Genomic DNA, 65,403 nt, shown 5'->3' on the forward strand with positions numbered 1-65,403 from the left:
TTAATGAAGTTTCATAATAAATGACAAACCATCTCGCAATTAAACCTCGTTGATTTTCCCATTCATTCCTCTATTTTGCTATGTTATGTGCATGTCAGGTATGTATTTGAAATTATTAAAGAAACAGTTCATTTTCCCATTCATCCATCATCACAGAAACATGATGGATGAGAAAAAGCAAGATCGTTTGAGTTTCCTTTCATGACTGATCTTAACCTTTTCTTTTTGTTATGGCTTGGCAATATAGTGCTAGTCTTTTCCACTTCACATGGTGGACCAACCCTGGAGATAACCGTTTGAGCCTTGGAAATTTCCTCGTGCTCTAAGAAATTAGTTCCTAACGTCTATTTGTCTATTATCCAGTTAATACAATTAGAAATTCCAAATCGGTACTCACGTGATACAATTATCCAAAAATAATTTTCGTCTCACAAAAAATACTAAATTGTTACACCCACAACACATTTATCCAAAACTACTTTATTTGAAAAACACATGCTTAACCCTTCTCCTAATCTGGGCTATCAATCTAATCTTCTATTATTAGTAGGTTTTGATCATGTCATCTCACCAATCTATTAAGTGAATAAGTTCATGATTTTTGGCATAGATAATCTTGGATGATCATACTTGATTGCTATGAGCTGGGTCTTCAATTTGAGGACTCCAACTGTCGTCTATGTGTAAGGAAAGTGTTGGACAATGAGTTTACCTATTTGCATAAAATTTCATGATAGACAAAATTTGTGTATAATTTTTCCTTTTTTTGGGCTACGCGACTAGGATTAGCTAATGCTTGTGATTAGATGCTTAAATAAAAAACAGAGCTGATGGTTCTGAATATCAAGCAATCACAGTTTTCATATTTCTATAGTTGAAAAAGATCATACAAACTTAAATAGATGAGTGCAGATTGAAATGCTATCCGAGCCAAAGAGAGAGAGAGAGATTGATTTAAGAGATATGATTAATTGTCCTCTAAAATCTCTCGTGATCCTCTACAGCATTCTTCAAAGACGTCGTCTACATGGTGTTGGTTAAATGTGTTTTCTTGTTGGGTTAATATCACAAAAAACTCCAAACCGGTACATATGTGATAAATTTATCCCAAACTAATTTTTTGATCACCAAAAACTCCAAACTAGTACATATGTAATAAATTTACCTTCCGTCAGTTTCCGTTAAATTTTATTGTTAATTTTTTTAGTTGGATGACACGTGACAATTGACAGGTGTACTACTTCGGGATTTTACCCTCCATTTGTCACAGGCATAACAATTTGTAATTCTTCGTGATATTAATTCAATTTAACAGAGGGTAAATTTATTACAAATGTACCAGTTTGGAGTCTTTTGTGGTCAAAAAATTAATTTGAAGTAAATTTATCATATGGATATAAGTTTGGAATTTTTCGTAATAGAGTAAATTTGTCATAGGTATACCAGTTTAGGATTTTTCGTGATGTTAATCATTTCTTGTTTTCCCTTATGTCAAAAATACACCAAACAGATAATAAGCAAAACACAAAATAGTACACCAGCTCACAACTATCCACGATCTTATTGTTTTGATTTTTGGATTAATAAACATTATTTCGCAACTCACAAATCTGAACATTTAGTGGGAAGACAAAACAGGAGAGAAAATTCGATGAATACATTGTAAAATGAATATCATATCGTTATGATTTGCGAAAAGAATGGAACTTTGATACAATACAATATCCATATAGATACTTACATAAAATTTTAAATGTATAACTATTCTCTCGTCGCGTAGGTAAAAAATTTTCGAAGACTGAAATGATTGTGAAGACGGGACAAATTATTCAAAGTCTAGGAATTCGATCCCGGTCAACATCACGAAGAAATTGAGGCTCCATTAAAGCAAGACTATAATAATTGACTCTGGAGCCTAGACTTCCTTTTTGTTCATGACTGGGAAAAAAGTGTTAAAAAGTCTTTTCCATTTCAGACGGTCCGCCGACGGTGGAGATAACATTTGGAGCGTCCTTCTTGGAAAGCTCCTCGTGGGTCTAAGAAATTAGTAACCAATGTCTTTTTTTTTTAAATTACCAATTTCTTTTATGATTAATAAACAAATTCTCTTATTAGTTGGTAAATTTTATTTAATTATCAACATCTTAAAATTCCCAATATTTATTTGGTGATTTCCCGATTTTTCCCGATTTAGGATTGAGCATTAGTTGACAATTTCTTTTTCTGGAGTTCAAGAGAAATATTATTACTAGGTCCGATACACAATACATAGAGACCAAACAGAAGTCTTCCCTTTATCAATTAATTTCAGGTTATAACAACATAAGGTGAAACTCAATACCTAGCAATCCTCATAGAAGATAGCCGAAAGACCAGATTATATGCATAAACAATTATTAATTGGTCTGAATATATTTTGGCAGATACGAGAATCAAACTAAAAACACATAAATATTATATAACGCTAAATAGTTTAGAGAAATCTAAGCTTATCAAACTACAAGTACCATAGAAACAATATATAAAGTCCACCATAAATAAAGATGCACCTATATTACCTCGTGTTCAACTTATGAGAGAATATGAGTTTTAAAACTAGTTCGTAGTCTAATAGAAAGGTAACATTTACATTTGCGTGCTATATATATTTGGTCAATATTAATGAATAAACTAATATGTAAATGTTTGAAAGTATGCATTTTTTTTAGTTAAATAAATTTTGTCTAACGGCAATATGTTCGGCAGAATGTGCTGATGTTAGCATTACAAGATGGCAAGTTAATATATAAAGGTTGCTTAGTTTAGAGATGTCCCTCTGCACACTTAAATGTACGTATTAAATACTCGAATTAAGTTTTGCTATCAACAAAATACTTTAGATATAGTTATCATCTAGCTCCACCGCTGCCGAGAATGTGCTCGTGCCAGAATACACATCTATGCACGGTTGAATATGCCTCCCATCCAAATATGTGCCAGCGCCCAGTGTATACGGTCCCTGTTCATTGGCACAAATCGCCCACCACTAGAAAGTCAAACACTAGCACCCACAACCTCCTCCAATACTCGACGCATCTGCACGACCAATGACATAGATGATTCAATTGTCCTGATCCAGTTTCACGTGACTACGGACTGCCTCACCTCGATTCGTGTCCCTTTGTGCCACTAGTGAGTCTCTAATTTGACCATAGTCAGAGCCGCTCCGTGTTGGTGCCACGTTAGCTCCACATAATGCCGTGCCAATGATCAGTCCAAAAATCCACTCCGTCATCGAGCCGCACTAATCAGTGGATTTGTTGACCCAAAAAAGCAAGAATCCTATCTAGAATTTGAGGTTAGTTTTGTGTATTATTTATTCTATAATTGAGATTTCCTTGGATTTATCTTGGCTACCTTCTATTCGTTTTACGCTAGGCAAAATGGACAGATCCAGAAAATTTTTATTAGTGGGAAAGCTCAATAGAAAATAAAGAGTGAATGCAATGTATTGATTCAAATAGCAAATATAATAGCTCTGTGCTTTGAAATAGAATGATGGATAAATTTCAATAGATTTTGCTTATAGTTTGCGCATAAACCTTCATAAGTTATGTATATATATTTACTGCATTACTCAATCATGGAGGAAAAATAATGAAAAAGTGAGGAAAATAACTAATTAAAGTGATTTCTCATTAAATTTGTGGGGCACCATTGAAAACCATTCTAGAAAGTGACAAAAAAATAGATTCTTTACAAGACGGTGGAGGCAACTTTCCCCCAACTTTGTCATGTAGGTCCGTCGTCAGAGAAAACGGATGTTGCTCAATAATACGAACCATCTTAAGTGGTCCAACTATAGTCCGATGCTTGTGATCGCAGGATGCTTGTAAGAGTTGATGGCTTTGAATATCAAGCGATCATCTACAAAGATGCATTGCTTAGAATATGAGATTTGATGGGACTACCGTCAAATGTTCTAAAATCTTAAGTTGTTAGATAAAGATGTGATTTAATATTTAATAATTTTAACATGCTACTGGTTAAATGCGGTGTCTTGTTTTCTTATCTTCCCTTTAATGAAGAACACACGAAACAACAGAAGACACAAAGTGCAATAGCTCACAACAGTATACCCTCTTAAGGAAGTTTCATAATACATGATAAACCACCTCGCAATTATTCCTCTTTGATTTTTCCATTCAATCCTCTGATTTGCTGTGTTAAAGAAACAGTTGATTCTAGACTTCCAAGAAATGTCATAGAAACACGATGATGACCAGAAAAGCAAAAATCGTTTGAGAATCTTAAACTTTTTTCTTTTTGTCGATGGTTGGGCAAAATAGTGTTAGTCTTTTCCCACTGCACACGGTGTTCCGACCATGGGGATAAACCTTTTGAGCGTCCTTCATGGAAATTTCTTCGTGGGCTCTAAGAAATTAGATCCTAACGTCTATTTGTCTATTGTTCGGTTAATACAATTAGAAATTCTAAACCTGTACTCGCATGACGCATTTATTCAAAAATAATTTTTGTCTCCCAAAAAATGTTATACTATTATTTAATATTTAATAATTCTAACATGCTACTGGTTAAATGCGGTGTCTTGTTTTCTTGTCTTCCCTTTAACGAAGAGCACACGAAACAACATAAGACACAAAGTGCAATAGCTCACAACAGTACACCCCCTTGAGGAAGTTTCATAATACATGGCAAACCATGTCGCAATTATTCCTCTTTGATTTTCACATTCATTCCTCTGTTTTGCTGTGTTAAAGAAACAGTTGATTTTAGAATTCCAAGAAAGGTCATGGAAACACGATGATGGACGAGAAAAAGCAAAAGATCGTTTGAGAATCTTAAACTTTTTCTTTTTGTTGATGGCCGAGCAAAATAGTGTTTAGTCTTTTCCACTGCACACGGTGTTCCAACCATGGGGATAGACCTTTTGATAGTCCTTCTTGGAAATTTCCTCGTGGGCTCTAAGAAATTAGTTCCTAACGTCTATTTGTCTATTGTTCGGTTAATACAATTAGATATTCCAAACCGGTACTCGCGTGATCCATTTATCCAATAATAATTTTTGTCTCACAAAACATACTAAACTCTTATCCACGACACATTTATCCAAAATTAATTGCTTTGGAAAACATGTGTTAGGCTATCAATCGAATCTTCTATTATTAGCAAGTTTTGATCACGTTATCTCACCAATCTATTAAACGAATGAGTCCGTGATTTTTGGCATAGATAATCTTGGATGATCGTACTTTGATGTTGTGAGCTGGGTCTTCAATTTGGGGGCTCCATCTGTCGTCTCTGTGTAAGGAAGTGTTTGACAATCACGTCTGACTATTTGTATAAAATTTCAAAATATATAAGATTTTTGTATAATTTTTTGTTTTTTGGGCTACCTGATTAGGACTAGCTGATGTCTTGTGATTGCGTTGATGCTCAAGTTAAAGCTATAGCTTATTGGTTCTAAATATTAAGCAATTACACGAGCGCTTTCATGTTTCTACAGTTTAAAAAAATCATACGAACTTGAATAGATTTGCGCTGTTCGTTCGAAGTGCTGTTCGAGCCAGAGAGATTGATTTAGGAGATCGGATCATTTGTCCTCTAAAATTTCTCATGATCCTCTACAGCATTTTTCAAAGATGCATGGTTGACAATGGTGCTGATTAAATGCGTTTTCTTGTTTTTTTGTTTTCCCTTCTGTCAAAAACACATGAAACAGATAATCCGCAGAAGACAAAATAGTACACCAGCTCACAAACTGTACACAACCTTATCGTTTGATTTTTTTTAATAAACATATTGTTTTGGTTAATAAACATTATGTCACAACTCACAAACATGAACATTTTGTGGAAAGAAAATAGGATGAATAAATTCGATCTATCCGTCGTGCAATGAATATCATATCATTATGATTTATGGAAAGAATTGAACTTTGATACAATACAATATCGTCGCATAAATCAAAATTTATTGAAGATTGAAATCATTGAAAAGACGTAGAGGTGGCCACGGGCCGGTTTTGGCCCGGAACCGGACCGGAACCGGCCCGGTCAAACCCGGGCCAGCGGTTGGAACGGAACCGGCCCGTGGCATACGGTCCCGGTTCCGGTTCTGAAAAACTTGAACCGGCCCGGAACCGCCCGGTTCGGCCGGTTACGCAAAAAAAAAAAAAAAAAAGAGCATGCCGGTGCAAGCTACGCCACGCTGCGGTGCGAGGCCACGCTGCAAAGCACTGCACCCGCGGAGAGAACGGGCCAACGGACGGCCCAACAAAAAAAAAAAAAAAATTTGATTTATTTGCGCGGGCTGCAGACGTGCGAGCCCTGCTGCGCCGCAGCTTGCGGCCCGTTGGGGCAACGGCTACGCCCCAACGGGCATTTTGATAATAAATAAAAAAAAAAACACATAACCGTTGCAAAATTGCAACGGTTATGTTTTATTTTTTTTAATTCTAAATTTTCTTCTATTTTTTTCCTATAAATTCTCTCAAATTCTCACAATACACACACAATTCTGTCAAATTCTCTCCAATTCTCTTCTCTCAAGTCTCAAATTTTCTCAATACTCGAAATTCTCTCAAATTCTCTCAATTTTCTCAATCCACGCAATTCTTTCTTAATTCTCCCAATTAATCCGCTCAATTCTCTCAATCCATTCGAAAAATGGCAAGTGAAAGTCGAGTGCCAACTGGCAAAGGTAAGAATATCGCGACGGAATCCCATCATTCTTTTGATCCTCGTGAATATGCAGATTTTCAAGATGATGAAATCAACATTTTTCACGATGTGGAGCGCGTCCCGACGCAAGAAAGTTTTCATCCTCCTGCTGAAATATCTACAACAAAGGAAGCGGAACGGGAATTTACATCCGACATTTGGAATCACTTCACGAAAATGGAAAGGTTTGATATCGGTCAAAAAAGGTATGATATAATTTGTAAATATTATGGAAAAATATATAAATATACAGGTGGACAAGGATATGGAACATTTAAACGACATCTTATGAGCAAACATCCAACTGAAACGGGAATCGATATCGGGCAACAACAAATTTCTGGGTACGTCAATCCTAACACTTCCCCTTTATTTCGTTTTAATGAAAAAACTTATAAGGAAGAATTAGGCAAATTTATTTCCGTTGAGCATTTAGCATTTAATTTTGGAGAAAGATTTGGTTTTAATGAATTTGTACAAAAAGCATGTGCTCCACAAGCAAAACGTGTTTCTAGAAATACAACTAAATGAGTAATTAAAGATCTTTACAAAAATGGAAAAAATGATTTACAAAACTTTTTTATGCAATTTAATGGATGCGTGCATATAGGTAGTGATATTTGGAGTGATCATTGGCAAAATCATTCTTACATGGGCATAACATGTCATTGGATAGATGACGAGTGGACTATTCAAAAAAGAGTTATTGCATTTAGAGTTTTCGATGATCATCATACGGCAAATAATATTTATAGACTAATTAGGCAAGTTTTAGAAGAATATTATTTGCTTAACAAATTTTTTTCAATTGGTTTTGATAATGCCGCAGCAAATACCGCTTCAATTGCCGAGTTAGAAAATATTTGTAAACCCGCTTTTGGTGGAAAATTTTTTCACATTAGATGTGCTTGTCATGTTTTAAATTTATGTGTACAAGATGGTTTGAAAACTCTTGATATTTTTCTTCAACCAATAAAAACGGCGATTCAATTTTTATGGAAACATCCCAAAAAAATGAAAGAATGGGGTAGATTTTGTAGAGATAATGGCAAAAAGCCAAAAAGATTTCCAAGAGATGTTCCAACTCGTTGGAATTCTACTTTCCACTTGCTTAGTGAATCTTTAGCATATAAAGATTTATTATGTGCATTCATTTCTAATAATATACCTGAGATTAATTTATACCCACAAGAGTGGCATATTTGCCAAAAATTTTTAGATCTTTTAAAGGTTTTTAATGATGCAACTTATACTTTGTCTGGTGTTTATTATCCTACTACACATTTATTTTTAGTAGAGTGTACTAATATTGTCGGAACTTTTGATGAATATGAAAATGATGTTGAATTACAACCTACTGTAGTTGCAATGAAAATGAAATGGCTTCATTATTATAGTGAAATTCCCATGATTTATTTAGTTGCTTGTGTTTTTGATCCGCGTTGCAAATTGGATGGTTTAAATGATTTTTTACGTGCGTATTATCAATGTTTACATTATGATGTGACAAATGTTACAACCATAGTACGTGAGGTTAAAAACGTAGTAATAGAATTATATAATGAATTTTATACTAAATATAATTTAGGTGATATTAGATCTTCTCAATCTACGGAAGTACAAAATGACAGTACAGGTAAAATTAGTAGAGGGTACCAACTTTTATTACATAGACAAAAAAAACAAAAGGGAGTAATAGGAAATATTTCTGAATTAGAGAGTTATCTAACCATTTTATTTGAGTTTACTGAAGCCGAAGGTGGTACAGATTTTTTTATTTTGGATTGGTGGAAGAGGCACGCAAGCCAATACCCAATCCTTTCTCTTATTGCAAAACAGATTTTTTCAACCCCTTGTTCTACGATTGCGGTCGAACAAGCATTCAGGTCGGAGGTAATATTTTGAACGAACATCGTTCAAGATTATATCCGAGAATCGTGGAGATGCAAGCTTGTGTTGCTGATTGACGAAGGCTCAATACCGGCAACAAGAGATAGATCGAATAATGAATCCGAATTCTTTAACGACGGAGATACTACCGCTACCACTATCGGATCTGGAACGGGTAGTGACGATTGAGGGTAAAAGAACTACTGGAGTTGGCAAATATTTCGGGAACTCTTGTTTCTCATACCGGGTACGCCCACGTGAGCTTAGGGAAACCGAAATATAATCCGACGATATGTGACCTCTGGTCCCCTGCGCACGGAATGCTTAGGTTTTGGGATAATTTTAGGGTATATATATTGTACTCCTTTTTTTTTAAGATCGTTGTAACGAATTGTAATGTGCTTAATGATAATTTATTAAGTTGAAGCCCTCTCTTTCTCTCTTGTCTTTTTGTCCCCAAATTTGAGTACAATTTACATTTTAATCACAATTTATATTGAATAATGTTCTATCACAAGAATAGTATTTTTTTTAATTTTTTTTATTTTCATTTCTGTTTTTCCTTTTCTGTTTTTCTTTTTTTTCTTTTCCTTTTCCTTTTCTGTTTTTCCTTTTTCTCTTTTGTCTTTTTTCCTTGTTTCTGTTTTTTAAAATTATAATTTATATTTTAATTTTTTTTTCTTCCTCCGCGGCCGCCGCCGGCCATGGCCGGGCCGGCGCGGAGGTCGCCGGCGTCGGGCGAGGGGCCCTCGCCGGCGTCGGCGAGGGCGGCCTCGCCTGGGCTGGGCGAGGCCGGCCTTGCCCAACGCCGGCGAGGCGAGGCTCGGCCTCGCCCGCAACCGGGCGAGGCTCGACCTCGCCGGCGCCGGGCGAGGCCGGCCCTCGCTCGGGCCGGGCGAGGCCGGCCTCGCCCGACGCCGGCAAGGCTCGGCCTCGCCCGCAAGCGGCGAGGCTCGACCTCGCCGGCGTCGGGCGAGGCCGGCCGGCCTCGCCGGCCAGCGAGGGCCGGCCTCGCCCGACGCCGGCGAGGGCCGCCTCGCCTAGAGGCCGGCGACCTCCGCACCGGCCCCGGCTATGGCCGGCCGCGGAGGAAGAAAAAAAAAAGAAAAGGAAAAGGAAAAGAAAAAAAACAGAAAAAATAGGAACCGGCCCGGAACCGGACCTGAACCGTACGGTTCCGGTTCACGCTTGGCCACGAACCGGAACCGCCGGTTCCGAACCGGAACCGGTCGGTTCCGAACCGTGGCCACTTCTAAAAAGACGGGATAAATTATTTAAAGTCAAGATCACGAAGTGATTGAGGCTGCCTTAAAGCAAGACGATAATAATTGACCCTAGACTACCAAGAAAGGTCGTCGAAGCACGATAATGAATGAGAAAAAGTAAAGCTTGTCTGCGATTCCTTGCATGACTGATCTTTAACTTTTCCATTTTGTTGGTGGCTGGGAAAAGAGTGTTAAAAGTCTTTTCCATTCCACACGGTACACCGAAAGTGGAGATTACCTTTCGAGCGTCCTTCTTGGAAAGCTCCTCGCGGGTCTGAGAAATTAGTAACCAACGTCTTTTTCTTTTTCTTTTTTTAAATTACCAATTTCTTTTATGACTGATAAACCAAATCTCTTATTAGTTGGAAAATGTTATTTAATTATCACCATCTTAAATTTACCAATTATATAGAAAATTACCCATATTTATTTGGTGACTTCCCAGATTAAGTAATTAAATGGAAAAGTTAATAAATTAAGAAAAACCAAATAAACATTGATAATTAACTCCAATGAGAGTGCACAACCGGTTGAAAACTTAATCGAAGAAAAGGTTGACAAATACTAGTTAGTAAATCTAAGGCGTAAAAAAGAAAGGTGAATGCAAATTGGTAAAAAAATAAGAAAGGTTGGTAATTAAAAAAAAACTTGGCAAGTAACTTAAACAAGAGTTGGTAATCCAAAACTAATTGATTGCTTAAATAGAGAAAAGTAGATATGTCAGTCTAATTAGAGTTGGTAATTTTTTTAAAAGAAAGGTAATTTTAAGGCGTTATAAAGTAATGTAATTAAAGTTTGTAGATGATAAAAAAAAATTTGATAATTAAAGTTTGAAGGCCTTACCCTTGTCATTTTTGTTTTCTAGCTGGGTTACGCCCGCTCACATTGTGGGGCTTAGGCCATATCTTACCACTTCTCACTTTCCTACCTGACCATCGCTCGTTGACCTTTCTTCCGCACGTAGTTCTTGCGACTTCCTTGAAATGCATCATTACCGCGTTTTCCATCACCCAAGTCTTCGCAACCATATCATGGCAACATCGAAGAGAAGAAGAAGAATCATCGGGGTCTTACACAATGCAGGAAACGACGAAGGAGAACAATAAGTCAAAAAGGAAAAGATGAGACCCAATCTAGCTAGGCCGCTAGGGTTGCTCGACCAACAATAAAGAAATATCTGAAGCAAATTCTGGGAGCTTTACGTGAGGTTTGAGAGGGAAAGGAATATTGAGAGTAATATGTGATTATTTTAGAGTTAACACCACGAAAAACCCCAAATTGATGTGATAAATTTATCTCAAATTAATTTTTTGATCACGAAAAACCTCAAACTGGTACACATGTGACAATTTTATCCCGAACTAATTTTTTAACAATTAAAAACCTCAAACTGGTACACCTATGACAAATTTACCCTCTCTTAGTTTCCGTTAAATTTTACTGTCAAATTATTGAGTTTGATGACACGTGGTAGTTAACGGGTGTATCAATTTAGGGTTTTACCCCTTTGTTTGTCACAATTTACGAATTTTTGGTTTTTTGTGATATTAATCCAATTTAATGGAGGGTAGTCACAGGTGTACCAGTTTGAGGTTTTTTGTGGTCAAAAAATTAGTTCGGGGTAAATTTATCACAGGTGTATCGGTTTGAGGTTTTTGGTAGTCAAAAAATTAGTTCGAGATAAAATTGTCACAGGTGTACTAGTTTAAGATTTTTGATGGTCAAAAAATTAGTTTGGGGTAAATTTGTCACATATATACCGGTTTGGGGTTTTTTGTGGTAAAAAAATTAGTTCGAGATAAAATTGTCACAGGTGTACCAGTTTAAGGTTTTTTATGGTCAAAAAATTAGTTTGGGGTAAATTTGTTACAAGTTTACCAGTTTGGGGTTTTTGATAGTCAAAAAATTAGTTCGAGGTAAAATTTTCACAAGTGTACCAGTTGAGGGTTTTTCGTGGTATTAACCCATTATTTTAAAACAAGAAAGGAGGGAGATTAATAGTTCACAATAATCCTTGAACTTAGGCTTAATGTGCAATATGGTCTCTGAATTTTTAATTTATTCAATATAATCCCTGGACTTTAGCTCAATATGTAGTGTGGTCCCTGAACTTTTAATTTTTTTAATGTGATCCCTTAACTTTTGGTACACGTTCAATTTAAAACTTAAATTATATGAAAATATTCAATATTGTCCCTGAACTTGAATTAATGAAAAAATTGAATATGTACCAAAAATCCAGGGACTATATTGAATAAATTAAAAGTGCATGGATCATATTACATATTGGGTTAAAGTTCAAGAACCATATTAAACAAATTAAAAGTTTATGAATAATATTGGACATTGAATCAATATTTGAGATTATTTGTGTCGTTTTTCTTTTAAAAAAAAGAAAAAGTAAAAAAAAACACTATAAAATGACACACTGAGCGGAGCATTGGGAACGGCAGCTTCTGCACAACCCTCACACAGTCACACGCAAAAATTAGAAGGACAAAAGAGGCGACTGTTCATCGTTCTTGGGTGTTCTTCGGTCCTTGTTCGCCGGTGTGGTTTAATTTCTCGGAGTCGTTGCTGCTTTCGTCCACGGTCTCGTTTGCTTTCTCCTCGAAATTCTCGAGACCCTGTTTGCCGGTGTCGATCTCTGGCTCCTGTCCTTCTACCAGCGCCACCGCCGCTGCCCCTCACCGGTCATCGCGTTCGCTGCTGGCTCGTCCATCGTCGCGCCACCACCTCGCTTGCCGGCACGCTTCGTCGCGCTCAGCACGTCCTGCTGCAGCCGCGACGGCAGCTTTGCCGACTTATTCTAGCACCGCAGCTGCAGTCCCGGGCGGTTTCCGGCGATTCCAAGCGGCATCCCAGCTCCAGTTGACGCCACCGCTTTGCTGTTTTGTTTCCTCTGCTGCGTTTTGATTTCTTTTCGCAGGTTGCCCAGCGCAGACTAGCGTTGATCGGATCTCCAAGCAGGGTCCGGGTGACCCCAGCTTTCCAGTTAGACTGCCCAACACCACCAACAAACCTTCACCGCTGCATCTTTTGTTCTAGCGAACCTGTCTGCAATTTGCTGTGTCGTTGCTGCTTTGGTCCTAACGTTCCTCCTCACCGGTCGCCGTAAAGCTCCTGGTCGCCAGCGCCGATTCTTGGAAACAAATACTTCAAACTAGGTGATTTCTCGAACCGATTCCATTTGAGTATTCGTTGCCTAGTTCGCAATTATTGATTATGTAATTTGATATTGTTCGATTCTAATCTTGATTTATTTGAAATTTTTAAACATCTCCACGTTAGCAAGTTTCCTATTTCGCTAATTTGATCCGGGTTTATGGATTGCATAATTTAAAAAATTTGATAATAATTTTAATTTTTCCTTATACGTAAATTTTTATTCAATTAAAAATCACTTAAACAAATAATCCAACCTAAATGGATATAAAAGTTACTTACACCTAAATTAGTCACAAATCCAGCTTTTTTAGATTTTATGTTTCTTGTTGCTTTTGACTCATAATAGTACAATAAACTAACTCCGAAAAAGCAGCACTTTGTTTTTTACCATTACGATCAGACACTCAATCTTAATGTCAATCAAGTCCCAATTCTTCATTTCTTTTCCTTTTTCTAATCACCTTTCGGAAAAAAGAAAAGTAAGGAAAGAAAAGAAAAAGCGAAAAGATGACACATTCCAATTAAAGGACAATGATATGGTGCACAAGCATAAAAAGGAAAAAAAGCTAGTTTCGAGCTTTATTTTTTATGTTTTACTTTTTGTTTAATTTAATCTTTATTGCTGACACAATTATACATTTTTTCCCTTGAAATATATAATATTTCCACAATTATACCGAATCATACATCTGCAATTTCTTGTGGGGCTTAGGCCATTTCTTAATCCTTCGATCATACATCTGCAATTTCTCTTGATCAATTAATGCCGCAACACGACAGAAATGGAAACTGAGGCTCGCTTACCTAACTGACCATCGCTTGTTGGCCCCTGTTAAAGCATGTCAAATGTTTTGTGATTTGCTTTCAGAATTTTAGCATAGGCAGCTAAGATGAAAAGAAAGAGGAGCTCTTCTCCGGAAACTGGATCCACATGCCATGGCTCATCCGGAACTGAGTACGACGTGTTCTTGAGTTTTCGAGGTCCTGATACTCGCGCTAACTTCACGGATTCCCTCTATCATACCCTGCGAGATAAGGGTATCCATGTTTTCATTGACAAGAAGGGGATTGACGTCGGTGAAGAGATCGGTCCAGAGATTTTCCAGGCCATCGAGAACTCGAAAATATGCATTCCCATCTTCTCCAGAGATTATGCCACCAGTAGCTGGTGCCTCCGCGAGCTGGAACACATGATGCAGCATAGGAAAACCAACGAACTGGATGTTTTGCCCATTTTCTATGATGTGGAACCCTTTGACGTGAAGCTTGAAACCGAAGTGTAGAGGAATGCACTAACTCTGCATAAAAAGGAACGTGGGACTAAGATTGTGCAACGCTGGGAGGAGGCGCTCAAGGAAGTTACTAAAATCAGGGGATGGGACACCAAGAACATAGGGTATGTTAACTCACTCAACTCCATCTTCCCTTTTATCTCTATTTCTATTGTTTGAATGCGGATTTAATTTATAGAGCAAAATTTTTTCTTAGTTTTGGACCAAAAATTGTGATGGATATCGCATGGAATTTTACACTCCATTGTCTCAAGACTCAAGGATTACCTGCTCGACATAAGCATTATAACCTATCGTCCTAGATTGAGCAGAACTAGAGAATCATGTATTTATTCTTCTGTTCGCTTGGTCCAGCATCAATTTCGTAACTTCATGTTATTGTTTGATCTTGCAAGTGAAAAAGTTTGCTACCAATCTTATAATTCACTTGATAATGTTTTGTGTCCTGACACAGCCACGGAGAACTTGCACATTTGATTGCTCGGAAAGTATCAGTTAAGCTTAAGGTGTCTTGTGTGCATATATCCGATCATTTAGTTGGAATGGACGGATCAGTGAATGAAGTAGTAGATTTGCTGAATGTCGAATCTAAGGACGTAAGGCTCATCGGCATTTGGGGAATGGGTGGAATAGGCAAGACAACTCTTGCCAAGGTTGTTTACCACAAACTATCTACTAATTTTGAGAGCTGTAGCTTCATTTCAAATATCCGAGAAGCATCAAAAGGTTCTGGTCTGTCAATTGTGCAGAGGCAATTAGTCTCTGATATCATTGGTGATGTAGGAGTTGAACTTTCTAGCACTGATCATGGGATGAATATGATCAAAGATCGATTCAAAAGAAAGAAAGTTCTTATTTTCCTTGATGATGTAGCTCATACGAGCCAACTTAAGGCATTGGCAGCAAAGAAAGAGTGGTTTGGTTTGGGAAGTAGAATAGTTGTTACAACAAGAGACAGAAATGTTTTTCATGGATTCCAAGATCAATTTGAACATTGTTTGATTTATGAAGCTAAGGAACTCAACAATGTCAAAGCTCTTCAACTTTTTAGCAAGTATGCCTTTAGAAACAACTCTCCTCCAGATGAATTCTTGAGTATATCTAAGAAAGTTACTGCAAAAGCCGGACGGCTTCCTTTGGCTATTGAAGTGATTGGCTCATTTTTATTTGGAAAAATAGAGGTAGCGGTTTGGCAAGATACGTTGCGAAAGATGGAACATTTCCCTCATAATGATGTGAAGGAGAAGTTAATGTTAAGTTACGAGGCGTTAGATCCTCCTCAACAACAAATATTTCTTGATATTGCTTGCTTTCTAGCTGGAAAAGATAAGAGTTATCCATATTACATGTAGGATGACTGTGGATTTTTTCCGAACGAGGGGATTGATGTTCTGCTTTTAATGTCCTTAGTGAAAATCGAAGAAGGGAATATACTATGGATGCATGATCAGCTTAAGGACTTAGGCAGGAGCATTGTGTACCAAGAAAATTGCAAAGACCCAAGAAAGGGTTCTCGGGTGTGGAAGCAGGCAGGTTCGGATATTGTCCATAATAAGCAGGTATAGGTCTAATAAGTGCACCCTTGTCTACTTTTTTTCATTTGCAGATATCTTCCGTGGACTGTTTTCCCTCTATTTCAGACTATATTTGGAACTCCTCACATTGAACTTTCTCTTTCCTCAATTTAGGGAACCGAAACAGTTGCAGCATTCTATAGGAAAGGTTGGCCTTCTAAAGAGTCTGTTTTGACACCAGAAGACTTTATCAAAGTGCCAAATATTAGATATCTCAATATGTTTTGGGTGACCCTCTCTGGAGACTTTGAGGATCTCTTTTCAGAATTGAGATGGCTTTCTTGGAATTATTGTCCAAAAGATTTGCCGGCAACCAACTTTTGCCCAAAAAATCTACTCATCCTTGACCTATCAGGGAGCTCAATAGACGAACATTGGGGTGGTTGGACTCAACTCAAGGTATGTGTGTGCAAATAATGTGGTATAACATGTTATATTTTCTTCCACTCACACGTCACACCAGCTCGTGTCGCATGGGGTTGTAGATCGTCATTTTATTGATCTTTTTTTTTATTAAAGTTTATTGGCTTAATTCATAGAACAAATCTTGGTCTTGAAGAAGGATTATGACACCAATCCCTCGTTCCATAGCTGAACTAGTTTTAAACCACTACTGTTGAGTTTTCACTAAAAGTATATTGACTCAAAACAATTACTTTACATTTAAGTCACAACACACTATGGTCAACGGGAAGAATGTTACATATGATATTATTACTTCATTCTTTCAATAGTGTATTCATAGATATTTTGTTGTGTTTATGGAGAGAATGTAACCTGTGTAGATCTTTCAAGATTGCGTTTTCTATTTTTATTGAATGAAACGATTAATTTACGAGAAAAAAGATGATAAGATTTGGTGGTTTGATCATTTGTGGCAAATCTTTTCCTGATGGCTTTCTTCAATTCAAATTGATTGTAGCTGCATGATTAAAGGGCATTGTAATAAGGACATTCCATGTTACTAGTAACTCCATTTTTGGGAAATGACTTATTTAGATATTCATACAAGTGATTTCTAGAATTGTTAAATCATCTAATGGAATAATTGTTGTCTCTTGATATCTATAGACTCACATTACTTTTATAGAACATTATATGAACATTCGTGTTGTTTTGAGTTCCCTAATCAAGCCAATAAGTTGTCACTACTAGATGTTTAAATTAAGTTAAACATAAGTGGTGAATAAGACTATTTGTACTATACATAGGATGCTAGTAAAATAGAACATGCAAACTGACTTGTTTAGTGCATCAAAAGTATAAAAAGATATTATACTCTTCAAAGGTTATGTGAGCGCTAATACCACCCTTATCTTAATGTACGAAACAAAAAGCAAAAAATAAAAAATAGTAAACTGCAAATATAGATTAGTTGATAGTCAGAAGACATGTAATATTATTTTCTATATTGATGTTTTGATGATGCATTTACATAGGAAAGTCATAAGTACTATTGTCGGGGACAATATCGGTAATCCCATGATGAAGTTGAAAATGGATGTCGTAATTTATAAGAGAGATGTTGATTACATTCTTTTATCTTTTTATTATTCGATATAGGGGTACTTTGAAAATAGATCCATTTTCTTTTCTTTGTTGTTGGGGACAATATTAAAAGGAATGAAAAAAGTGTGATAGAGAGTGGTTTTGGCTTAAGTTATAAAGGAGTGGATATGCACAGAGCATTTATAAAGTTACTTAGGTGGAATGCTTCCTTAGTCTATATATTTGCTTATGTCCTGCAAAACTTCTATAAATTAAACTCGTTGGATATACATTATCATTTGATAGGTGGCTACAAGATTGAAGGTCCTTGATCTGTCACGTTGCTGCAAGTTAAGCATAACTCCTGACCTCTCTGCATATATATCCTTAGAAATATTAATTCTAAAGGAATGTAAAAGTTTGCTTAGGATTGATGGATCCATTGGTCATCTGAGACGTCTGAAGCACTTGAATCTAAATGGATGTTCTCAGCTCCAAGTGCTACCTAATGATTTGGGTTCTTTGGAAGCATGTACTGAGTTGCTCATAAAGAATTATGATTTTTATGGAAGCATTAGCCAAGTCCCAAGCTCAATCGGAGCACTCGTAAATCTTGAACACTTGGTCATTTGTGGAGCCGTCAAGCTAACGACGCTTCCTGACTCGATTGGATTGCTGAAAGGTTTAGCTGAGTTGGATGTCTCGACAACATGCATTGCAGAGTTGCCAAATGCTATTGTCAATCTAAAGAGCTTGAAAGTGTTGAAGATGAGCAGAAGTCTCATACAAAAATTACCCGAGGCAATCGGGATGTTAGAGAAACTTGAGGAGATTTATGGAGAGGATTGCGATTGCCTAGAGATGATTCCTAGTGATATCGTGAGACTACCTTTTTTGAAGATTTTGAAGTTAACAAAAACTAGGGTGCATTATGTACCAGAGCTTCCCAAGAGTTTGGTAAGTCTATGTCTGTCCTCAAGTGCCTCAGAAAAAGCTCCAGAGATCTCCAACCTCGTGAGTTTAAGAAATCTGGATTTATGTTTTCACGGCCCCCTCGCTTTTCCAGCACTGAAAGCTTACAGCCGCATCGCTTTTCTAGAAGTGAAAACTTACAGCCCATGGTGTAAGTTGAAACTTCCAAGTATCACCAGCATAAGCTCATATATGGGTTGCTTTTGTTGTCTAAAAGAACTTGAGCTCAACGGCTGCAAGAACCTGCGCCACATTAGACAGCTTCCCTCTAGTTTGAGGAAACTTATGGTTAGAGATTGCAAACTTCTTAAAGTTTTTGACCTCTCCAATCTGGAGAGTTTGTTGGAGCTAACCCTCATCAAAATTAATATTCTAGACCTTAAAGGTTTAACATCGTTGCAACGCTTGAGCGTGTGGGGGTGCCGGCCAAGCAAGTTCCATGGGCTCGAAATACTGGAGAATCTACGACTCTTGCACGCTGTGGACTGTGGCTCTCTGCAGTCATTGCCCATCTTATCCAACTTAAAAAATCTCAAGGTCTTTAAACTATGGGACTGTCCGAAACTAGTTGAGATTGAAGGTCTTGACAAACTGGAATCACTAGAAACTCTTTCGATTAGTGGTTGCTCCCTTCAGACATTGCCCGACTTATCCAACTTTAAAAATCTCAAGGACTTAGAACTATGGCGCTGTCCGAAACTGGTTGAGATTGAAGGTCTTGACAAACTAGAATCGCTAGAAGCTCTTGCGATCAGATGTTGCTCTTCCTTGCGAAGCTTACCTGATCTATCCCACTTGAAGAAGTTGAAGAAAAAACGGTGGGATGCTTTACCTGTTCTCCCACAGGAGCACTTGAAAAAGCTTGTAAGATCAGTAAATCCTGAATTTTTTAGGCTTGAAGGAATTTGTCATGAAAATGTTAGGGACTCATTTTACGATGATTGTTAGATACCTGATTTTTGATCGACATTTCAAGCAAAATCGACCATTCAGGTAGTTTATATTAAATGTATGAATAAATGAAACCAAATGAAGATATATACAAAAATTAATAATTCGGTCCCTGTCCAAATTGGTGGAGGAACCAATTTTTCCTCTAGATCTCTTTTTCCATCGCCTTGAATTCACCGTTCGACTACCGTCCGCCACCGTCAACCTGCATACCCAGCCACTTTGAGCTCAACGACAACCATACGAGGAAACAAAGCATCATACATGCACACCGGATGCATAACAATCCTCTCTCGAGGAGAGATTTGTGGACTCGAATCGCAATTTTTGACTGTCTTTAAGCTTATTCAGATGGCTGTCACTAACGCCGTGGGCCATTTCACCATCGCACTGAGCTTATTTTGTTCGACCCTATCTTCAGATCAAAGAGTCCGGAGGATCTAATTCGTGTTCGATTCTCCACTACCAGATCCGATCTTCACCGAGAAAACTTCTAGAAGTTCCTTGACGGATTTGGTCCTCAATGGTTGCTTAGATTCGCTTCACTGATAAGGTAAAGTGCACGCTCTGTTTCCTTAGAAACAGAGACCTTGAATTCCCGAATTTGATTATATAAGAACTGAACTTTGTTCGAGGCTATTCCAATGATTGCGTACGTGTTTCAAGTTTTATATGATGCTTTGGATGTAGTTTTACTCGATAAGATTTACATTCGGACTGCTTACTTGGAGTGCTTGTTAGGTGTTTGAGTAATTGTCTGAATGAAGTCCATACTTGTGTGTATGCTATTTTTGTTCCTGTTATACGTTTCACTAGCTTCTTTGTTGCATATAAGTTCATATGATTTAGTTCTCTGAATAAATCAAAAGTGTGTGAGCTCGCAACCTTTGTGCGACCAATTGAGTTAGAGAGCTTATTCTCGTTAGATTGAAATCATTGTTTGCTGGCTTCACACCGATTGTTCTTGGTCATGGTACTAGATCCCTTGTCGACATTGGAATGGCCTTTGCTCAATGGAAGTCTTGTTAAAAATTAAGAATTAGCTCACTCTCTATGTTGATGTAACGTTCATTTCTGAAGCATGAACAAAGAAAAAGAGCAGTGACTTGTTTAATGTCCGACCTTATGTGTGTTTAAGCAAATAGATGAGAAATTTTTGGGTGAATTGAATGAATTTGAAGGTGAGAATAAGAGAGTACATGAAACGAAATTTAAAGAAGCAGCAATCATAAATTAGTTGTGATGGGGGAGGGGGATTAAGATAGAACGAAGAAGAAGATAAAGAAAGTGATGGCTGGCTGTGAATTTCGTATTTTATGCTCTCAAGATGTCTGTCGATTAACTTTCCGGCTTAGTGCTTCAAACTGCGTGCTCGCCATATGTTTGACATTTTGCCTCAATAGAGTTAGTGTTGATTTACCTTCATTATTGATCAATCTAAGAGTGTATTAGTGCAATTGGCCAGTTGTGCTCAAAGGCCTACATTCCGAGGACCTCCTGTTTAGCTTGTTTGGACTCTTTTTGCTGTAAATCCCTTTGTGGCTGAGAACCTCCTGACACTACACGACCTAACTTACCTTGTATATCTCGGATTTAACTGCATAGCTTTAGTTTTTGCGATAGATGCTTGACCATGCCTTTTGTTGGTGTTCGATTTATTGCATGAATCACTTCAAGATTAGAAAAAACGTAGAATGATATCATGTCATTTTCTCATAGAAGGATCGTATTTTGTGGGCTGCAATTTGTTGAATCAAGATGATCTTTTGTTGTCCGTAATTCTTATTGATCTATTGTGACTTCAGTTTGGTTCAAAAGTTGTGTCTTGAGATTGTGGTAATTTTGCCATTACGTGATATCATAATGACTATACTGGCAAGGTCGTGGAGGGCCTCGCCCATGGCTGGCGAAGCCGCAACACTCTCACCCTCACCAAGTGAGGGTCGCCAGCCCTCTCCTGTGGCCGCTGAGGTTTGGTTGGCGACATCGCCGTCCTAGGGTTAAAAAAATAAAGAAAAGAAGAAAATAATTATAAAAAATTATCCACGTCAACGTCGGCCGTATCATATAGGACGGCCGACATCTTGTCAGTGATTTTCGGCCAAAATTGGCCTGATGGATTCAATTGTCAAAACTTGAAATGATTTCGGACTCAAATGACACAATTAAAAAATTTAGAACTGAATTGGCAAAAGTGCAATAAGTTTAGGACTTTTTGGGTAATTTTCTCCAAAATTATCTTTACCAATACATCTATATCTACCATAGTATATTTCTTTGAAGATTTCATACGCCATACTTCAAATTTGACATACGGCACCACGTATTTTTTTTTTTTGGGGTTCCAATGCGATAGAAATGTGGAAAAGGTACATGAAAAACGAAACACACAATTAAGTTGCCAATAACTATAAAGCAAATAAAATCTATTAATTAATAATAGAATAACTGAAACAGTTATGTTAAACTTGATCTTAAAACGGCAAATTTAGGAATTAGGATTGAGTATAAGTTGACAATCTCTTTTTCTGGAGTTCAAGGGAAATATTACTAGTAGGTCCAATACATAGTGACCCTAAATCGCATAAGGTGAAACTCGCTACCTAACAATGCTCAAAGATTGGACCCAAAAAAAAAATTTCCTCAAAGAAGATAGCCGAAAGACCAGATTATATGCATAATCAATTATTATGTAACTCTAATAATTTAGAAAAATCTAAGCTTATCAAACTCCAAGTACCGTAGAAACAATATAAAAATTCAACCATAAACAAAGAAGCACTATTATTACTTAGTGTTCAACTTAGGAGGGAATATGAGTTTTTAATTGGGAACAAACAGTTATCCAGTTCGTAGTCTAATAGAAACATAACACTAACATTGGCATGCTATATATATTTGGTCAATATTAATGAATAAACTAATTCATAAATGTTTAAAAGTATGCATTTCTTTTTAATTAATTAAATTTTGTCTAACTGCAATATGCGCTGCACAATGTGCTGATGTTGGCATTACAAGATGGCTAGTCAATACATAAAGCTTGCATAGTTTAGATATGATCCTCTGCACACTTAAATAAACTTATTAAATACTTGGAAGTTTTGCTATCATCAAAATACTTTAGGTATTGACTTAGTAAATGGGTGGTTTCTTGATTAGGTAGCATAATAGTATAACATAATATGGTAAAGTTATCAATATAATTTTTTTAGCTAGGCGATTAGGACTAACTGATGCTTTAATGGTATCGTTGCTTGAGTTGGATGCGACCATTAGAAGCTAAAGTTAATGACTCTGAATATCAAGCAATTACGTGAGAGTTTTTTTTTTTTTGATAACCCAGGAACCCCTCGCACGGCCGACAGCCGGAGGGGTAAACCTGGGGTGACGCTAGCGCAAGACCCATCACCACGGCGCCACACTTAAGAATCCCTAACGACTACGCTGGGGTTCGAACTCCGATCCCTTCGTGGGGGGACAAGAGCACAAGCCAACGCAGCTGCTGCGGGCGGTGGTACGTGAGAGTTTTTTTTTTTTATAATCAAGGTGTTCGCGCGGCCGGCGAGCTAGGGCTCAAACCAGCGGTGATGCCCGACTAGTCCTCGAGGGGGGCTAGCGCAGCATCCCACCGCCATGACCCCCCACTTAAATCACCGATGGGCGAGTTTGAACCCAGGACTTCTCGTGAAAGGAACTGAGCGCAAACCAACGCGGCCACCGATGGGTGGTGGTACGTGAGAGTTTTCATGTTTCTACAATTCAAAAAAATCATACCAACTTGAATAGATGTGTGCTCATTGAAGTGTTGTCCAACGAGAAAGAGAAATTGATTGAGGATATTGGATTAAGCGCAATCGTCTACAATTGTTGCTGGTTAAATGCGTTGTCTTGATTTCCTTTTTACGAAGAACACATGGAACAGATAATCAGTAGAAGACAAAAAGTGCACCAGCTCACAACTCTACACAACCTTAATGAAGTTTCATATCACATGAAAAATTTTCTCACAATAATTCCTCTTGATAAGTAGAGTGATAAAACTTACTAATACTATTTCCTTTCCTCTACGATTTTCCCAGCCCTCTTCATTTCCTTTCCTTTGTTTTGCTATGTTATGTATATGTCACGTATGTATTCCAAGTTTTTAAAGAACAGTTGATTCCAGATTTCCAAGAAAGGTAATGGAAACTCGATAATGGATGAGAAAAAGTAAGATCGTTTGTAATTACTTTCATGATATATGTCGCATATGTATTCCAAATTTTTAAAGAACAATTGATTCTAGATTTTCAAGAAAGGTCATGAAAACATGAAAATGGATGAGAAAAAGTAACTTCGTTTGTAGTTATTTTCATGACGGATCTTTGACTTTTTCTTTTTGTTGTGGGCTGGGAAAGGAGTGTTACTCTTTTCCACTTCACACGGTAGCCAACCCTGGTGATTATATTTTGAGCGTCCTTGTTGGAAAGCTCCAAGTGGGCTCTAAGAAATTAGTTATCAATGTATATTTATTTTTTGTTTAAAATACTAACTTCTCTTATCATTGATCGAAAATCTCTTAAGTGTTGATAAATTTAAGGTGTAGTAAAGAAAAGGTGAACGAAAATCGGTAAAAAAAAAGAAAATTTATTAATTAAAAAAAACTTGATAAGTAACTCAAATAAGAGTTGGTAACTACAAACTATTTGATAATTTAAACATAGAAAAACTAGCAAGTTACTCTAATTAAATATGGTAATTTAAAAAAAAGTTGGTAATTCTAAGGCATTGCTAAGAAATGCAAATAGAAGTTTTTAGACAACAAGAAAAGTTAAATATAAAAAAACTAAATAAATTGTCGGTAAATAACTTAAATGAGAGTTGAGAACCCAATACTAAGTAATAACATTATGGGAGATAAGTTGGTGAATCACGTTAACTAAGGCTGGTAATCTTTAAATAGAATTCGTAAATATAATGGCTTCCAACCAATACAAATAATCAGATTGCAAATTTGAGTCGTTAAATCCCATCGTAACAAAACCTTACCCTTGAATTGGGTCTCTTAGCCCCCCTTATATTTTCGAATTTGCTGTGCTCTAAAGCAAATTTCATGTATTGTCAAACTACTTCCTAATGAGAATTCTAAAGCTTTTCAGATTAAAAAAAACCAATACAAATAAAAATTAATAACCCAAATAAATAAGAGTTGCTTATGCAAAAGTAATCAATAATTTAATACGATAAAAGTCGGTAAATTATTCTAAATTTAAGTTGATAATCCATACAACAGTTACTACAGGGATCACTACATTAGAGATACGTAGGTGGTGAGATAGATTTCCCCTAAGAACCTTGGTTATGATGTTTTCAATCAACATAAGATTTATCATGGAAATCTTCGACATAAGATTGGGTGGTGAGATGCATTGACTACCCCAAATCCGCAGCAACCATGTTACAATCTCTCTTGTAACGGGGCTATCTTCAGATGTTGGAAAACATGTCAAACGGGCTTGGGCTTGGGCTTTAGTGATAAGAGCAACCACCTCCCCCAACTTGCTTGATCTGCGCCTCCGTATATCTCCCGCACCAGATCTAACTGATCTGTTTCAAGCTCCTAGCTTCAGTTCGGCTTTTTCTGCTTCGAAGTACTTCAGGGTTTCAACAATGGCTGCTGCTTCTGCTTGTAATGCCGAGGCCGCTCTCACCGATCGAGCAAAGCCATCAGTCAAGAAGCCGTAGCTGTCGCGGCCACATACGCAAGCAATGGCTCCTTCCCCTGTTTCTTGTACGAAAGATCCATCAACGTTCATCTCGGGCACGTCGCGGGATGGGGGTTTCCGACATTGGGGTAAGTCCATCAGCTGCTGTGATTTCGCCTGCGTTTTGTTTACGCCTTCTTCTGAGATTATGATTCATCGCCAGAGCCGAGTTCGATGAGTTGCTGGGGGTTCGGACTTTGAGCTCTGAACACGAGGTTGTTCCGTGCCTTCCAGATCTGCCATGGCAACAGAGCAAGGAGCTCGAAAGTAACTGAGGTGTGGTTGACTTTACTTCCTCCAAATTATGTCAACTCGTGGGGCTTAGGCCTTTTCTTAATCCTTCAATCGTATCTTTACCACTTCTCTCGATGGATGCTGCAACACAATGGAAATGGAAATGGAAACCGAGCCTCACTTTCCTACCTGACCATCGCTTGTCGACCCCTGTTCCAAACGGAGTTCTTGCAACTTACTTGAATTGCATAACACTGCGTTTTCCAATCATCCAAGTCTTGTAAAATCACTTTAAAATGGGTGTGGTTTTACACGTACATTGACTAGAAAAGCATGTCAAATCTTTTGTGATTTGCTTTCGGAATTTTAGCAGATGCTACTAAGATGGAAAGAAACAGGAGCTCTTTTTGGGAAACTGGATCCACAAGCCATGGCTCATCAGGAGCTGAGTTTGACGTGTTCTTGAGTTTTCGAGGACCGGATACTCGCGCGAACTTCACAGATTCCCTCTATCATGCCCTGCTAGATAAGGGTATCCAGGTTTTCATAGACAAGAAAGGAATTAATGTCGGTGAAGAGATCGGCCCAGAGATTTTCCAGGCCATCGATGACTCGAAAATCTGCATTCCCATCTCCTCTAGGGGCTACGCATCCAGTGAATGGTGCTTGCGCGAGGTGGAACACATGATGGAGCTTAGGAAAACCAACGATCAAGAGGTTTTGCCCATTTTCTATGACGTGAAACCCTCTGACGTGATGCTTGAAACCGAAGTGTATAAGGATGTGTTAACTCTGCATGAAGAAAAACACGGGACTGAGATTGTGCAGCTTGGGCAGAGGCACTCAAGGAGGTTGCTAGAGTCAAGGGATGGGACACAAAGAACCAAGGGTAAATTAACACACTGAACTCTGTCTTCTTGTTTCTTCTCCGTTTATTTTGCTTGATTATTGATTGTATTCTGAAGAGCATAATTTTTTCTTTGTTTTAGACCATAACTAACTTGATTATGTTGTGTGTGCTAACACAGCCACAAAGAACTCGCACGATTGATTGCTCAGAAAGTATTGGTTAAGCTTAAGGTGTCTTATGTTCATATATCTGATAATCTAGTTGGAATGGATGAATCAGTGGACGAAGTAGTAGATTTGCTGAATGTCAAATCTAAGGACAGAAGACTCATTGGAATTTGCGGAATGGGTGGAATAGGCAAGACAACTCTTGCCAAGGTTATTTACCAAAAACTTTTTACTAATTTTATAAGTTGCAATTTCATTTCAAATATCCGAGAAGCATCAAAAAGTCTTGGTCTGTCAAATTTGCAAATGCAACTAGTCTTTGATATCCTTGGCAATGTAGGAGTTGAACTTTCTAGCGTCGATCATGGGATAAATATGATCAAAGATAGATTCAAGATGAAGAAAGTTCTTATTGTCCTTGATGATGTAGATCATAGGAGCCAACTTATGGCATTAGCAGCAAAGACAGAATGGTTTGGTTTGGGAAGTAGAATAGTTGTTACAACAAGAGATAAAAGTGTTTTAACTGGATTCCAAGATCAGTTTGAACATTGTTTGATTTATGAAGCTAAGGGACTCAAGGATCTCGAAGCTCTTAAACTCTTTAGCAAGCATGCCTTTAGAAGCAACTCTCCTCCAAATGCATTTTTGAGTCTGTCTCAAAAAGTTACTTCAAAATCGGAGGGCTTCCATTGGCTATTGAAGTGATGGTCTAATTATTATACGGGAAAAACAAAGCAGTGTGGCAAGATATAGTCAAAAAGATGGAACATTACCCTCATAAGGATGAGAAGGAAAAGTTAATGTTGAGTTATGAGGTGTTAAATCATCGGCAACGACAAATATTTCTTGATGTTGCTTGCTTTCTAGCTGGAGAAAAAAAGAGTTATGCAGATTACATGTGGTATGACTGGATTTTTTCTGAATGAGGGGGTTGAAGTTCTACTTTTGATGTCCTTGGTAAAAATTGCAGAAAACAATCAACTGTGGATGCATGATCAGGTCAAAGATTTAGGCAAGAGCATTGTCTACCAAGAAAATTGTAAAGATTCAGGACAATGTTCACGGGTGTGGAATCATGAAGAAGCTCTTGATATGATCAAGAGAAAGAAGGTATAAGACCAAGTGCACCCTCCTCTGCTTTGTCATTGCAGAAATCTTCCTTGGATTGTTTTCCCTTCATTTCAAACATTATTTGGAACTCACATTTAACTGACTCTTTCCTCATTTTAGGGAACCGAAATTGTTGTTGCGATCAGTATGAACTTTGGCAGGTCTAGACCAGCCATTGTTTTGACATCAGATGAATTTATGAAAGTGCCAAGTATTAGATTTCTTGAAATGGCTGGTGGGAACCTCTCTGGAGACTTTGAGGATCTCTTTTCAGAATTGAGATGGCTTTCTTGGAAGAATGGTCCTTCCATGCTGAGTGCGACCAACTTTTGCCCAAAAAATCCACTCATCCTTGACCTATCGAGGAGCCGAATAGACGAACTTTGGGGTGGTTGGACTCAACTCAAGGTATGTGCAAATGATTAAATATAACATGCTATATTTTCTTGCAGTCACACCAGGTCTTGTGTCTCATGGGGTTGTAGATTGTTATTTTATTGCTCTTTTTTCAATTAAATTTTGTTGCCTTAATTCAAACAAACCTTGGTCTTTAAGAATGCCTATGACACCAATCCCTCATTCCATAGGTTTGAAACACAACTGTTGAGTTTTCATTAAAAGTATGTCGAATCAAGCAATGACTTTAGATAGATGTCAAAGATGTGATTGAAGACATAATGCTACTTGCATATCCATGTTATTCACACTTTGGTTGAAGGAAAGAATGTTACCCTCGATCACTTTTATCTCATTCTTTTGATATTGCATTCACAGACATTACGTTGTGTAGATGGAGAACATGTGTAGATTTTTCAAGATAGCTTTTTTTCATTTTTATCGAATCAAACAATTAGCTTACCAAAAATAAAAATTAAAAATTAAGATTTGGTTGTTGGTCGTTAATCCGCATTGCATTTATAGTTTTAGATTGATACTATGTTACTGCTGTTTTTGTTATTTTGGCAAATCTTTTCCTGATGACTTTCTTCATTTCAAATTGATTGTAGCTGCATGAGTAAAGGGTATTGTAATGTGTACATTTTGTATTACTAGAAACTACATTTTGGTTATCACAATCAATAAAGGAAATGACTTGATTAGATATTCATACATATTTCGTAATTTCTGTAATTTATAGGATTGTAAATCGTGTAATGGAATATGTCATCTCTTAATATATGTTGACTTACATTACTTTTTAAAGAACATTATATGAACATTCACGATATTTTGAGTTCCCTAATCACGCCAATAAGTTGTCATTAATAATAATTATTTAAATTGAGTGAAATATAAGTGGTAAAGAAGACTATCTATACTATATGTAGGATGCGCTGCCGAAGAAAAACCAAACGACAGATTTATTTAGTACATCAATACTAATATCGTACTCTTCAAAAGGTTATGTGGAAGCTAATAACGCCCTTGTCTTAATGAATGAAACAAAAAAAATAAAAATAAAATAGTAAACTGCAACTATAGATTAGTTGATACTTAGAAGACATGTAAGATTATTTTCCACATTAATTTTTTTTTTTATGATACATTTACATAGGCAGAGCCGCAAAATTTGGAATCATAAGTACTAGTGTCGGGAACAAAATCGGTAATTCCATGATGAAGTTGAAAAGAGATGTTATAATTTATAGGAGATGTGGTGTTACATTCTTTTGTCTTTTTATTATTGCATACCCGGGTAATTTGAAAATAGATCTATTTTCTTTTATTTGTTACTGGGGACAGTACTGAAGGAAATTTAAAAAATTGAGACAAGAGTGATATTGGCTTAAATTATAGAGGAATGCATATACACAGAGTATTTATAAAGTTACTTTGGTGGAATGCTTCCTTAGTGGATATATTTGTTTTAATCTTACATAACTTCTATAAATCAAACTCATTTAATATACATAATGATTTGACAGGTGGCTACGAGATTGAAGGTCCTTAATCTGTCAAAGTGCCCCAGGTTAAAGAAAACTCCTGACCTCTCTGCATATTTTTCCTCGGAAATATTAATTCTAGAAGAGTGCAGGAACCTGTTAAGGATTGATAGATCTATTGGTCATCTGAGACATTTGACGCACTTAAATTTAAATAGTTGTACTCGTCTCCAAGTGCTTCTTGTTGAATTAGGTTCTTTGAAAGCTTTAACTGAGCTACTCATACGTTACTATAATTTCTTTGGAAGCATTAGTCAAGTCCCGAGATCAATTGGAACACTCAATAAAACTTGAGTGCTTGGCCATTTGTGGAGTTCCTGAGCTAACAACACTTCCCGACTCTATCGGAATGCTGCAATCTTTGGCTGAGTTGGATATCTCAAGCACAGGCATGAGAGAGTTGCCAAATATCATTGTCAATCTAAAGAGCTTGAAAGTGTTGAAGATGAATAGAAGTCACATGTTGAAGAAACTTGAAGAGATCTATGGAGAGTATTACTTGTGGCTAGAGATGATTCCTGGTGATACAGGGAGACTACCTTTCTTGAAGATTTTGAAATTAACACAAACTCGCGTGCAAAATGTACCACAGCTTCCCCAGAGTCTGTCCTCAACAGCGATTAAAAAAGCTCCAAACATCACCAACCTTCTGAGTTTAAGGAATCTGGAATTATGTTTTACCAACTCAACCTCCATCAGAGCTTTTCCAAAAGCGAGAACTTACAGCCCATTTTGAATGTTGGAACTTTCTAATTTCATCGGCTTAAGCTTATATTGGGGTCGCCTTTGCTGTCTAAAAAAACTTCAACTCATCGACTGCGAGAACCTGTGCAACCTTGGACAGCTTCCCTCTAGTTTGAGGAAACTTGAAGTTCGCAGCTGCAATCTTCTTGAAGTTGTTGACCTTTCCAACTTGGTCAATCTACAACTCTTGTTGATTGATACGTCTCCAATTCGATCGGACTGTGTAATTCCTTACGAAGGTGACCTTATCTATCCAACTTGAAGAAGCTGAAGAGAGACTGGCTATGGGGATAACAAGTAGCTCGAAGAGATGATCTCCCACTCTAGCAACTATGATGAAAGAAAAAGGATTAACTGACTTTTATTTAAAACTATCAACCTTAATTTGATCGAGACACCAACGTTCATCACATTAATGTATCAATTAATTTTAATCACTTTACCATTTTTTTTTCTTACTTGGTTTAGAATAGTATCATTATTAAGAGTACTTATACGTAAACTTTACGTCAATAAAAAAATTACATAAACAAATCATCCAACCTAAATGAATATAAGTTAACAAAGTTTCACAGGGGTCGAATGCCCCTTTTCTCTCTCGCTAGGAAGAGCTGCTCTCTACCCCTTTGGTGGTAGTTTTCCTCGAAACCCTAACAATGCCTTGAAAACCTAAACCTCTTTCCAGCATCCTGTTTCATCTCGTCTCTGATAACACACAAGTATTGCTCCGCTTGATTCTTGCGCCTAGGGTTTCTTACCCTAATGTAGTATCTTCTCTCCTTTCTCTGCTGGGCTTCCTTGCGACAACCTGCAACAATGGAGGAAGAACATCAGGATGATGCTCTCCTGGCTTCTCTCTGCAGAAGGTTAGTCAACTTATGGTCACGAAAAGAAATCGTAGTTATATATGATAAATGGGCTTTGGTGGTTAGCCCTAATAAGCCACCGGATTACAAATGAACCTTATAAGCTGGAAGGGGTTGGGCTTACCACTGACAGTTCAATACCTACGAGCTCTTGTGGCTCGCGATAGGCCTGCGGTGATCTTTCTTATGGAAACAAAAAATGGGGAAAATATGGTGTTACGTCTAAAGAAGAGACTGAAGTATCAAGGCAATTTCATTGTCAACCCAAGGGGTATAGCTAGAGGTTTGGCTATTTTATGAACTGACCAGGTAGCAATTTCTATTGAGCAGAATACCAACAGATATATTGATATGGTGTGTGAACTGAAAGATCATAAATTAAGAATGCTTATAACTTGTATTCATGCACCCAGCATATTTCATGATAGACTGATGTTATTGGAGGAGCTGGAAGGTATTAAACATTTGAACTATCTACCGTGGGTGTGTGTAGGGGATTTCAATGAAATACTTTATCCTTGGGAGAAGGTGGGGAGGAGGAAGGCTGAAAATTAACGGCTGGTCGCATTTAATAACTTCCTGAACAGTTGTGATCTTATGGAAGCGGAAAGCAAGGGATGTGCCTTCACTTGGGCTAATAATAGGGAAGGGGGGGAATTTGTCAAGAAGAAACTAGACAGAGTCCTATGCACGGTTGAATGGAGGGTGCTTTTTCCAAATACGGAAGCCTTTGCTTTACCTGCAGTAGGTTCAGACCATAGTCCCATCTTGCTGAGATTATTCCCACTACCAGTGAAAAGAGCAAAACAATGCAGATTTGAAGCATACTGGTTAGAGGATGATGAGTATGGAAATATTGTTAAGGGGGTTTGGCTATCTTCCAAGCAAGAAGGAGCTGATTTACTAACTAAATTGCGGGAAGTGACCCAAACCCTTACGTCTTGGAGTAAGAAAAAATTCTCAAATGCTCATAGGAGAATAGAGACATTAAAGCAAGAGATCCAAACTATAACAAACAACCCAAATATTTCCCAAAGCAAAGAAAAGATACTCAAGCTGAGAGAGGAAATTGGCTCATTGTGGAAAGGGGAGGAAATGTATTGGGGCATGCAATCCAGTATTAGCTGGTTGAAATGGGGGGATAAAAACTCCAAATTTTTTCATGCAACAACTATTCAAAGGAGGCAGCGAAACAGAATCTCTACGCTAGCTAATATAGATGGGGAGTGGACTCGTAAACCTAGTGCTCTAAAGCATATGACAGTGGAATACTCTAAGAGTTTATACACATCAGTAGGGCAGAGAAATTTCCAGTCTATTATCGAGCAAATTCCAACTTTAGTGATGTAAGATATGAATCAAAAGTTGATATCTCAGGTCACCATGATGGAAATTTCAGAAGCTGTACACCAGCTAGGTACTCTCAAAGCCCCTAGTCCTAATGGTTTAAGTGGATAGTTCTTCAAACACCACTGGGAGGACATTAAGCAGGACGTTTTTCAGGAGGTAACTTCCTTTTTTAACATTGGATGTTTAAATGCTGAAGCGAACGGACAAAAACCAAATTACACTTATCCCCAAAATACCCAACCTAGAAAAGCTGGAACAGTTTCGCCCCATGAGCCTATGTAATTTTGTCTACAAGATAATATCCAAAGTTTTGGCCAACAGATTAAAACCTTTACTTCCAGATATTATCTGCGTAGAACAAAGTGCTTTTGTTAGTGGCCGTCAAATTCAAGAGAATATACTCATTGTTCAGGAGGTGCTGCACCATCTGAGAGTGCGTGCAAGTAAGAAGAAGTTCCAAGCTGTGTTGAAGCTTGATATGCAAAAAGCGTATGATAGAATAGAATGGGACTTCTTAAAGGCTTGTTTGGAGAAGATGGGTTTTCATGCGAAATGGGTTAATTGGGTGATGCAGTGTGTCACAACTATTTCCTTCAGTGTTAAATTTAATGGAGAACCCCTTCCCTACTTCAAATCTTCAAGAGGTATTCGGCAGGGAGATCCAATTTCTCCATACTTATTCATCTTGGTGGCAAATGTACTTTCATTAATGATTAAAAGAGTTGTTGAGGATGGCACACTCCAGGGAATTAAGCTGACTAGATCGTGTCCTGTTCTGTCTCACCTTCTCTTTGCAAATGATTCAATATTTTTCTTGGATGGAAAGATCAGTGAGTGTCAAAATATTTCAGTTATTTTGAATCAGTACTGTTTTGCTTTTGGTCAGGCAATCAATCTGAATAAGTCAGGAGTTTTCTTTAGTAAGGGGTGTCCACCGAACTTGAGAAAAAATATGGCAACTGAGTTGAGGGTCCCAGAGATTGAGAAAACAGGGAAGTACTTAGGGATTCCTTCTAATTGGGAAGCGTCCAAAAAAGATATGTTTGCCTGGGTCCTGGCTCAGGTTAATATGAAACTTGAAGGTTGGAAGGAAAATTTATTGTCAAAAGCGGGGAAGGAAGTGTTAATTAAAGCTGTGGTGCAAGCCCTTCCCCAATACGACATGTCAATTTTTAAAATTCCCGTTTCTGTTTGTAAGGTGATTGAGAGGAAAATAGCTAAATTTTGGTGGCAAAACAATGAAAGAAAACATGAGGTGCATTGGAGGAGATGGGATGTGTTGAAACTCAGCAAAGAGCATGGTGGATTAGGTTTTCGGGACCTAATTACTTTTAACAAGGCAATGCTAGGGAAGCAAGCATGGAGAATGTTGAATTCCCCTTCAACACTTTGGAGCCAAAAACTTAAAGGAATCTACTTCCCAGCTAGTGATTTCTGGAAAGCAGGGAAAGGAACACGCCCCTCATGGGGTTGGCAGAGTTTACTAACTGGTAGAGAGTGTATTTCATCTTCTGTTATGTGGGCTGTTGGGAATGGGGAAAACATCAATATCAGAGAGGTTAAGTGGTTGAAAAGAGGAGTCTTGGGGGGACCTGGGAACAGGGGAGACCCCTCAAAGGTTGGTGATTTGATCCTGAAACCTGACGCAAGATGGAATGGAGTCCTTCTAGAGGAACTATTTGACGAACATATAGTGAAGGAAATTATTGCTATTCCGTTAAATCCTCAATTAACAGAAGATAGATTAGTTTGGACAAACACTAAATATGGGAAATACTCTGTTAAGAGTGGAAACCGCAGCAGCAAGAAAATTCTCGAGGGTCCAACTCAGCACTTAGCCTCCTCCTCTTATCAGACCCCCCGACCACTTTGGAGTAAGATTTGGCATGTTAAATCCTCCCCAAAGATTAGATATTTCCTATGGGCTGCTTGCCAGAATGCTCCCCCTACGACAGAAAATTTATTTAAGAGAAGTGTTGTACCTGAACCGACCTGTGCCATTTGTCATCAAGCCCCAGAAACCGTCGATCATTTGCTTCTGCTCTGCCCTTGGACAATGGCCGTATGGTCTAGCCCTATTTTGAACAAGAATATACAGAGTCAGGGCCTAACAAGAATAGACGACCGGCTGCTAAATTACAGGAAATTTGTGCGTAAGCCGACAGACCCACCCCCCTTTGACCTTCTAGTTGTGATTTTGTGGCTGATTTGGAAGGCGAGAAATAATTTTATTTTCCGAAAGTGCAAACCAGAACCCCATTTGCTGGTGGACGAAGCTGTGCAGCTACATCAAGTATTTCTCACAACACAACAGGGAATTAGGGAAGAAACGCACAAAAAACCAACTTTACCTCAGATCTGGGAACCCCCAAATCCGGGAACCCTCAAGCTCAACGTCGATGGCTCTTGCATGGAAGGAAGAATGGAAGGAGGGGTTGCATGTGTGTGCCGAGATGCCAATGGAGTTCTGGTGGATGAGTTCGCTCGCACGGTTCCAGCATCATAGGCAACAATCCAGGCGGAGGCCATCGCCGTTCTTCAAACCCTAGTACATGTCTCCGCACGAAGAGGACAGTCGTCTGTCCTCGAGTCTGACTGTTTGGAACTGATAAGTGCAGTCTTCAGCTCAACCACAGATCAGTTTGATTGGGAGGAACGTGCGTATCTGGACAAGATTCGTGAGTTGCTAGTGGGCTTCTGCAACTTGGAAGTCGCTCACTGCCCAAGAGAAGCGAACCGGGCTGCGGACTGGGTTGCTAAGACTCAACGTTGCTCCGGCCTCCCTCCTTATTGGGTTTTTTCTCCACCTTCGGCCCTGTGGGCCATAGTATGTTCTGATGCTTTGTCTCTGAACTTGGGCTTATTTCCTTGTTAATTATGAAGAAAGTTTTCACGACCAAAAAAAAAAAAAAAACAAAGTTTCATAAACTTATATTTCCCACTCTTTTTTAGAAATTCATATGTAATTAAAATAGAAAAGGACTTAAATTAATCATCAATCCAGCTGTTTTAAATTTATTTTTCCAGTGGCTTTTGACTAATAATAGTATGATAAAGTAACTCCATAAAAGCATCACTTTGCTCATGACTACAAAGATCAGGCCAATCAAGTAATCCTAGAGAGAGTAGGTTTGCTTTTGACGCAATTCGCAATTGAGGTGCAATTCTTTTCAAAAAAAAATTTGGGTTGTCATCTTGTCAAGTGTAACCTTTTCCCTTTCTTTTTATTAGAAATCTCAAGGAAATGCAAGTGCAAATTCTTCTTTTCTTTTCCTTGTGGGTACATGTATTTTATATTGTTACTGAAGTTCATTGGTGTCGACACGGTAGATTGATGAGGACTGACCAACAACTCCCTCATATTTTATAGTTTACTTAGACTTGGACATCTACTAAATTTTGTACCACTTTACTCTGGTGGGTCCCAGGCCGGCCATTTCCATGTCCCAGATAATGAAAATCAGAAATAGCAACTCAATTTCACTTAATACCAAGTTAAGAATAATATGGAAAAAAAATTGAGGAATTTTTGTATAATTCGATGTACATCAATGAATTGAGGAATTCTTGTATATTTTTCGATGTATGTCAATGAATTGAGGAATTTCTATATACTTTTCGTTTAGTGGTCAGATGGTATCTAGACCAGCTCGTGACGTGTCATTGCAGAAATATTTTTATCTTATATGATTTAGATTTCATTTCAATGTAGGAGCTCATATAATCACATTGGATTAATTGTGCTAGCATCGTGTTACATTCGTTTCTCTCAACTAAGTTTTTCCTTTTCAAATATCGATAATTATTCAGACATTTTTAGCCAGTTCTCGTTGAATAAGGCAGTCTCGTTAGGTGACTATTGAAGCCCATACATTTCGTGCTTCTGAGATTCCCCTTAAGAAAAACACATAATGTCAACGATTCAAATGTAGATTTTAACAAAGGAGTCTTCTCAATATAGGTATTACGATCCATGATATCTAGTACAATGTCATAGGAATGGGTTACGATGGGCATGCGGCCCTGGAGACGCCTTTTCTTGTACAAACATCAATTTCTTCATTTTCGATTGTACTGTCTCTTTGATGTTTTATAAGACGCCAGTAAAGTCCTAATTATAGTGCACATTTTAATAGCATTTCTGTCATAGATGGCTACTAGAATACCGGACTGCACTCACTATCCACCCACATTATTACCAAACTAAGATATAGAAAGTCCAATATAATTTGATCTCGTTACCGTAATTGAGTTATCAAGCATTGCCTCAGCCTATTTCGTTTTTTGTTTATGCGATTAGTGTTAGCCCATATTCATAGAAATTGTTTGCAATCAGCACTCACAAACTATCATAAATCGTTCGTTCTAACTTATTAAATTTGTTACCAAAGGTTGATAGTGACTCTAAAGCAAAACTTCAAGAAATTGATCGTTTTAGTTGCAGACCTGACAGAGCCTGGAGGCCTTTGGAAAGATCCTTTCTACGGATGATCCCTTGGAAAAAAAACTTTCGGATCATGACAACAATGTTTTGAAATTCACGAGAGAATGTGACTTCAACTTATCCATTTCAGTTGTTCTTTATATGTTGATATAATTCCGGGCACCAGGAATAGAGAAGTTGCCTTCACGATATTCTACATTGATATCTAAATTTTAGAAGGATTTTGTTGACATCCCAATCTTAGGCAATTAATTAGAAAGAAAATTCTTTCAGACTAAAAAAAATTAAGAAAATCTTCCATATTATATATGATCAATATCTTCTATTAACTCACAATAATTAATAGAAGATAAATCCAACAGGAGAAGATACTTTTTTGTAATGAAAGAAGAGATTAGTTAGATTACAGAATTTGTTCATTCTTGTTTTTCTTTTGCTCTTGTTTTCAATTTTGTCGGGTAGGATTATGGAGAAAGGCCAATAACGAGTGGATTGATGATGCACTTGATGATGTAAAAACAGGGACAGGCTTCTTTTTGCTGAAGAAGGTATAATATTATTAATGGTTCATTGTAAAAGTAATTCGTTCGACCAATGTATAGTGGACAATTTAAATATAAATTCCGAATTTCAATTTCCACGTGAGAATGATGATTATTTAGCTGCCTGGACTAAGGCGTACTAAAAGTATTATTGGTGTCGACCAGTGTTTGTCTCGACCATTATTTTGTCAACCTATCCAATTATATTTATCGGTGTTAACACGGTAGGTTGATGAGGACTGACCAACAACGCCCCCATATTTTTAGTTTACATAGACTTCGACCCCCACTAAATTTTGTCCTCTTTACTCTGGTGGGCCCCAGCCGGCCATCGCCATGTAGGAGATAATGAAACTCAGAAATAGCAACTCAATTTCATCGAATACCAAGTTAAAGAATAATACGGAAAAAAAAAAAGAATTGAGGAGTTTCCGTATATTTGGATTTATATCAATGAAGAGTCATTAGCCTATAGGCTTTACGGGATGACTATCTAAAATAACAGAATATTACAACAACAATTGCAATCAATCAATGTCAAACAAGTGCAAATTCTTCATTTTCTTGTCCCTTTTCGGGTACATGTGTTTCATAATATTCCTTTTATTGGAATCGACTCGCTAAATTGATGAGAACTGACCGACAACTTTGACTTAATAAAATTATATTGACTTGACTCTGGTGGGACCTAAGCCAGCCAACATTGTGTAGCAGAAAATAGAAATCAGAAACAGAAGCGTAATTTCATTAAAGATGGCATTTAGTTTCAGATGTGGAGTTCGACTCCCATCTCTACAAAAAGACAGAGTAAGAAGACAAAAGAAAAGCTAATATAAACTTTCCCATCAGTCGGAGTCTGTGAGATCTTTGATGTTAGCAGACGATGTTAGCAGACGCAGCTATGATGAAAACTAAAATGAGTTGCTGACTTGTATCCTAAACTACCAACATTAATTTGACTGAGATAACAACATTATCACATTAAGATATATTTATTTATTTATTTTAATTGCTTACCAACTTTTATCTTACTTGATTTAGAAAATTACGAATATCTCTTTGTACTTCTCAAATTGCTAACTACTTTAATAGTCTACCAATTTCGTCTACACATGCCTTTAATTTTTTCGCCTTGTGGATCTTCTTGTTTGAGCCAGCCCTCCCCGATGAAACAATATCACAAAAACAAAAGGAAAGAATAACAATTCGTTGTTTTACTGATTTGTAAATTGTTTAGAAGTGATCATTTTATGCTATTTCCATTTTTCCAATGCTAGAGTAAGATTGTGCTAACAAAATGCTTAAGCAAGAAAAGGTAGATTTACATCCAACTACTAATTTCAAAAGGATGACGGTTAAATAACTAATTGATCCTATATGTTGCTTTTCCTTAAGCTTTCACTTTCGAATAATTGATAATTATTTAGAGTCTATACCTAGAATAAGCTCTTTTGGTTCAAACTTGAGTTGTTCACTTTTTTCTCAATTTTAATTTTTATTAGGGAAAAAGACACAAAAAACCTAAATTATGCCTATTGTGACACATTTATTTTGAACTTTTTTTTTGTGACATAAAAAATCTCAAACTATGCCCAATGTAATACATTTACCTTGAATTTTTCATGTGACATAAGAAACTCCAGGCTTGTACATATGTAACACATTTACCCTCCGTTAAGGTTCCGTTAGATGATTTTTCAGCTAATACAACGTCGTTTTTATTGTACTTAAACCACGTGGGCGCCGTGTCAATACCGTTTGCTTTCTAGCATCCTACATGACAGATTTTTAATGGTTCCCATTAACAGAATTTTAATAGAGAGTAAATGTGTTACATAAGTACACGTTTATAATTTTTAGTGTCATAGAAAAAAGTTAAGATAAATGTGTTATAGTGTCCATAATTTAGGGTTTTTTTGTGACTTTTTCCCTTTTCACTATTGAATCTAATCTAATCTAATTTAGTTTGATATTATATTAGTTTACTGCTGCAAGGGGAGGAGGCCTATGTGAATTTGCCACATGGCCCTCTCTTCAATTCAATTTACACATGTCCCACTTTGATCTTTATATTTTTCTTTTCAGTCACGTATCATTTTATCCTTTAAAGAAAAAGGAACCTATATAAACAAATAGTATGTACAAGATTCTTTTTCAATTTTCTCATACGTAAATTTTAATTCAATACAAAATACATAAACAAATCATCCAACCTAAATGAGTATAAGTTAACAAAGTTTCATAAACTTGTATTTTTCCATTCTCTTTTAGAAATGCGGGTTTAATTAAATAAAAAGCACCTAAATTAGTGACCAATCCAGCTTTGTTGGATTTGTTTTTCCTTTTACTTTTGACTAATAATAGTACGGTAAAGTAACTCCAAAAAAGCATCACTTTGTTCATGACTACAAAGATCAGGACAACCAAGTAATCCGAGAGAGAGTAGGTTTGCTTTTGACGCAATTCGCAATTGAGGTGCAATTATTTTCAATTTTTTTCTTTTCATCAGAAATCCCAATGTCGATGAAGAGCAAATTCTTCTTTTCTTTTCCTTGTGGGTACATGGGTTTTATATTGTTACTGAAGTTCATTGGTGTAGTCCCGGTAGATTGATGAGGACTGACGACGACTGCCACCATATTTTATAGTTTACTTAGACTTGTCGACTTCTAATAAATTGTGTCCACTTATAGTTTATATTGTAAAGTTTGTGCGGTGACACAAACAAAGCGTGCTATCAATTAGGGGTGAGTATCGGTCCAGGATCAATCAGGGACCGACCCTAGACTGGCCCAACCCTGTCGTCCTAGTCCGGTTCCCAGGGGGAATTGGGTCGGTCCTTGATCCTGGAATCCTTGAATCAACACTGTGCGGGTTAGTCCTTGATCCTGAAAGTTTAGGATCGGTCCAACCCGAACCAACCCTGACTATATATATTATATATAATATATCTAAAATATATTTTATATATTATATATCTAATATATTATTTATAATTTTTTTTATCTATTCCAAAGAGAACCCTAAGTGAAATGGCGTGAAATAGCTCATCACGTCGTCCAAAACGACGTTAAACAACATTCAACAGGTTCTTCACGGCGTCCTCCTCTAGTACTCATTTCCTTTAGTCTTCTTTGTCCTCTCTCTTTAGTCTTCAGTTTGCCAAAATCGAAAGAAAAAACTTCCCGCTCGATACTCGCCCTGCTCGCCTCTGGCTGCTCACCGCTTGACGCTCGCCACACGATGCTCGCCCCGCTCGCCGCTCGTCGCTCGCCTCTCTTTGCTGACCTCGCTTGTCACTAAGTAAATCAGAAGGAAAAAAAAGCCCTAATTAGAAACCCTAACGCTTGGTTCGCCCCTGCTTTACAATCACAACTTGGCTAATGAGTCATACTTCGTGTTTGATTTTAAAGTTTCAACCTCATTGTCGATGGATATGTAATTTGAAATAGTATGTTTGCCTTTTCAGAGAGTACAAAAAAATGAAACAAAAAAATTATTGGTTGGTCCCGGGTTAACCCTAGAACCGGACCGAACCCATTGGGTCGGTCCGGTCCCTGGTCCCAGGTTCAATAGGATCAGTCCTCGGTCTCAAAAATTGAGGACCAATATTGTGCGGGTTGGTCCTAGGGTTAGGGGGTGGACCTGCCCAACCCGAACAATGCTCACCACTACTACCAATCGCCAATGAGTAATCGCTCTCCTCCAATGGATCAATCCTCAGTCTTATTTCTTCCATAACATGCTTTATGGCTGCACTTCAGGAAAAGGACAATAAAAGTACCATAACTTTCATACATAACTCACTTTAATGCTAAAACTTTTTGTCGGATCATTTCTGTGTCACGTCGAAGAATAAACGATCACTTAATTCTAAACCCATTTACTGAATAAATCTAACCCATATAACAATTCAACCCATCAAGTATGTATTAAGAAATTGGTTCATGATCTATTTTAACATGTCTATGTAGAACCTACCATAAATCTAAGCAGTCAATCAAACCTTCTATTAACAACATGCTTTGATCATGTCATCCTATCAATTTATGGAGCAAATTAGTCCATAATTTTTTACATAGATAATATTGGAATATCATACTTTATTTCTATGAGTTGAGTCTTCAATTTAGGAATTCCAACGGTCGTCAAATCTGTATAAGGAAAGTGTTTCACGATCAGGTTTGACCATTTAACGGAACCAAGATTTTCGTTCTACACCTTTCCTTCAACTTTCTGAACTTAGTGAAATTTAACCCATATACTTGTGGAGTCATATCATAACTTCTGCATAATTTAGATATGAGCCTATGCACACTTAAATAAGCTTATTAAGTACTTGGATTAAGTTTTGTTATAGTCAAAATCGCTTAGATATTTTCCAACAATTGTGATCTAGCACCACCGGCTGCCAAGAATGTGCTCACGCCTTAACACACCTCAAAGCTGCTCTGCGTCAATGCTACGTTAGCCCTACAGCAGCGCCATGTCAGCGATTGGCCCAAACGACCACTGCGTTAGTGGGTTGTGTAGATCGGTGGATTGAATCGGCCTGAGGTATTCACGAACCCGGTTGAATCCTATTTGGATCGTTAACTCTTCCAATTTCGTCTGATTTCTCGTATATGTTGGCCTTCATAATTTGAGGCTTGTTTCATATATATTTCTTCAATAATTGAGTTTTCCTCGGATTTTCTTGGCTGCCTTGTATGCGTGTTACGATGGAGAAAATCAGGCACGGATTCGGCAATTTTTATTGGTGGGAAACCTAATAGATGCTAAAAAGTAAATAAAATTTATTGATTCAAATAGTAAATATAATAGTTCTGTGGTTGAAAAGGATAGAATGATGAGTAAAATTGCAATAAATTTTGCTAATATTTTTTTTTGGTAAGGAAATTTTGCTAATATTTTGTATTTAAAACCTTCATAAGTGTTTGTCTATTTACTGTAGTTCTCAATCATGAAGGAAAAATAACGAAAATGTGAAGTATTTGTCTATTTACTGTAGTTCTCAATCATGAAGGAAAAATAACGAAAATGTGAAAATATAACAAATTAAAGTGATTTCCCATCAAATTTGTGGGTGTTGACACCTAAATTTTTTGCCCAAAAATCACTTTCAAAAAAATTGGAGCTTGTTTTTCCACAAAAATATTTTGGAATTATTCTATAAAAAAAAAAACGGAAGAGCAAGAGCCAAGGATTCGAGTGTAGCTAACCGAGACCTGAGGGATCAAATTGCAAATGAACCAGCAAGTTGGGGCCAAAATACAATTTCCAAAAGTTGGGGGATCAAATCGCAAAATTTGTAAAATTTGCCCCCAAGCCCTTAAATCATCATTTTTACCCCTAATCAAGCTTGAAATTGAAAACGGGCAAGGTAAAATTGATCAGATCAAGCCAAAAGGACTAAATTGGCTCAAATCGGGCATTCTCGGACAAGAAAGTGGCTAATTTTGAGGGACTTTCCTGCAAACTTGGGCATGGAAAATTGCAAATTCTGATTATCATCTTAAACTAATATACTTCAACTTTCAAACTGATCAAAAATTCCGACCAAATGAATGGATTAAAGCACTTAAATTAGCTTCCAAAAACCGGTCCACGATTTGGTCTCAATTCGAGGCTGCTGAGTAGCCAAATTTGTGGCCCCACCATATCCTACTCAGCCAGCCGATCAGCGTGAACTCTGGCCGAGGTGTGAGACCATCATTAGGAGTGCAAATGGACAAAAATTTGCCAGGGATAAGCTGCTGAAAACACGTGATAATCTCAGTCAAACCTGCTCACTCAACAGCTGCAAATTATGATGATTTTGGAGTCAGAAAGTTGGTGAAGAGACTCAGTTTGCAGGCTTGGTAAATGGGCAATCACGGGCTAAAAATCGGGTTGGATTTGATGGATAGGATCTCTGAAGCACGTTCTTTTGGGGGATAAAAATAAAGGGATGAGAGAAGAGGAAGAGAGTTCACGGTGGTTCCAAAAACTCACCCTCAGATGCAACTCAAAAAAAACATAAACCCAGAAAAGTTCCAGACTGACTTTTGGAGAGGAAAGTGAGATTTTCGTGAACTTCGAGCCAAAATTAGCCAAAACCTTCAACTAGAGAGTGGAACTACATTCAAAGAGCTTTCCAAAAATATGTCTCACGCCCCAAATGGATGTCGGGAAGCCACCCAAAATCCCCTCGAAAAGCAGCCCATTCTCGGGTCAAGAGAGAAACCCAGAAATCTTCGAAGTGTTGAAGTCAGACGGTTACTGGTGAGGGAAAGTGGGAGTTTTTGAGAGACATGAGGAATATATGAGGATACCTGTGACTTGAAAATTAAACTAGAATACATCTAGTTTGGGTTAGTGTCAAATTAGTCAGAAAAGGAGGTCGTTGATTCTGGTTTTGGAGACCAACAAAAACCTTCGTTGTCAGTTCCTTCTTGGCAGATCTCATTTTCCAGTTTGAAGAAGCCTAGTTCCCCGCGCCCTTGGAAGACAGGTTTTCGGTTCCCTCGGCCAAGGGATACTTCAAAGAGAAACTAGGAAGCAAGGTGAGTATCCTACATGTATTTTTGTTCAATTTTGAATATGTTTTAGTTATGAAAAAATCAAGAGAAAACCAGCCCAGAGAACTAATTTCTGAGGCTGGAATTTTTCTAAGTGTTAGAGCTCCTTCATGAGCCCTAAATGTTTGACTTGCTACTCCTCTTTGCATGCGTTTTCTACCTTCGTGAGCTTGATGAATGTTATATGGGTGTACAAATTAGGCTGAGATCCACTTGGTTTGGTCTTTGAAGCCCCGTGTGAATCATGAGATCGCTTGCAACTTGAGTCAAAAGCCAAGCTAACCCACATTGATTCATGGCTAGTCATTATGAACCATGCATGTATGCTTCTTGGGGGGGTTGTTTCGACGTGTTCGCTTGATCATTCTCCATGATGTTTGTTTCATTTAAAAGTAGATGTTACGTATATTCTCTCAGATGAAGTGATGTTTCCCATAGATCTTGCACGTGATAAGTGTCGGGGCTTAAACCTGGGCATGCAACAGGTTTGCTTGACCTGGGTTTAAACCCAAATTTGCAAAAGCAGCCCGAACCCACATATTGGAGGCCGATTCCAACTTGGTTCTCGTGCGTTTTAGGTTGTGATTTCTAGCTAATCTTGTTCTTTGCATGTGATAATATAACCTTGATACTTTGGTTCCACTTGATATTACACACGGAGTAAGATTGAAGGCCACGAATATGGCTCGAGGAAGCCATTTGGGGCATTTTAATGCACACCAAATGCTCGACGAAATGCCCAAACCAAGTTTCGATCTTGAAACGGTTGATTTGAGCCCGGTTCTCGTAATATTCATATTCTGAGTTGTTTCATGTTCACGTAAACCGAGCATAGGCCGATTTAGGGAATTATTATTTTTTTAAATAAAAAACGAAAATTAAAAAAAAATAGAAAAATTTCAAAAATCCAAAAATTGGAAATTGGGTTTCAGAATTGCTTTTCTCTCCCTTTTTGTGTGATTAGCGTATGTTTGATTGCTCCTCGCTTGATTCACACGCTTTGAATTGCATGTTTAATTTAAACTCGCATGTGGTTGATTATGCATGTTAGGTTCATGTAGTGATTGTTGCTTCCCTTAGCTTGGTTAGGAATGAATTTTTTAAACTCCCAGTTAGTGTGAACACGTTAGGTGGTGAATTGAGCAAGATTAGGTACCGAAAGGGCACTAGTTAGTCAATTAGTGTAATCAAGTCCCCGTACCCATTGAATCTCTGGTTCGTAGAAGTAAAGCATTTCTCCCCTGCTTTGCTTGGGTGTCTAATCGACCCACCAAAAACTGATTAGTGGCGACTCCTAGGTGAAATTGATTTCCATGTTAATAACTTTAACTTAAGTCGTGAATTGGTATGAGCTTGGGAGAGCTCGAGCTAGGTTTAACTTAGTAATCCATTAGCCTAACCCCTTAGGCGGCGGGGCCGGTTTAGGGAGGTCGCGACAGTGGGGGCATTTTTTAAACGTAATTAAAAAAATGACGTAATATATATTTGTGGGGGCAATTGCCCCCGACCATTGCCATGTAGGTCCGTCCTCACAGAAAATGGATGTTACGCAATCGATAATACAAACCATCTTAAATGTCCCGACCTTTGCCACAAATATAAATGAGCTTCTGAACACTTAATTAGGAGAGAATTACCAAAAAATTCCTAAATTTATTGCAATTATGCCAATTCAGTTCTAAACTTTTTTGTTTTGCCAATTAAGTCATAAACCTTTTGCGTTTGTGCCAATTCAATCCATCCGACCAATTTTGGCTAGTTGGCGCTGACATGGATATTGATCATCCTATGTGACGCGGTCGGCGCGGACGTAAACATTTGTTTATAAATATTTTAATAGTTTTTTCGCTTTTTCTTTTTTATCTTCTTCCCTTCCTTTTTCCTTGAGCGTGTCAATCATTGCAAACTTCCCATCGAGCACGTGGCACGTGCTTACTGGTCAGTTAAGTCTTTCACACTCAACTACTATCTCACATGTGTGGGTCATCCTCTCGTATGACTCCAGACATCATATACTAAGGCTGCGCATGGCAACTTGCCAAATAGTATTTGATTATGTTCTTTTATTCCCAGAATCAATTTGGGAATAGAAATCCGTTTGTTTAATTTTTTGATTCTGGGCACAAATTCTTGCAAAATTTGTGCCCAGAATCAGTTTTGGAGCAGAATCAAGAATAAAAAAAAGTAGCTTCTTGATTCTGGGAACTAAAATGAGAATCAGTTTTTTTTTCCTTCTTCTTTTTCTTGATTTTTAATATAGCTTCTAATGTCCGGTGCGAGGGCCACCCTCACCGTATCTGGCGAGATTAAAATATTTTAATAAAAAAATATTATTAATAAAAAAATTTTACCGGCCATGGCCAGCGACTAGGCCATAATATTATTAATAAAAAAAATTTACCGACCATGGCCAGCGACCAGGCTATGGCGAAAAAAATAAAAATAATATTATTAATAAAAAAAATTTTACCGGCCATGGCCAGCGACCAGGCCATGGCGAAAAAATAAAAAAAAAATATTTTCAATAAAAATATTTTTTATTAAAACATTATTAATAAAAAAAATATTTATAAAAAAATATTTTACCGGCGATGGCCAACAACCAGGCCATGGCAAAAAAAAATAAAAAAAATAATTTCAATAAAAATATTTTTTATTAAAATATTATTAATAAAAATATATTTATAAAAAAATATTTTACCTGCCATGGCCAGCGACCAGGGCATGGCGAAGTAAAATATTTTTAAAAAAATTATTAATAAAAAAATTATTTATAAGAAATTTTTTTACCGGCCATGGCAAAAAAAAATAAAAAAATTATTTTTAATAAAAGTATTATTAATTAAAAAATATTTTACCGGCCATGTCCAAGAAGGAGGAGAAGAAAAAAAGAAAAGAAAGAAATATTAAAATATTTAAAATGTTATTAAATTATTATTAATAAAAAGAAATTTTATGCCGTTACCAAACACATTTATGTTCTTCTACTATTTCAGGAATAGAAATTTTGGGCCTTTACCAAACGCCTTCAAATGTTCGGGAATCAATTCCAGCACGAATCAAAAAGAATTATTTTCGACAGGAATACGTTCTCGAAGACGAGAATGGTTCTTGCATGCGCGGCCCTAAGAATCTGCGCACGGCAGACAGTCCTCAGATTCTTAAAGTTCTCTCTTTGCTCTTTCTGTTTTGCGACCTGCAATTTTTTCCTTTTGCTCTTTTGAACTCGATGGAACTTCGATAATCATGACCCCATTTTGAATGCGGCTTTCTCATGCAGTTGCAGGTGAGTCATCTATCTTGCGTGCACAAGAATTTTACTTTTGCTTTGTTCCTTCCAATTCGAATTTATTCGATATATCCGTCGCGTTACACGTAAACATAGCTGCTTATTCAGAGTTAAATTCTTTTTTATTTTGTATGCTTTTGTGTTTTTGTTGTTAATTCTTACTAGTTTTGAGATGGTTAGAGTTTGCAACTCTTTCAGCTTTCGGGTTTCATTTAAGTTTGTTCAACAGTTTAGCTCATTATCTTGTGTTCGTAGATATCATCCTAGTCTCAACCTATGTAGCACGGACACGCGACACGACACGATACACGACACATTATTTCTCAAAAAGTAGAGAATTCTGATACGTTGAGATACATTATGTGTTAAATGTAAATTTTTATATATACATGGTAAATTATCATACAAATTCACAAATAAATAAATCAAATTAATTTGATAAATTTTATATGACATATTTTATTATGTCATTTGATATAGTAAAAGTTCCTTTATTTGGCCATATATATTTTTTACTTTGAGTACCTATTTTCGTTTTTATTTTCTTCCCATCCTTTTTATTACTCCTCTTTCTCCATCGATTTTAAATTTTTAAGAAGCCATCGTCTCTAGGCTTTCCTTTTCATTCTCCTCTCTTGACTCTCTCTCTCTCTCTCTCCCTCCTTCCCTCTTCTCCGATCAGATCTCCGGCAGCTCTCGCCGCGGAAACTCCGATCTGCTCAGCTCGCTCATCCAGGACGCTCGGCTGGCGAGGATCGGGGGTCGTCGGTGAGTTCTCAAAACCCTTCCCGACCTAGATTTCCTGATCCTCCCTCCCTCTTCTCCGATCAAAACCGTTCCCGACCTAGATTTCCAGATCCTCCCTCCCCCGATCCCGACCGATTCCCAGATCCCCTACCTTCCCGGGCGAGAGAAGAGACGGATGTAAGGCCTATCCTGTTGAAAAGTGGGGTTGCTTTGGCTCTGTTTTAGGTTGGACTCCTCTACCATCGCATCCGAACCAGACGAGTCCAACCCAAGCTGCCTCCTTCGACGGGTGGCCCTTCAGGTTTTGAATAACTTGCCCCTTTAGAGATTTTTGTTTACTCATCTTGTTTACGGATCTTGCTGAAGTAGCTTGCCGGTTGGTCTGTAGATCGCGGTGGCGAGGCTCATTCCGAAGGTCAGAGGACTGGGCTTTCATTTAAGTTTGTTCAATAGTTTAACTCTATTATCTAGTGTTCATAGATACTTTCCTCCTCTCAATCACCAGCTCGTGTTCCTGGACTCCGACGTTTTTTTATTTTTTCCTTCATGAGAAAATTTCTCGTCAATGCTTGTTGGGTCACACCCTCCGGCCTCTAGACCTTGTTTTGCACCAGCGTTTGTCTTCTGAAAGTTCCAGAGCCTCACCTTTTTTTTTTGTTTGATTAAGTACATGTGTTTTATGTTGTTCCTTAAGTTTATAGGTGCGGACACTATAAATTGATGAGGGCTGACCAAAGACGCCCCCATATTTTCAGTTTACTTAGGCTTCGACTTCTACTCGACTTGACTCTGAATGTTGAGCCTCTGGTGGGCTCATCATCCCACCCAAGTCTGTAAAATCTTTTGTGAAATCTTTGATGGCAGTAGACGCAGCTACAATGACACGGACTAGTTCAGAAACAGGATCCACCACCAATGACACATCGGGACCTCTGTTTGATGTGTTCTTGAGCTTTCGAGGACTGGATACTCGCTTGAACATCACGGATACCCTCTATTATGCCCTGCTAGATGAGGGTATCCATGTTTGCATAGACAAGAAGGGAATCGATGTCGGTGACGAGATCGGCCCTGAGATTTACCAGGCCATCGATGACTCGAAAGTCTGCATTCCCATCTTCTCGACAGGCTATGCCTCCAGTAGGAGGTGCCTATGCGAGCTGGAACACATGATGAAGCGTAGGAGAACCCACGGACCGGAGGTTATGCCCATTTTCTATGACGTGGAACCTTCTGTTGTGAAGCTTGAAACCGGAGCATATAGGGATGCAGTGACTCAGCATAAAAGAGAACGTGGGGATGAGACCGTGCAGGACTGGGAGGAGGCGCTCAAGGAAGTTACTAAAATCAAGGGATGGGACACCAAAAACACCGGGTATGTTAACTCATCAACTCCATCTTCCATTTTCTCTCTGTTTCTTCTGCTTGAATACTGAATATAATTTGAATAGCCAAATTTTTTATTTAGACTTTTCACTTTTACACACTGTAATATACTAATATCTACTGTGGAAAAACTTAAAAAGAAATGCGAAAGAAGGATAGAATGAAGCAAGCAGCTTCTCTGCTTCTAATTGGCAAAAAGGAGGAGAGAGAGTAGAAGAATAGTGGTCGTTGGCTTGCTCTAATGGTGCCATACTCCGCCGATCTTCCCGGCAGCATGTATGGCTGCTCTCTATCTCTCTCTCTCTCTCTTCAAACAGTCCATGATCAATTGTGCAAAATCACGAGACCGATCATCATGGCGAGGCGACCTCATATAAGTAGATCTATGTGTTCCTAATGTCTCTCTGCGGCTGGTGGGAGGACTACACTTGCAGATTGTAAACGTTTTCATCTATTTTGGTGCCCTACTTCCTCATCCTCTTTCAGATATTGCTCTTTCCCGTCATCTGTTTCCTTTTCCACTTTCAGATCTGATTTAATTCATAGGTTTTTTCCAATTACAAAGGGGTAGGTTTATGGCTTTTGGATTTGAAGCGAAACTTGAATGGACCCATTGAATAATGTTTTTCGAGCAGTCTGAACGTGAAGCTTCATAACACGAGTAGATTGGATTCGGGCTGGGCCTCACAAAATTTTTTCCACGGGAACCAACCCGAGCATGTTGGTTCTTGGATAGAATCAACTTTTAACAGGTCTATAGAAATTTATTTTTGAAAAAGTTGCGGTGTCTGACCAGAAAAATTTGTATGCGAGACACTCAAACAAGCACAACATCTCATGTTTGGGGAAATAGGGAATAAAAATTTGCCACCGTGTGACTCAATCACAAAACTCCACTGTACCCACTTCTTTTATTATAAATATGTATAAATATACTACTTATGTGAAGTTACCGTAGAAGCTTGTTGAGACTGTTTGGTAAAGCTTTCCAGCAATAACTTCAACCGTAAAAAGGTGTGTTGCGGCTTTATAAGGTGTTTGGAAAATACCTCACAATTGCAGCTAATTCAAAGCTATAGAACCTTATAGAAGCTTTTAGAAAACTGCCTCACCCAGCTTTGATGTGCTACGGCTTTAAAATATACATTGTCATACAGTACTTTACAATACAATTATAGCATGGTGCAACTACAATTTAGCTACCAAAAGAGATATAATAAACATATGTTAAACTAATTTTTTGTATAACTTGAGGCTGTTATAAAAGATAATTCCAGATTTCTTAGACTCACAAGGTTGGAGATCTCTGGAGCTTTTCCTACAGCTCTTGAGGACAGACATAGACTTTCCAAACTCTGGGGAAGCTCTGGTACATTCTCCACACGAATTCCTGTTAATTTCAAAATCTTCAAGGAAGGTAGTCTCCCGATATCTCCAGGAATCATCTCTTGCTAATTGCAATCCTCTGCATAAATCTCTTCAAGTTTCTCCAACTCCCCAATTGCCTCGGGTAACTTTTTCATGCCACTTCTGTTCATCTTCAACACTTTCAAGCTCTTTAGATTGACAATGGTATCTGGAAACTTTGTAATACCTGTAAATGAGAAATTCAACTCAACTAAAGATTTCAGGTTTCCAATCGAATGGGAAAGTGTCGTTAGCTCAGACTCTCCACATATGACCAAGCGCTCAAGATTTATGAGTGCTCTAATGGAAGTTGAGACTTCTCTAATGCTTATGCCATATCCAAAGTCGTCATCGGCGATTTTATTCATGAGTAGCTCAGTCAAAGCTTGCAAAGAATCTAATTTAATAGGCAACGTTTGGAGATGAAAACATCTATTTAAATTCAAGTGCTTCATATGTTTTAGATGACCGATGCATTTATCAATGCTTATCAAATTCCTACAATTCTCTAGAATTAAAATTTCTGAGGATAAATATGCGGAGAGTTCAGGAGTTGTGTCTAACCCATAGCAATATGACAGATTAAGCACCTTCAATCTCGTAGCCACCTATCAAATGATTATGTATGTTCAACGAGTTTGATTTACAAAATTTTTACAAGATATAAACAAATATATCGATTAGGGAAACATTCCACAATAGTAACTTTATAAATACTTTGTGTATATCTATTGGTTGCGGTCTCGCTATTCTATTAACAACCATATGTAATTTGACATTCAAAAGTGTTGACCTATTGTTGGGTGTTTAGAAGAAATATCTTAATTTATTAAGGGCGGTAGCTTTTGAAGAATTATATTACTAGTTTCTCATAATAGGATTTTGTTAAAGAGCCCTCATTAAACGTCCAAGTGAAGAAATATTGTTATCTTCAATGCATTGTCTCTTTTTTTTTTGGTAAGGGAAACATGAAGGATCCCATATTTAATAAATATATATATTTATTAAATATGGGATCCTTCATGTTATTATTGATTTAATATATGTGATTTCACAAATAAATTCTAAATCACCAACCCAAAGCAACCAAGAACATAACCAAACATATTATAAGGAATATCTATTTATTCGTTTTGAATGAGATATTGTGAATATGTAAAGTTACCAACCCCGTATGGAGTAAACCGGGTAGATTTATTTTAAATTTTGTATGTAGAGATTGGCGTAGATAATATCAATTGACAATATAATATGTTCACAAAAATCGATATAACATATTTTAACATGTTGAATTTATACATTTCCAATACTAATAAAAGAAATTACCTCAATTTAAAATTTAAAAGTACCAAAAAGGATGTATAAAAAATCAGCAAATATATAATATATTCTCCAATTAAATATGTTGCCCCTCCAACAGTGAATATTTAAAAAGTTCTTTACACTAATGATAGACCATAATCCATTGAAGGTAAAAAAAGTTCTTTATAATAAACATATGTTAAACTAATTTTTTGTTTCTATTAACAAACATGGCTCTTTAACAAAATCCTATTATGAGAAACTAGTGATATAATTCTTAAAAAGCTACTGCCCTTAATAAAATAAGATATTTCTTCTAAACACCCAACAATATGTCATCACTTTTGGATGTCAAATTATATATGGTTGTTAATAAAATAGCGGGACCGCTACCAATGGATATACACAAAATACTTATAAAGTTACTATTGTGGAATGTTTCCCTAGTCGATATATTTGTTTATATCTTGTAAAAATTTTGTAAATCAAACTCGTTGAACATACATAATCATTTGACAGGTGGCTACGAGATTGAATGTGCTTAATCTGTCATATTGCCATGGGTTAGACACAATTCCTGACCTCTCCGCATATTTATCCTTAGAAGTTTTAATTCTAGAGGATTGTAGGAATTTGGTAAGTATTGATAAATCTATCGGTCATATGAAGCACTTGAATCTAAATAGATGTTTTCATCTCCAAACGTTGCCTATTAAATTAGATTCTTTGCAAGCTTTGACTGAGCTACTCATGGATAAAATCGCCGATGACGACTTTGGATATGGCATAAGCATTAGAGAAGTCCCAACTTCCATTGGAGCACTCATAATCTTGAGCGCTTGGTCATTTCACTTGAATGTGGAGAGTCTGAGCTAACGACACTTCCCCACTCGATTGGAAGCCCGAAATCTTTAGTTGAGTTGAATGTCTCATATACATGCATTACAAAGTTTCTAGATACCATTGTCAATCTAAAGAGCTTGAAAGTGTTGAAGATGAATAGAAGTGGCATGAACAGGTTACCCGAGGCAATTGGGGAGTTGGAGAAACTTGAAGAGATTTATGGAGAGGATTGCAATAAGCTAGAGATGATTCTTGGAGATATCGGGAGACTACATTCCTTGAAGATTTTGAAATTAACAGGAATTTGTGTGGAGAATGTACCAGAGCTTCCCTAGAGTTTGGAAAGTCTATGTCTGTCCTCAAGAGTTGCAGGAAAAGCTCCAGAAATCTCCAACCTTGTGAGTTTAAGAAATCTGAAATTATCTTTTATAACAGCCTCCAGTTATACAAACGTGAGCACGTACAGCTCATGTTGTAAGTTGAAACTTCCTAGTATCACCGGTATAAGCTCCTATTTGGATTGCCTTTGTTGTCTAAAAGAACTCGAATTGCAAGAACTTGCGTCACATTGGACAACTTCCCTCTAGTTTGAGCAAACTTACAGTTGAAAATTGTTATCTTCTTGAAGTTGTTGACCTTTCCAACTTGGAGAAATTGTTGGAGCTAACTTTCAAGGGGCAGCGTTTTGATATTCAATGCCTTGAAGGTTTAACATCGTTACAATGCTTGAGAGTGCGCCATTGCCGGTCAAGCAAGTTCAGTGGACTTGAAAGACCAGAGAATCCACGACTCAAAATCTGTGAGAACCCGCGCCACATCGAATAGCTTCCCTCTAGTTTGAGGAAACTTACAGTTGAAAATTGCAATCTTCATGATGTTGTTGACCTTTCCAACTTGGAGAAATTGTCGGAGCTAACTCTCGAGGGACAACATTTTGATATTCAAGGCCTTGAGGGTTTAACATCGTTGCAACGCTTCAGAGTTCTCAAGTGCCAATTTAGCAAGTTCAGTGGGCTTGAAAGACTGGAGAATCTACGACTATTGCACTTCGAGGACTGTGGCTCCCTTCAGACATTGCTCGACTTATCCAACTTGAAAAACCTCAAGGACTTTACACTACAGAACTGTCCGAAACTAGTTGAGATTGAAGGTCTTGACAAACTGGAATCACTAGAAACTCTTTCGATCGGATGGTGCAATCCGTTACGAAGCTTACCTGATCTAACCCACTTGAAGAAGCTGAAGAATAAATGATGCGATGCTTACCTGATCTAGCACTTGAAAAAGCTTGTAAGATTAGTAAATCCTGAATTTTTTAGGCTTGAAGGAATTTGTCATCAAAATTTTAGGGACTCATTTTATGATGGTTGTTAGACACCTTATTTTTATTCACATTTCAAGCAAAATCGGCCATTTAGGTAGCTTTTATTAAATGTATGAATAAATGAAACCAAATGAAAATATACGAAAATTAATAATTCGGTCCCTGTCCAAATTGTAAAGCCCATGATGGAAAGTCCACGAATATGCCCACGAGAGAATACCCTAGGTGGAGGAACCAATTTTTCCTCTAGATTTCCTTCTCCGTCGCCTTGAATTCACTGTTCGACCACTGTCCGCCACCGTCAAGCTCCATAGCCAGCCACTGCGAGCTCGACGACATGCACATTGGATGTGTGACAATCCTCTCTTGATGAGAGATTTGTGGATTCGAATACCAATTTTTGATATCTTTTGGCTTATTATTCCAATGGCTGTCGCTAACACCGTTGGTCATTTCACCGTCGCACTGAATTTATCCTGTTTGACTCTGTCTTAAGATCAAAGAGTCCGAAGAATCTAATTCGTGTTCGATTCTCCACTACCAGCTCTGATCTTCACTGAGAAAGCTTCCAGAAGTTCCTTGACGGTTTTGGTCCCCAATCGTTGCTTAGATTCGTTTCACTGATAAGGCAAAGTGTACGCTATGTTTCCTCCGAAATAGAGACTTTGAATTTGCGAATTTGATTATATAAGAATTGAACTTTGTTCGAGGCTATTCCAATGATTGTGTACGTGTTTCAAGTTTTATATGATGCTTTGGATGTAGTTTTACTCAATAAGATTTACATTCGGACTGCTTGCTTGGAGTGCTTGCTAGATGTTTGGGTAATTGTCCGAGTGAAGTCCATACTTGTGCGTATGCTATTTTCGTTCCTGTTATTCGTTCGCTAGCTTCTTTGTTGCATATAAGTTCATATGAATCAGTTCTCTGAATAAATCAAAAGTGATCGAGCTCGTAACCTTTGTGCGGCCGATTAAGTTAGAGAGCTTGTTCTCGTTAGACTGAAATCATTGTTTGCTGGCTTCACACTGATTGTTCTTGGTAATGGTTATGGTACAAGATCCCTTGTCGACATTGGAATGGCCTTTGCATTTTTTTTCTTTTATCAGAAATCTTAATGCCAATCAAGTGCACGTTCTTCTATTATAGTTTCCTTTTTCATCCTATCAAATGCAGATTTGAGATCCAAAATTAACAGTACACAAAAAATTGAGGGGTTACTTTTACTCGAATTATGATTGAGTATTGGTTGATAATCTCTTTTTCCGGAGTTCAAGAGAAATATTATTAGTACGTCCGATGCACGATGCACAGAGACCAAACAGGAGTCTTCCCTTGATCAATTAATTTCAGGTTATAATTGCATAAGGTGAAACTCGATACCTAACAATCCTCAAAGATTGGAGCCAAAAAATAATCCTCAAAGAAGATAGCCAAAAGACCGGATCATATGCATAAACAAATCATTCATTGGTCTAAATACATTTCGTCACATATGCGAATAATATTAAAAACACAGATATTATATAACTCTAATAGTTCAAAGAAATCTAAGCTTATCAAACTACAAGTACCATAGAAGCAATATAAAAAATTCACCATAAATAAAGATGCACTATTATTACTTAGTGTTCAACTTAGGAGAGAATATGAGCTTTAAAATGGGAACAAAGAGTTATCAGTTTGTAGTCTAATAGAAACGTAACATTTACATTTGCATGCTATATATATTTGGTCAATATTAATGAATAAACTAATTCGTAAATGTTTAAAAGTATGTATTTCTTTGTAGTTGAATAAATTTTGTCTAACTCCAATATGTGCTGCAGAATGTGCTGATGTTGGCATTGCAAGATGGCTAGTCAATATATAAAGCTTGCATAGTTTAGATATGATCCTCTGCACAATTGAATGAACTTATTAAATACTTGGATTTAAGTTTTGCTATCATCAAAATACTTTAGATATTTTCCAACAGTTGTGATCTAGCTCCATTGGCTGCCAGGAATGTCCTTGCGCCAGAACAGACATCCATGCGCGAGCGAATATGACTCCCATCCAAATATGTGCCAGCGGCACAGTGTATACAGTCCCTGTTCCTTGGCACAAATCGCCCACCACTAGAAAGTCAAACACTAGCAACCACAGTCCAATACTTGACGCACCCACACACGCAATGTCATAGATGATCTAACAATCTCGATCCAATTTCACGCGACGACCTACCTCACCTCGATTTATGTCCCTATGTGCCACTAATTAGTCTCTAATTTGACTATAATATGGTCAGAGCCGATACGTATTAGTGCCACGTCAGCCCCAAATAGTGCCATGCCAGTGACTGGTCCAAAAATCCACTCCGTCAACCAGCCACGCTAATCAGTGGACTAAACCGGCCAGAGGCATTCATGGACATGGTTGAATTCTATTTAGACCGTCACTCTTTCGTTTTAGTCCAATTTCTAATATATTTTGGCCTTTAGAGTTTTAGGTTAGTTTTGTGTATTATTATTTATGCTAGAACTGAGATTTCCTTGGATTTATCTTGGCTACCTCGTATTCGGGTTTACACTGGGGAAAATCAGAGACAGATTCATAAAATTTTTATTAGTAGGAAAACCTAATAGAAAATAAAAAGTGAATGCAATGTATTGATTCAAATAGTAAATATAATAGTTCTGTGCTTTGAAATAGAATGATTGATAAAATTTCAATAGATTTTGCTTTTAGTTTGCACTTAAACCTTTATAAGTTATGTATATATATATTTACTGCAGTACTCAATTATGGAGGAAAAATAATGAAAATGTGAGGAAAATAACTAATTAAAGTAATTTCTCATCAAATTTGTGGGGCCACTATTGAAAATTATTTTGAAAAGTGACGTAATATAGATTCTTTACAAGATAGTGGAGGCAATTTCCCCCCCAACTTTGCCATGTTGGTCTGTTCTCGGGGAAAATGGATGTTGCTCTGTCAATAATACGAACCATCTTAAGTGGTCCAACTATAGTCCAAGGCGTGTGTGGTTTCTTGAATAGGTGGTATAATGTTCTAGTATACTATAAAATAGTATAGAGTATTTACATGTGTCTATATACATATATTCGTAGGCAACCAAGACTAGCTGATGCTTGTGATCGCAGTGATGTTTAAGTTAGATGGGACCATTGAAAGCAAGAGCTGATGACTCTGAATATGAAATAGTCACATGAGAGTTTTTATGTTTTCACAACTCAGAAATAATCGGGAAAAGGACATTCGAAGTGCCAAAACTTGTGTACGGCACTCACTTTAGTGCCAAAAGTTTTTGCTGGCTCACTTATGTGCCAAATCGGAGGAAAAATGATCACTTAAGTGCCAACGGCGAGAAATTCCGGCCAAATTAATACGTGGCATTTATAATGAAAATTTTAATCTGAGTTGGATTTTTTTTTTAAAAAAATAAGTCTACGTGGCATTTCCATGTATATATTTGGATTTTTTAAATTTTTTTAGTTGTTTTTCCTTCTTTTCTTTTTTTCTTCTCTTTCTTCTTCTACCTTCGTTCACCGCCGGTGACTGGAGGCCGGCCACCGGCCTCTTGGCCTCGCCCGGATGAGGCCACCGTCACCTGTCATAGGTGAAGCCCAGCCGACCCTCGCCTGGGCAAGGGTAGGCGAGCCCTGGTGAGGGTCAGCCTCGCCTAGGATCCCTCGCCAGATCCGGCGAGATCGACTGTCGCCTAAGCCACAGTGGCCTCGCCGGATCTGGCGACGGCCGGCCTCGTCGGATTTGGCGAGGGGAGCCCTTGCCGGGGCTCGCCTTTGCCCAGGCGAGGCGAGGCCGATCCTTGCCGGGGTTCGCTGGCCCTCGCCCAGGCGAGGGTTGGCTGGGCCTCGCTCGTGGCGGGTGACTGCAGCCTCGTTCGGGTGAGGCCAGGCGGTTGGCGGCCAGCCTTCGGTCACTGGAGGTTGAAGAAGAAGAAAGAGAAGAAAAAAAGAAACGAAAAAAAAATCATAAAAAAATTTAAAAAATCTACATGCTGATTGTACATGTTGACTAAGCATCCGATGAGCCACGTCAGCTTTAGAAATTAATAAAAAAAAATACCACGTTGAATTTCCGGCCAAACTGACCGGAGTTGGCACTTAAGTGATCGTTTTTCAAAAATTTTAGCACTGAAGTGATCCAAAAAAAAACTTTTTGTACTAAAGTGAGCGCCGTACATAACTTTTGACACTTGTAGTGTCCTTTTCCTGAAATAATCATATGAACTTTGAATAGATGTGTACTGATCGAATGCTGTCCAAGTCAAAGAGAGATTGATTTGGGAGTTTGGATTAAATGTGATCGTCTACAAAGATGCATCGCTTATTCCTCGTCTTCCCTTTTCCAAAGAACACATGAAATAGATAATCATAAGAAGACATGAAGTGCAACAACTCACAACCCTACATTCCCTTAATGAAGTTTCATAATAATTGACAAACCATCTCGGAGTTATTCCTCTTTGATTTTCCCATTCATTCCTCTGTTTTGCTATATAATGTGCATGTCAAGCATGTATCCGAAATTATTAAAGGAATAGTTTATTATAGTCTTCCATGAAAGGTCATAGAAACATGATAATGGATGAGACAAAAGCATGGTCATTTGAGATTCTTTTCACGACTAATCTTAAACTTTTTGTTTTTGTTGATGTCTGGGCAAATAGTGTTAGTCGTTTCCACTTCACATGGTGTACCAACCATGGAGATAACCTTTTGAGCATCCTTCTTGGAAATTTCCTCGTGGGCTCTAAGAAATTAGTTCCTAATGACTATTTGTCTATTGTTCAGTTAATCCAGCTAGATATTCCAAATCGATACTGGCATGGTACATTTATCTAAAATTAATATTGTCTCACAAAAAATACTAAACCGTTATACTCACGACACATTTATCTAAAACTAATTTTTTCGGAAAGCACGTGCTTAGCCCTTCTCCTGATATGGGCTATCAATAAAATCTTCTATTATTAACAAGTTTTGATCGCGCCATCTCACCATTCGATTAAGTGAATTAGTCTGTGATTTTTGGCATAGATAATTCTGGAATATCATACTTAAATGCTATTAGCTAGGTCTTCAATCTATGTAAGGAAAGTGTCTGACAATCAGGTCCAACTATTTATATAAAATTGCAAAATATAAAAGATTTTTATATAATTTTCTTTTTTGGGCTACGTGACTAGGCCTAGCTGATGTTTGTGATCGCATCGATGCTCAAGTTAAAGCTAGAGCTAATGGTTCCAAATATCAAGCAATCACATGATCGTTTTCATGTTTCTCTCGTTTAGAAAAATCATACAAACTTGAATAGATGTGTGCCGATCGAAGTGTTGTCCTAGCCAAAGATAAAGATTTATTTGGGAGATCGAATTAATTGTCCTTTAAAATCTCTCTTGATCCTCTACAACATTCTTCAAAGATGGATCGTCTACAATGCTTTTGGTTAAATGCGTTTTCTTGTTTTCCGTTTTGTCAAAAACACACGAAACAAATAATTCAAAGAAGACAAAAGAGTACACTAGCTCACAGACTATACACAACCTTATTGTTTTGATTTTTTTTATAACCATATTATTTTGATTAATAAACATTATGTCGCAAACTCACAAACATGAACATTTGGTAGAAAGGAAAACAGAAGAAGAAATTCAATCTATCCATCGTACAATAAATATCATATCACCACCGGTGGCGTTCATCGGTTGGGGTGAGCATGGTTTCAGGGTAGAACCTGGAACTTGACCGATGGGAACCTATAGATTTCAGTTTCCAAGGTATGCAAGATAGGTTCCTAATCCCAAAAATTGGGGAATCTGTTTCGACGGGTAGGTTCTAGGTTCTAGATAGACGAACCTGAAACCTGAAACCTAAATAAGTTTTTTTGTGTTCTTTCTTGGTCTATGTTTTCACGTGATCCTACGATATTTCATGGCGTTATATGATAGGTATATAATCTGGAATTACTAGTGGATCATAGCAGCAAGTGGTGGTCATTAAAGGTGAAGATTCACTGCAATTGTTCAATTAATAATACAGGTAAAACGTGGGTAGACCTTAGCAATGACCTTGGAAACTATGATATGGTAGGTTCCGAGTTCCAAAAAATGAGGAACATATTCTTATGGACAGGTTCCAAGTGCAATTTGTATGGACCATGGAACTGCCCACTCCTAGTATTGATTCACACAATGACTTCTCAGTTTAATTATATTTATTTAAACTGTAATGTCAGAAAAATTAGTCTTTTATATTCTCTTTAGTGAATGACGAGCTTGTTCAGTATTGTTGCGTTCATTTTCGTTTTGATTAACTAAAAATGAAGTATAAAAAAACCTGTTAGACCTTAGAACCTACCCTGGAATCTACCTTGTCACAGGTTCCAGGGTAGGTTCCAGGTTTTAGGTTCTAGGTGGAATTTGTAAGGAATCTGGAACTGCTCACCCCTACTTACCGGCAAAGAACAAAACACAAAATAAAAATAACAATAAAATAAACCATTCAAAAAAATATTAAGAAATTCGAAAATAAAATTATTAAAAATTATCCACGTCAATGCTGGTCATGTCACATAGAACGATCGGCATCCACCTCACCGAATTCTAGCAAAAATTAGTCGGATGGACTCAATTGGTAAAATTGAAAGGTTTAGGAATAGATTGGCAAATGTGTGATAGATTTATGACTTTTTTTTATTTATAATTTTTCCATTATTCGAGTCTAGTGAATTCGATCCCGGTCAAGATCACAAAGAGATTGAGGCTGCCTTAAAGCAAGACAATAATAATTTATTCTAGAATATCAAGAAAGGTCGTAGAAGTACAATGATAGTTCGTCTGCAATTGCTTCTATGACTGATCTTTAACTTTTCCTTTTTGTTTTTTTCTGTTTGAAACTTTTCCTCTTCATTGATGGGTGGGAAAAAAGTGTTAAAAGTCTTTTCCATTTCATGCGGTACACTGACGGTGGAGATTACCTTTCGAGCGTCCAACTTGGAAATCTCCTTGCGGGTCTAAGAAATTAGTAACCATCTTCTTCTTTTTTATTAATTACCAATTTCTTGCACGACTGATAAACCAAATCTCTTATTATTTGGAAAATTTTATTTAATTATCAACATCTTAAATTTACCAATTATATAGAAAATTACCCATATTTCTTTGGTGACTTCCCAATTTTTTCCTGATTTAGTAACTCAATGGAAAAAGTTAAAAAAAACTAAGAAAAACCAAATGGACTTGATAGTTAACTCAAATGAGAGTTGGTAACCCGTTGAAAACTTAATTGAAGAAAATGCTGACAAATAAGAGCTAGTAAATTTAAGGCTTAATAAAAAACAAGGTGAAAGAAAAATTGATAAAAAATAATAAAAATGGGTAATTAAAAAACAAAATTGGTAAATAATTCAAATAAGAGTCGGTAATTCAAAACTAATTGATAATATAAATAGAGAAGAGCAGGTAAGCCACTCTAATTAAAGTCGGTAATATTAAGGAATTTTTTAGAAATGCAATTAGAAGTTTGTAGATGATAAAAAAAAAATTGGCTGTTGACACCTGAATTTCAACTATCCATTTAAAGTTTAATTGCATATAAAATTATGGGCTAATTTTTAACCCATAAATAAAAATATTTTCATTAAATTACATGGCATATAGACATTAGGTGCATTTGCATTAATGAGGTTTATTAGACACATTTTTCTTGTTAAAAAAAAAAATCAAAAAATCCGGGCAGGTCCGACGTGGTTCGAGTGGGCTGGATCAGCCCGGCCTGGTCTTGTTTTCCACTTTTTCTTTTTTCGAGCGGGCCGGCCCACTTTTCTTTTCCCTTTGACCCGGCCCGCAACTGTTTTTCTTCCCCCTTTTTTGTCATTCACGGCAGAGGGGACCAGGGGGGCGGCGCGGGCTTACAGGAGCAGAACGGAGGACGCACAGCAGCAGGGGTTGCCGTCCGACGATCTCCGGCCGGCTCCCTCGCGACCCCTCTCTCTCTCTCTCTCTCTCGATCTGTGGCATTTCCGATGGAGGTGGGGGGCGTTCTCCGTAGGTTGAAGAAGACGTATTGAAAAGAGCAAAAGGAAAGAGATTGGTAGAGATTCCGAGAGGGAGAAAGAGGGAGCGGATTTTCTGAGAGAAAGCACTCTTTCTCATCGTGCTCGATTCCGCAACGGTGGACCTTGAGGGAGGCGAATTCCGTGCGAAGTTCGTCTGAAGTGTTCATGGCCGCAGCTCCTCAGCGTTCTTGAGCCGCTCGCTTCTCGCTCTGTTTCCTTCGGCTTTCCGGCGACGAGAACTGGAAGCGTTGGATCCCGTCTAGATACTTCCGTCGCTAGTTGCGAGTCTATTCGTGGGACGGTCGTGAAAGTTTCGATCTCCAAATCGAGTATCTATCACGGTCTAGAAGATATTATTGATAAACCAGTTAACATCATCTTCCTCTTTCTCGAGGAGTGACCAAATCTCTTTTATGTAATTTGTGAGTACCTCGTTTGAGATTCGAGGCTGAACTGAATGATTTGCAAAGGCTTGTGATATTAATACTAATTTTAAATGAGATTACGGTTCAGATTTCTCTGCCAAAAAGTCCATTCTTATTGTTGCACATATAGCGTTTGACAAAATACCTCAAAGGTGCGACTGAAAAACTGTCAATGCTATCATCAGATCTGAAGCATGTAAATGCGGATCGCTTATTTCGGTTGTTTTTTCAGCATATAAATCCGATTCCGTTTCACGTCTCGTTGTTACCGAATCTGAATCTTTTCTTTTGTTTTGTTGCCATCGTTTTCTTTGATTTGCCACGTTCTCTGCATCGACTGGTCTTCTCATGGCGGCTATTGGCTAGAAACAACCGGAGGCATGTCACTCGATCACGGATGTTCAACAGGATTTGTAACCAGGTTAACTTACATTAGTTTTCACGCTTGATTGCCTTGCATGAGTGGAATTGTGATTTGGCGAGGGAAGTTTTCGTCGAGAATGGCCTGCCGACGAGTAAGATAGACGGTTGGAGTAGTCGGACAATGGCGAAGGTGAGTTCGTGGTGATGATTGTCGGCGTTGGCCGGTAAGCTCGGTAAGCGCCGGTGGTTGGAGAAAAATTACTCCGGCAATGGAGGATGAAGGTCTTGGTAAAGAGCTCTCGGTGAACTCAAGGGGAGAAGAAAAGTAAAAAGAAAAAAATAGGAAAAGAAAAGGAAAAAAAAAAGGAAAGGAAAAAGAAAGGGAAAATGCCACAAAAAATCTCAAACTTTGCCACTTGTGACAGATTTACCCTGAACTTTTTTTTGTAACACGAAAATCCCAAACTATGCCACTTGTGATAAATTTACCCTTAATTTTTTTTTGTGACACTAAAAACCCAAACTATACATATTGTGACACATTTAGCCTATTATACTTTGACATAAGGGCATTTTCGTCTTTTTCCTTTTTCTGATTTTTTCTTTTTTTTTTCTTTCTTCTCCGGCGAGGGCAACTCGAGCCTTCTCCGGCGCCGACAAGGGCTGCCCTCGCCGAAGAAGAAAGAAAAAAAAAAGAAAAAGGAAAAAGACGAAAATGTCCTTAGGTCAAAGTTAATGGGGTAAATCTGTTACAATATGTATAGTTTGGGATTTTTAGTGTCACAAAAAAAATTCATGGTAAATTTGTCACAAGTGGCATAGTTTAGGGTTTTTCGTGTCACAAAAAAAAGTTCAAGGTAAATCTGTCGTAAGTGGCAAAGTTTGAGATTTTTTATGGCATTTTTCCAAAAAGAAAAGAGGGAAAATATATTAAAAAAATCAAAAAATAAATAGGAAAAAGGGATCTTGGGTGGGTCAGAGAGAGTCGTCGGGTCAGGTAGCCAGGCGAATCGAGTCAGGGACCCAGTCCGGAATTCTTATTCTATTAATAAAATATAAAAAATTAAAAATTCCAAAGAAAATTCTAAAATGTTTAAAAATCCAAAAAATATTAAAAAGTGTTCAGAAAAATATTTAAAAATTCATAAAAAATAAAAAAAATTCAGAAAAATTCCAAAATAATCAGAAAATTAGAAAGTGTTCAGAAATTTGTTTTTTTAGGTTAATTTAATTAGATCTTAGTGTTTAATCTTGTTCTAGTATCTGAGTGGCATTTCTCTGTCAATCACTGCTCTTTGATCATTAGAGCATTACTTGGTCACCGATACTAAATGCTAGAGAAGAATGGGCATGTTCATATGAAGTCTTTTTTTTTTTTTTTTATGGTCTGAATGTTCACCGATACTAAATGCTGGAGTGAATGTTATTGTCCAAGAGCAAAAGAGTAACACACGACAGCTAAGCATAGGAAAATTGTCCTCTTGTTCTTTCACGATCCTCTATAGAACTCTTCAGAGATGCATCGTAAGAGCTCATCTAAACGATCAAATCTTGCTCTTGAAGAATGTCTAAGATACCAATCCCTCGTTCCTTAGCAGAACTACTTTTAATGGTTAAAAGTTCACCCGTTGAATTTTCACTAGAAGTATATCAAATCAAGCAATTAATTTACCTTTCGTTTGTAAATTACCTTCACATAGACTAATGAAAGTCGATAGTGGTAATGATATTTCCCTCTGTTAATTCATTGGATGGATTCAATGTCTTGTCGCTTTATATCTATCGTCTTACATTACCTCTAAATGACATTAAATTAAAATTCACATTGTTGTAGTTTGATAGTTGCTTGATTAGAAATAACCAAAGGGTATATCATAGGACTGTTTATCACTTTTCTACGAGTACCGGCATAATCGAACCTTTAGTGCTACTGAGCATCGGAATATCAGGCAAACCGTCAGGAGCTTATGTCCTTCTGTTCAAACTCTGAGTAGATTTCCGGGAGGTGGTTTCATTATATACCTTGGTCTTGTCAACCTCCTATTAATTATCACATTACATCTTCATTTCCAAAGAGATCTATACTGTTCGAGTCGCTGGGACTTCAGGTTATAGCAGATTTAGGAGGAGTAATAATTATTTTTTCCCGTATCCGTGAGGATAATGACGGGGCTCATTTACGGAGGATAGTGTAAAGAATACTTTAGACAAGACCCCTTTGGATGGTCGACGAAAAGAGAATATTAAGGGGAGGGGGACAAAGAAACTTCATTCTTTACTGGGCATAATATTCTAAAAAACCTTCAATTTTACCTTTTATCTCATAAGAAACTTCAAGATTAGATCTAAT

At 37.5% G+C, this 65,403-nt stretch overlaps 1 protein-coding gene, 1 long non-coding RNA gene and 3 pseudogenes across 5 annotated transcripts; 4 read left to right on the forward strand and 1 right to left on the reverse strand.

The window, feature by feature from the left end:
- Positions 1-13,062: 13,062 nt before the first annotated feature.
- LOC115684409 (disease resistance protein L6-like) lies at positions 13,063-19,377 on the forward strand (annotated as a pseudogene).
- Positions 19,378-24,662: 5,285 nt separating this feature from the next.
- On the forward strand, positions 24,663-52,857 carry LOC115684391 (disease resistance protein L6-like; annotated as a pseudogene).
- Positions 30,585-35,072, reverse strand: LOC130140149 (uncharacterized). The gene is made up of 3 exons (XR_008818134.1): positions 34,688-35,072; positions 34,319-34,411; positions 30,585-30,928 (listed from the first exon to the last, which is right to left on the reverse strand). It is a non-coding gene; the product is annotated as an uncharacterized LOC130140149 (long non-coding RNA).
- Positions 47,796-49,805, forward strand: LOC130140148 (disease resistance protein L6-like). 4 transcript variants are annotated; one of them, XM_056318768.1, is made up of 3 exons: positions 48,078-48,219; positions 48,307-48,333; positions 48,783-49,805. In XM_056318768.1, exon 3 carries the CDS (start codon positions 48,797-48,799, stop codon positions 49,352-49,354), a length of 558 nt encoding a protein of 185 aa, XP_056174743.1. In that variant the 5' UTR covers positions 48,078-48,219; positions 48,307-48,333; positions 48,783-48,796; the 3' UTR covers positions 49,355-49,805. The 4 variants fall into 4 exon arrangements, with proteins under 4 accessions (XP_056174745.1, XP_056174743.1, XP_056174744.1 ...); XM_056318769.1 differs by having other exon boundaries at positions 48,786-49,805; XM_056318770.1 differs by lacking the exons at positions 48,078-48,219; positions 48,307-48,333 and adding an exon at positions 47,796-47,939.
- Positions 52,780-54,718, forward strand: LOC130140139 (disease resistance protein RPV1-like; annotated as a pseudogene).
- The last annotated feature ends 10,685 nt before the right edge of the window (positions 54,719-65,403 follow it).

The sequence above is a fragment of the Syzygium oleosum genome, unplaced genomic scaffold (assembly GCF_021117445.2).
Source record: "Syzygium oleosum isolate NSW1041296 unplaced genomic scaffold, Sole_v2.1 Sole_v2.16, whole genome shotgun sequence".
NCBI classification, from domain to species: Eukaryota; Viridiplantae; Streptophyta; class Magnoliopsida; order Myrtales; family Myrtaceae; genus Syzygium; species Syzygium oleosum.

What these genes read in the sequence shown, in the direction of transcription:
- LOC130140148 (XM_056318767.1), top strand. Translation starts at nt 48,776, where the DNA reads ATGGCAGTAGACGCAGCTACAATGACACGGACTAGTTCAGAAACAGGA.